The 72,089-nt window shown below is 36.5% G+C and overlaps 2 protein-coding genes across 4 annotated transcripts; one reads left to right on the forward strand and one right to left on the reverse strand.

The window, feature by feature from the left end:
• Window positions 1-14,866: 14,866 nt before the first annotated feature.
• On the forward strand, window positions 14,867-21,002 carry LOC113313347 (serine/threonine-protein kinase Nek5-like). The gene is made up of 14 exons (XM_026562111.1): window positions 14,867-15,806; window positions 15,888-15,954; window positions 16,039-16,104; window positions 16,186-16,232; window positions 16,325-16,370; window positions 16,463-16,543; window positions 16,630-16,675; window positions 16,791-16,840; window positions 17,417-17,498; window positions 17,575-17,624; window positions 17,958-18,031; window positions 18,158-18,209; window positions 18,295-18,906; window positions 18,999-21,002. Exons 1-14 carry the CDS (start codon window positions 15,709-15,711, stop codon window positions 20,598-20,600), a joined length of 2,973 nt encoding a protein of 990 aa, XP_026417896.1. The 5' UTR covers window positions 14,867-15,708; the 3' UTR covers window positions 20,601-21,002.
• Window positions 21,003-21,206: 204 nt separating this feature from the next.
• On the reverse strand, window positions 21,207-26,033 carry LOC113309868 (two-component response regulator-like APRR9). Of its 3 annotated transcripts, XR_003340781.1 has the most exons (9): window positions 25,574-26,033; window positions 24,741-24,902; window positions 24,519-24,649; window positions 24,267-24,425; window positions 23,802-23,976; window positions 23,272-23,719; window positions 22,217-23,057; window positions 21,762-22,064; window positions 21,207-21,639 (listed from the first exon to the last, which is right to left on the reverse strand). XR_003340781.1 is itself a non-coding variant. In XM_026558390.1 (8 exons), exons 1-8 carry the CDS (start codon window positions 25,830-25,832, stop codon window positions 21,972-21,974), a joined length of 2,265 nt encoding a protein of 754 aa, XP_026414175.1. In that variant the 5' UTR covers window positions 25,833-26,033; the 3' UTR covers window positions 21,207-21,971. The 3 variants fall into 3 exon arrangements, 2 of the variants coding, with proteins under 2 accessions (XP_026414175.1, XP_026414174.1); XM_026558390.1 differs by having other exon boundaries at window positions 21,207-22,064; window positions 24,267-24,422; XM_026558389.1 differs by having other exon boundaries at window positions 21,207-22,064.
• Between the last annotated feature and the right edge of the window lie 46,056 nt (window positions 26,034-72,089).

The following is a 72,089-nucleotide window of genomic DNA, read 5'->3' on the forward strand; positions in this document are numbered from 1 at the left end:
AGTATTACTAAATGGGTTTTTTAATCCTATACTACTCCCTCCGTCCCTAATTAGATGACCTACTTGGTTTTAAGTTTTGTCCCATAAATAGATGACCTATTTTTGTTATTATAAGAAATATGTATAATTTGATAGTTATGTTTATATTTGTTACGTAGGTGTTTTAAAATGCTTTTCAACGGTATAAAGTTTACGAAAAATCGTGATATAGTTTAAGAGATAAATCATTTCTAAGTTTTACTAACATCCTTGTCTTAAAAATTGTGCAAACTACAACTAGGTCATCTAATTAGGGACGGAGGGAGTAGAATATAAGGGGAATTGACGACTTCGACAAGCATGTCTCAGTCAACAATACGGTGGTTGCTCAGAGATGTGCGGTTTGTCTGATACAAGAAACCAAAATTCAGTGGATGTCTGAATGGTTTGTTCGACAACTATGGTATGACGACAACTTTGGTTGGTCATATATTCCATCAGTTGGTAGCAGTGGTGGTTTACTGACCATATGGGATAGTTCCAGGTTTGAAAAATTAAATGAAAGAATTGGATACAATAATATTACTTCAGTTTTTTCCACTAGAATCAATGAGTTCCAGTGGGTCGTAGTTAACGCATACAGTCCATGTGAATACAATTCTAGAACTGATTTTTTTGGTAGATATGGATGAAACAAGAAGATGGTGGATTAGCCCTATTTGCATTGCGGGGATATGAATGTGGTTCGTTCCAGTGATGAGAGGAACCGTGGAGAAGGGGACAGACGAAATACGGTTTTGTTGAATAATTACACTCAGGAGCACGAATTGATTGATCAACCTTTAATAGGAGGCGCTTTTACGTGGTCGAATAATCATGATAATCCACTTCTATGCAGGTTAGATCGTTTCATTTTCAGTCACGATTTTGAGGTGGTCTTTCCTAATGCCTTAAAGGTTGTGCTAATGAGAACGATTTCGGATCATAATCCTCTTTTGATGATTTCAGAACCGAAAATGTCTTCTAAGCCTTATTTTAAGTTTGATAGAGTGTGGGTGGAGCATAAGGATTTTGTGAAGAATGTCCAACAGTGGTGGGGAGTTATGAGTTATAATGTGAGTGCGAGTTCCAGTTTTTTTCTAAAGCTCCAGAATTTGAAGCATCTTATAAAGCCGTGGAGAATGAAGGAGTTTGGTAATATTTCTAGGGATAAAGCTGAACTCAGTGGAAGAATACATGAGTCAAATATTTTAGAGGATAGTTGTGCATTGAAACACCATCAGTTGGAGGAAAGAACTCAATGTAAGTTAAAGTTCAAGAACATGGAAGCAATGGAGGCAAGAAAATGACAGTTGAGAGCAAATCAAAATGATTTCCGGTGGGGGGATTCGAATACGCGTTACTTTCATAGTATTGTAAGTGCGAGAAAGAAGCGTAACACAATTTTAAAGCTCCAAGTTAGAGGGATAGATTGTTTTGACCCGATCACTATCAGGGAAAGTTAAGAAGATTCTATATTAATTTGTTCTCTCAATGGGACGAGGTGCATTCGAGTATGGAGAATTTATATTTTCCAAAAATTGGAGAGACGGATAAGATATGGCTTGAACGTGAATTCACAGAGGAGGAGGTTTATTAAGAAGATGTGAAGTAATAAGGCCCCGGGTCCGGATGGTTTTACGGCTGAATTTTTCAAGAGTTGTTGGAGTGTTATAAAATACGATTTCATGAAACTTGTTAGATACTTCCACAGGTACGGTTCCATTGATTGGCGTTTCAATTGTTTTTTTATTACTCTAATTCCGAAGAAGGAAGACTCTTGTACTCCCAAAGACTTCAGTCCTTTAAGTCTTATTGGCAGTGTATTCAAGATTTTGTCTAAAACTGCTAGCGGTAATGTTGAAGAAAGTGATGTCGGACCTTATTTCTGACTTTCAAGTAGCGTTTATTCATGACAAGCAAATTTTAGATGAAGTTCTTATTGCTAATGAATGCGTGGATAGTATATTAAAGGATAAGAAGCCCGGTATTCTTTGTAAGATTGATATGGAGAAAGCTTTTGACAATGTCAATTGGCAGTCTCTATTTACAATTTTGCAAAAACATGATTTTGGCTATAAACGGATACAATGGATCAGTTGGTGTGTTTCCTCATCTCACTTGTCTGTTTTGGTTAATGGTAGTTCGACGGAGAAGTCTAAACCCAGCAAGGGCTTACAACAAGGTGACTATTTATCTCCATCTTTATTTCTCCTAATGGTAGAGATTCTTTCTAAGATGATAAATGATGCAGTGGAGACGAGTCAGCTTTCTGGGTTTCAGGTCGCTGAAAATGGTTCGATTATATCTCATCTTCAATTCGCTGATGATACGCTTATTTTTATTGATGCTAGCGTGGAAGAAGTGAGAAGACTTTTGATCATTCTGGCTGTGTTTGAAACCATTACTGGGTTGAAACTGAATTTAGATAAAAGTACAATGATTAGTGTTGGAGCTGACGAGGTGATTGATACATTATCTAGGGAGCTTGGGTGCAAGACGGAGAAATTGCCTTCCACTTATCTAGGTATGCCCATCGGTGAACATTGGCGTAGTACTACGACGTGGGAGTATGTTTTGATCAAAATGGAGCAAAATTTGGCGACTTGTAAGAAGAGCAGATTGAATAAAGCAGGTAGACTTATTCTCATTAAGAGTTGTCTTGCGAGTTTACCAATTTATTACTTGTCTTTATTTCATCTTCCGGTTAGTTTTGAGAAAAAGATGGTGCGGATTATGCGTAACTTTTTGTGGGGTGCTGCAGAAGGTAGAAGAAAATTAGTTTGGGTTGGTTGGACAAAAATATGAATGCCTAAAGAGAATGGAGGATTAGGGCTTAAAGTTTTGAGAACTACTAACTAATATTTATCGGTAAAGTGGATTTGGAGATACACAAAGAACAAAAATAGCCTTTGGAGGAAGATAGTTAATCAGAAATTCAAGAGGAACACAGATTTGTTAATACCGAATGTTGACACCAAACCACAGTGCAGAAGTCTATAGAAGAATATAGTGAATATGGTTCCCACCGTCCAAGATATGTCACAGTTTACGGTGAGAAACGGTAAAGGGATCAGGTTCTGGAAGGATAGATGGTTGGATAGAGGGACATTGCAAGAACTATTCCCGGTTGTTTATAAAGATGCTAAAAGGAAGGATGCGACCATCGCTGATATAATTGTGAACAACAATTGGAGTTATGAATTCAGGAGGGCATTGAATGCGAACGAGCAACTAGAATGAGATTTTATTCGACGTGAGTCTCTCATATCTCGGTGTTGGTGGCAGAGGAGGATGAATTGGTTATTATGGAGGACTTTAGTGCACAAAAGTGCCATGAAGCTTTGTCAGGTAACTATGATACATGTAACTTCGACAAACACCTTTGGAAAGGATATATCCGTAACAATGTAAGCTTCATTCTTTGGGATTGATTTCATGACTCGCTCCCAACTAGGGACATGTTAGCTCATCGTGGCATAGACATTGAAAGTGATTTATGTGTTCTTTGCAATGTCGAGAAGGAGACGTCAGATCATATGTTTATGCACTACTCCTATTTTTTTTAAATCTGGGATTATTTTAGTAAGGATTTCAAGATATCGTGACCTACGCCGAGGACTTTACTCAATTTGTTTGAAGCGTGGTCGGTGAATGTGATGCACGGAAGAGGTAAGGAGGTGTTGGAGATTATCTATTATGCTATTTGTTGGATCTGTAGAAGGAGAGAAATGGGAGAGTGTTTGGTGGTCGTGAAAAAAGTACAACAGAGACTATTGATCTTGTTAAACAGCTTGTGGTCTTGTGGTCTTGCAACACCAATACGTTCAAATTTGTTACCCCTAATCTCATTTAGAGCAATTGGGTGGATCTTATAAGTGAGTGATTTCCTTTGTACTTTGTAAAAGAGTTTTCTTTTTAATATAACATTTTCTCCGGAAGAAAAAAACTGTACGAAATGACTATAATCATCACCACTTCTGTTTTTGTAAGATATACTACCTCCGTTTCTGGAAAAGTGTTACTTTCACTTTTTCAATTTGGCCTATTTTTGGGCTAAAATGAAAAAGTGAAAGTAACATTTTTCCAGAAATGGAGGGAGTAATTGTATCTCTCAAGACAATACTGGCATATCAGATCTATGATGAAGAATATTGTCTTCGATGTGTAAGAATGTTCTGGCAGAACACTGATTGGAAATAAGTTTCAATATTTTGAATGCAGGAATGTTGGCTATAATTATGTAACACATAAGTACGAATGATCAACTTAACATTGCTTTTGAAAAAAACAACATAATACCCGACTTTCAATTCAGTCGACGAAGAATCTTCGCGCTGGTATATAAAAGATGAGGAATATAACATAGTTTGGAAAGAGATTTTTATTTTTGATTATAGAAATTGCGAGATCATCCAAGCCATAGTGGTGTAACACCTATGTATGAATAATCGTCTCAGTAATGATCTTGAAGAAAACATCGTACTCGACCTCCGATTCAGTCGCTCTGTAAAATTCGTGTGTATCTCTCCAAATGTAAAATCACATCCAAAAGCTTATGGATCTGTAGAGGTTCGTGGCAATTGCTCTTTCGTGAATTAACTGCATAAAATATTTTTTCCCAGATACTAAGCACCACGTTTCAATACTAAATTAACCGTAAAGCGCAATCCGGCATGATGAAAAGTCATACATAAAGCTTGTATTTCAGCATCACAATAAATCGTGAAATCCAAATACGACAACCGATATACTCACTCAAGGGTTCTTTGGATTCGTTGCATCCTCTATTAAAACTAAAGTTACGTCCGACGCTTAATTTTTTTTCGGGCCAATTATCTCGATTACACTTGTATATGATTGGAAATACAAGTTTTGTTGGCTTCGCCAGAGTAAACAATGATATACAGAAGTAAATATACCATCAATACTGAATTAAACTCATAATACTCCTTCCGTCCAAGTTATAATGAAGACATTTTTAAATATCTTAGATTAAGGAAAAAAATCTATGTTTCATAAATTTTTACTCCTTTTCCTAAATTTCTCTTGATATATTCCCAATAACTAGACTCGTTAGACAAATTTTGATGATACACATGCATCACAAATAAGGGTATATATATGTATATATATGTGTGTGTGAAAAGTCACCTTTGAATTGGAATTTCTTCTATCGAGTTGGACAAGTCAAATCCAAAATTACGCATACATAACCTTGACGGAAGGACTACTAGTATATTATACATAGGACATGAATTTTTGAATATTTACCTCAATAATTCTCCATAGACCAACCATGTTTAGGTCATGAAGTGACACTTTATCCAGAGCTAGGTATAAATGTCTAAAATCATGTATCCCAGTCACAACTGCGTACCTTATCCAGATTTTATATTTTTGCCAGCTGACCTACCTGTGTCAAAGTATATGAGTTCTGAATACTTCGTCAACTAACTATAACATGAACACTTTTAGGGTTTTCACCATGTACATCTCTATTATAGTTGGAAAACGAACTTTATAGGAATATTTTCAGGATTCTCTCTCCTCTCTCTCACTTCTTCTTCTTCTCCAACAAAACCATCAAAAATAACTCTTCTCTACTCAGATCTAGTCAATTTTTGGACTAGATCTGAGCAGGTTTCTTCATTATTCCTTGCTTTCTAGATTAGTTTAGTTTTTATCATGTTTTCTGCTTATCTACACCGTTCTGGTGGTTTTATCAACCTTTTTGAGGTTTATCTTCGCTTTAATGGCGATTCTAGGTTATTGGGTTGGGTTTTAAGATCAATAGTGATGCTCTCCAACGACGAAATCTCCATCTTTGTTGGCTCCGACGACGAAATATTCATCGGGATCTTCATCATCAACTTATTCGGCGACGGAATCTTCATCGGTGATTTTTTTGACGACGGAAGCTTCATCACTAGTTACAAGAGATTTGAGAAAATCACTCCTACTTTGGGAGCATTTCTTTCTAAAGAAGAAAAACAAACTAAATAGTTGGAATTTAATTCCTAGAAAAACCATCCTTCTTCCAATTTAATCGGATCTTATTCATACTTGTATTTGTCTTACTCTGGTAATCCTTCTCTTTCTTGTCAGATTTCTCGGTATTGTACTCTTAAGGTATGTTCTTGTTACTTTGTATTCTCTTATTTTCGATCTTAAACTCATTGTAACCTTGAAATCCCATTAATGAAAAGGTTCTTTGTTTATAAATATATATATATATATATATATATATATATATATATATATATATATATATATATATATATATATATATATATATATTCAACCTGACTAACTGAGTTTAATTAACCACCTTTTAAATTTATATGCGATAGGAATTCACCGTAGGATCGATGAATAATGTGAAAGAGCAACCAAATATTTGGTCATATGGAAGCACATCTCCTTCACCCATGGTAATCCTGTAACGACAATAACATCGTTAATATCCTGGACATTTTTTAGGTTAAATGCATATGAGGATTTTGGTTACCCGTTTGGTCTACCACATATGTTTTCATTTGCATTGGGGCTGTGGTCCGTTTGAGCGGGCTGCGGGTATAGGTATGATACGCATTGGTCCTCTCTGAGTGATGTAGTCCATCTTTCTCTGTATCAACAATGATTGTTGATCCTTTTCTTCTGTATCAACTGTAGCAGTTGACCTCATGCTTTTGGATCAACTATGACTGTTGATCCATTACGTCAGTTTAAGTTAGTTTGCTTTGCAAGTATTTCCTTTTCTAGTTTTCGTCAAACTCTTTCCTTTAATCAGTTCATGTAAGTCTATATAAAGGCTGGAACTCTTGTTTACAAGACACATCTTATTATCAATATTATTATCAAGTATGTTTATCAATCTTTTATCTTAGAATCTTGATCCTAGAATCAGTTTTCTATTAAGTTTCTGACGAAACTTAAACCTATCCTTGTTACCCCTGTTCTGTGCTACACTAGTTGGTATCTGATGCAGAGTTTTTATATTTTTATCTAGAAACAGATCCTTTCCACAACTTCCGCAACAACTCAAAACCCTAAATTTTCACCCACCTACCTTTCGTTACAATGGGAGACAAGTTAACACCAACTGAAATTAATGCCATTGCCACAACACTTGAAACCAAGCTCAGCGCAACACTTGAAACCAAGCTCGGCAACAAAATTGAAACGTCTTTTAGTTCCTTAGAAACCAAGTTTGCTACCAAGCTTGATTCAGCTACAAATTCTCTGAAATCTGCACTTGCTATGCATGGAGATTGTTTAGACAAATTATGGAAACATGCTGGTTTTGGTGACTTGGTGATGCCTAAATTAACCGACGATACAGAAGGGGACCAAAGCTCTGGCTAAAAAGAAGAAGATGAAACCAAAAAATATAAACCTTCTTTTACTCAGAATGATAATATTCCTGAGAATATTTCCCATACCCTTTACCACAAGGAACCCTTGGAAGGTTATGTTAACAAAAAAAAGATTACCATACCCCTCAACTATGATGAAGATGACAAAGCTGAAAAACTCAAAGAGCAACAATGGGTTAATGAAAAACGATTAAAATCTGGTATGAATCCTTATGGAACTTTACCAGAATATAAGTTGAAGGTTGATATACCTAGTTTTCATGGTGATTTACATATTGAAGACTTGCTGGATTGGTTTTATGAAGTCGATTCCTTTTTCACTTTCATGGAAGTTCCTGAATCTTTTCAAGTTAAACTGGTAGCTTATAAATTAAAAGGTGGAGCTGCAGCTTGATGGGAAAAACTCGGTGAAGATCGAAGCAATGCTCATAAACCTCCTATACGTACATGGTAAAGAATGAGACAATTATTAGGAGATAAATTCTTACCTAGAGATTATATGCAACAACTTTTTATTAAGCTTCAGAACTGTCGACAAGGGGCCAGATTAGTTGAAGAATACGTTGCTGAGTTCTATTCTTTAGTTGCTCGTAACCAATTGAATGAAACTGAAGAGCAATTAGTTGCACGTTTTATATCTGGTTTGAATAATTTAATTCAACAGGGACTGACGCAGTCCGTGTTTACAATGGTTGAAGCCATCTAACAAGCTATTAGAGTTGAAAGGCGTGTACTCAGTACCTCTAGACAAGCAACTCCACGTCAAGCTCGTTATCAACACTTTTCTAAAACTTCCAGACCATATAATTATTCTTATGGTTACCAAGCTGAAAAGGGATCAACAGTCGTTGTTGATACATCCTCACAGGGATCAACCGTCTTTGTTGATCCACATGACAGAAGTGAAAACCAACCATATCAGCAACAACAACCTACTTATGTTCCTTCAGAACCTTCTCCTACAATACATATCTCATCTGCTAAGCCACCCCAGCCTCCTCCACAACGAAATTTTGTTCGCAATACTAAAGGTAATCAGTTTCAACAAGATTTTCCACCATTATCTAAACCCTCTGACCCTTATTCAAAATTTCGAGGAGATAAATGTAACAAGTGCAACCAAACTGGCCATACTTCTAGTGATTGTCGCAAATTCCATGCTTACATTAATGAAACTTCAGACGAAACACAAGAAGAAGAAGCATTAGGAGATGATGAATTATTTTATCTTCAAGAACATGAGACTTATGACGCAGATTTCCTTGGGATGATTCGACCAGTTTTAATCACTGAACCATGTCCTACTCAGAGATATAATATTTTCAGATCTCATTGTTTCATTGAAGAGAAGCTTTGCACTATGATCATTGACGATGGAAGTACAGAAAACTATGTTTCTGCAAAGTTAGTTGAGAAACTTGGTTTACCTTTTACTCTTCATCCAAAACCGTATTCATTTGGATGGATAAACAGCTCTTCCACTCAGCAAATTAATCATCAATGTTTGGTGAAGTTTTCTTTCCCTGGGTATTCATATTATGTTTTGTGTGATGTTATTAACATGACTGCAACAAGTTTATTATTGGGAAGACCATGGAAGTATGATATTCGTGTTGTTCATAACTGCTATGAGAATACTTATACCTTTGTTCATGAAGGGTTTACTAAAGTTTTATGTCCTTTGTAATCTTCTAATTCAGTCAAGGAACCATCAGATAAGAAGACAAATGCACTAGTTGCTACCATTGTTCATTCTTTACAACCAAATCATTCTTTGAGTTCTCATGAAGCTGATAAACCAATGGTGGAAATTCCATACAAGGTACAAACTTTATTATCTTCTTGCAATGACTTATTTCCTACTGAATTACCCAATGTTTTGCCTCCATTAAGAGATCTACAACATCACATAGACTTTATACCTGAAACTTCTATTCCTAATCAACCTCATTATAGGTTAAGTCCTAAAGAACATGAGATTTTACAAGGTCAGGTTGATGATTTGTTACAAAAAGGTTTGGTAAGACTTAGCAAAAGTCCTTGTGCTAGTCCAGCCTTTTTAGTAGACAAAAAGGATGGTGGACATCGTATGTGTATAGACTGTAGAACATTAAATAGAGTTACTATACCATATAGGTTTCCCATACCAAGAATTGATGACATGATAGATATGCTTTCGGGTGCTAAAGTGTTTACAAAGCTTGATTTACGTAGTGGGTGTCATCAAATACGTATTCGAGAAGGTGATGAATGGAAAACAGCTTTCAAAACAAAAGAAGGTTTATATGAGTGGTTAGTCATGCCTTTTGGATTATCTAATGCTCCTAGTACTTTTATGCGCCTCATGAATCAAGTTCTGCAACCTTTTCTTGGAAAGTTTGTCATTGTATATTTTGATGACATACTGATTTTTAGCAACAATGAAGAAGAGCATATTTCACATTTATCTCAAGTCTTTCAGGCACTGCAGGACAATGTTTTGTATGTGAATCTAAAGAAGTGCAATTTCTTTACAAACAAGGTCACTTTCTTGGGATATGTTGTGTCGGATACTGGTATTTCTGTGGATGATTCTAAAGTTAAGGCAATTGTGGATTGGCCTACTCCAACATCTATTCGTGAAGTAAGAAGTTTTCATGGGTTAGCTTCTTTCTATAAAATATTTGTGAGAAACTTTAGTACCATTGCAGCTGGTTTGACAGATTGTTTGAAGTGTGATACTTTTGAGTGGACTGAAGAAGCAGATAAGAGCTTTAATCTTCTTACGGAAAAATTGTGCAGTGCACCTGTTCTTGCCATGCCAAATTTTGATAAACCTTTTGAGATTCATTGTGATGATTCTGTTGTTGGCATTGGTGCTGTGTTATCTCAGGAAGGACATCCAGTTGCATACTATAGTGAAAAGAATTCAGATATAAGGAAGAAGTGGTCTACTTATGAGTTGGAACTAATTGCTCTTGTTCAAGCTCTTAAGAATTGGCATCCTTATCTTATTCACAGTGAATTTGTTGTCAATACTGATAATCAAGCTCTCAAGTTTTTGAAAACTTCAGCAAAGGTCAATAGGATGCATGATAGATGGTTATCTACTATTAACTAATATACTTTTTCCATTAAACATCAAAGTGGGAAACTTAATCAAGTTGCTGATGCTTTGAGTAGGAGAGCTCATCTTCTGGTTACTCTTAAACATGAGAGTTTAGCCTTTGATTTCTTAAAAGATTTATATAGTGAAGACAAAGAATTTAAGCAACTTTGGGACAAGTGTGGTTCTTCAACAGGAAGTGTTGATGATTTTCTCATTCAAGAAGGGTTTCTATTTAAAGGAAATCATTTATGTATTCCACAATGTTCCCTACGTCTTCATCTCATCCAAGAATTACATGGCAGTGGCCTTGGTGGATATTTTGGACGTGATAAAACAATAGCTTTGGTTGAAGAACGTTATTTTTGGCCTTCTATTAAAAGAGATGTTCAAAAGTACGTACAAAAATGCATGGTTTGTCAACAGTCTAAAGGTAATATTCAAAACACTGGCTTGTATACTCCTCTACCAATTCCTGAAGCTCATTGGGTGGATTAGCATGGATTTCGTGCTTGGTTTACCACGTACTGTGAGGGGGAATGATTCTATTATGGTAGTTGTTGATCGTTACTCAAAGATGGCTCACTTCATAGCATGCAAGAAAACAACTGATGCATCCAATGTTGCTTATTTATTTTTCAAAGAAGTAGTACGTTCGCATGGAATTCCCAAAATAATTACTTCTGATCGAGACACTAAATTTTTGAGCTACTTTTGGAAGTCTTTATGGATGCGTTTGGGTACTAAACTTCAATATAGTACAACTGCTCACCCTCAAACAGATGGACAAACTGAAGTGGTCAATCGATCTTTAGGAAATCTGATTAGAGCCAAGGTTATTGGAGGAAAAGAGAAGCAATGGGATAATCTCCTTCCACATATGGAATTTGCTTATAACACTTCAGTTAATCGATCTACAGGTAAGACACCTTTTCAGATTGTTTATTCTAAGGTTCCTAATCATATTTTAGATTTGGTGGTACTTCCCAAGCTGCGTAAATCAAATGCTAAGACAAATAACTTTATTGAGAAAGCTTCACTCATACATCAATAGGTACAGTCAAGGCTTGCAGATTCTAACAACAAGTACAAGGACGATGCCAATCAGCATAGAAGACTTAAAACTTTTGGTGAAGGAGAATTGGTTATGATTCATCTCAGAAAAGAAATATTTCTACTGGTACTTATAACAAGACCAAGATGAAGAAATATGGACCATTCAAGATTTTGAAGAAAATCAGTGACAATGCTTATGTTATTGATCTTCCATCGACTTGGAACATCTCTAATATCTTCAATGTGCAAGAAATATTCAAATTCCATGGAGAGAATGAAGTTCTTTCTATACTTTAACTCGAGGGCGAGTTTCTTTCAAGAAGGGGGGACTGATGTAGTACATCTTTCTCTGTATCAATAATGATTGTTAATCCTTTTCTTCTGTATCAACTGTAACAGTTGACCTCATGCTTTTGGATCAATTATGACTGTTGATCCATCACGTCAGTTTAAGTTAGTTTGCTTCGCAAGTATTTCCTTTTCTAGTTTTCGTCAAACTCTTTCCTTTAATCAGTTCATGTAAGTCTATATAAAGGCTAGAACTCTTGTTTACAAGACACATCTTATTATCAAGTTTGTTTATCAATCTTTTATCTTAAAATCTTGATCCTAGAATCAGTTTTCTATTAAGTTTCTGACGAAACTTAAACCTATCCATGTTATCCCTGTTCTGTTCTGTGCTACACTACTGAGACAGATAGGATACGATGGTATTGTCGACACTCACAAACTATACGATGAGACAAGTACCACAAGCCTTGATTATAATTACGCTTATCCAACATATTATTATTTAATCCAGAGTTGAGATCAGATGCATTGCCTTGTGGAAGAAAAAATTGGGTATCTCTCCCAATCATTTGATTTCTCTAACAGTTTAACCACCAAGCTATAATTGGTGGACCACAAAAAACGAAACCATATTCGTAGCCCAGGCCCCAGTATTGTTCGTAGCCATTGGATTTGGAGCTAGGTTGGTAGTTACAGACTTGTAAAATAACACACTCGGCTGACTGCCAACTGGGACTAATAATATATAGAAAGATCTACTTCCTCGGTTACTATTTAATAGGCCAGTTTCTTTTTTTGAGAAAATTAAGAAAATTAAGAGAACTAATTATTGAAAGTGGTCCTCAAGACACTTGTCAATAAAAGAAGTGAACTGAAATGATCCCCATGATACTTGTCAGCCAAAGAAAATGGTCCACATAATACTTGTCATCAAAAGAAGTTAAAAGAAAAGTGGTTCCAGAAAATTAAAGTAACATTTGACTTTCCCAATTAGGAAACTGGTCTATTTTTTTGAAATATTTATTTATAAAAACTGACCTATTAAAAAGTAACGGAGGGAGTAATATATTGAGATGGATCCAATGTACACCTGACATGGTGCTGCGCTGCAGAAGGATGTGGTTATTAACTGTCATCCGTTGAGATAAAATCACAACCAGTAACAACAGTAACATATTATCCCCTGTCTCTAACTTTGATATCTTGCTTTACTCAAAATATTCGCCTAATCCCCTTTTTAACTTTGTGTTTAACTTTAATTACGTATTAATGTTGTCTTTTTCAAAGGGCATAGTGTTCAAGATTGTTCATTGGCACTTAGGCAATTCGGGCCACCAAATATCTTCTTGGTCACGTTAACAAGCGTGGGTTTGCTGCGAATGCAGGAGAGTGGAGGGTCGTTAGTAGATGTGGTCCTTCTGATCATTTCCTTAACTATACCATGAGGAAAAAATGATTTGACCAGCTCAGACTTAAGGAACAATGGCCATCCAATTATTCTCTTTATGGAGGCTCATACGTCATAAATAATACGGCCCTTTTATCAAAAGCCACAAGATGGAAATAAGCATGAATGCAAAGTCAGCAAAATGAAGTGATGACTAATTGCAATCGAATATAGTAAAACTAAGTCCTATGGGCTAGATTGAGCTGTTAGATTAGCCGAAAAGTGTTGTAATTTTAAAAAAAAAAAATGTAGTATACTTGTTAACATTAGTTCTTTCTCCTAGCATGTGCTCGCAGTTGAACTAACAGCGAGATTGAAGTGCTGAACTAAAAAGACTAACTTTTCGCTGAATGGTTCAACGATGGGCGATTTATTTTTTGATCTGACGGTTGAGATTTAAAGCGTTGAACCAAATAACGTTGGACTGACGTGGACTTCTAATCTAGCTACTAAATTAGTACTCTCATAAGACTTAGGAAGTAGCCCTAACCGACGTGGACTGCTAATCTAGCTGCCAGATTATCATCCATAGGACTAAACCTAAAGTATGTCCAATTAGCTAGGTCTAGCTCACAAGGCCTCTCCTGATTCAAAACTCCTATTTTATGGGGGAGTGAAAGGTTAGTTTTCACTCAAAGGTGCAAATACTAGAAGTGCTATAAAATATAGTAAGGTCTTATCAATTGACATTTTTTTTTCTTCTAAAAGTACGAATCGGGTAACAGAAATACTACAAAACATGGAACAAATCTGAGCTGTCCGGTACGCATGTTGGCATGAATATGTGATTCCAGTTAAAACAAATGCGAGCACGTGGTGAACTGTGATACCAAAGAAAACAAAAATGAAAAGGATAAACATATATATGCTGTGCAATGTGCAAATCTGCACTTACTTCTATAGATATCTTTACCACAAATATTATATATGTCACTAAGCTACACTTTGCAAGTAGCTAACAGTGGCAGTATCTTTTGTCCCACGATTCTCATATCCATTTCCCTGTATCTATATAATCAGATGATCATGATGATGAGATTACCGACACTCTAATAATTAGTCAACTAATAATCTCTTATTAGCTGTGTTATATTCCCGGGCTTTGACCAGTCTAACGGCCAATATTATTCTTATTCGGTGACACATTATGCCGTCCTGAGTCCTACATTATAAATTCATGGGCTTTGACGAGTGAGTTGTCTAAGTCTGATTCACGACTTGTCTATTCTGATAGAAATCTTCGAGTCTGACTTGACTTCCCTCGTGTTTTCAGTTGTATTTCAATTCTGTCGAGGTGGATAGCTGTGTATAACAGGGACACATACGTAAGACTTGAATGCTTGGAATTAGAAAGTCCCCGATTGGAAAGTTACCTCATATTACTGTGCCGGTGCCCTTGCATATCCAAATATCTATATCCAAGTGGGGAAGTCAAGCGATATAGTACTGTAATTGAGACTCGAGTCAGACTTGGAAGTCGGCAAAAATCTAAACTTACTCTCCCTCCCCCTGTCAAGCAGCGAAACATGGAATCAAGATTTATACTATGTAGGTAGGGGAGTGGGAGATCAAGAGGAGAGAGAGAGAGGGAGAAATAACTTGTAAGAACAACATGGAAAATTATGTTTTGTCTACAGCTGGTAGTGTCGGCGTAAGATGGAGCATGGCCATGAGCCAGCAGCTCCATTAATGCTCCGCATTTCTCATTTCTACATACAAACAAATAAGTAGAGATGAAAAAATAATCTCATTCATTCTCTCTCTATATATATTTTCTCCAGTAGACTTGTGGAGTGAAGACAGCACAAGAAGAAGAAGTAGAAACGATCAAGAAGAAGATTGATTGCATTAAACGCATTCAATTCTCAACACTTTCTCTCTATCTCTTTTATGAAGTTAATTTCATTTATTAACTTTACGTTCTATAGATAAATATACTTTCACGCACCCAACAACAACAACAACAACGAAAAGTAAAAGAAAGGAAATCAGAAAAGGAGAAAGGCAGGCAGACAAAAACTTGGAAAATTCAGCTCTTTATCTTTCCGCAAAATCTAAATTATCTTCTTCGGCAATCATTTTTCTTTCTATTAATCGATTGACTTGAAACAGTTGACAAGAAATTCTGTTTCGGGATCGAAATTTTGAAGTATTTATCAAGTAAGAGATCTTGGATTGAAATTAATTTATTCAATGATCTAAGGGAATACAGTGGAGTAAGTGAAGATCCGAAGGAAACGAATAACTATAGTTTTGTTGTTTTTAATAAGTTAGGCATCTAAATGGATTTCTCGGAAATGGATTCAAGTTAGAAACTATTGGTATTTCTCACCGGAGATGGTGTAAAAGGAGGAGCTGTGGAAATCATTAAGGAATTAAGTTTTTATCAGGAAATTTAAATTTCTTGGTTTTTTTTTTGAAAGAGTGGATTCATGGAATCACATATGGATCATTACGAGCTTATGGAGCAGATCGGTCGTGGAGCTTTTGGAGCTGCGATTCTTGTAAATCACAAAGTGGAGAGGAAAAAGTAAGTGTGTTTTTTTTTCCTTCTTTCTTTTAAAAAATTGTCAGTTCTTTCATTGACTCTTATTTTTGTTGTAATTTTCAGATATGTGTTGAAGAAAATCAGGCTTGCACGACAAACCGACCGATGCAGAAGATCAGCTCATCAAGAGGTAAATTAAAAAGTTGGATCTTGGTTTTAGTTTTGTCCACTAGTTATCAGTTTTGTCTTACATTTTGGAAATTTTGAAATGTAGATGGCTCTCATTGCTCGAATTCAACACCCGTACATTGTCGAATTTAAGGAAGCCTGGGTGGAGAAGGTGACATGATCATTTAACTTTTCTCAATTCGATTTCTTTAATTTATTGATTTTAGTTTCTGAATTGAAAATTTCATCATAGGGTTGTTATGTATGCATAGTCACTGGATACTGCGAAGGCGGAGACATGTGAGTTCCCAACAAGTGTGTTAGTCTATTGGTTATGAAGGAATGCAATCTTTTGTAAATACTAAATTTTTTCTTGGATTTCCTGGTCTTAGGGCTGAATTGATGAAAAAATTGAACGGCGCATTTTTCCCTGAGGAGGTGTGGTGACTGATAACTTCGTTCATTGCGCTGGAAATTTTATACAGTATAATTTTGTACCGTCTCTTGATGAAGTAAATTATGTTGTGCAGAAACTCTTGAAGTGGTTCACGCAATTGCTATTAGCAGTTGAATATTTGCATTCAAATTATGTTCTACACAGAGATTTAAAGGTTTGTAAGAATTGTTAAAACACTACTGGATTTCTTGTGCACTTCCTGAGATACTAGCCTGACTCTATTTCACAATGTTTTGGCAGTGTTCCAATATCTTTCTTACCGGAAAAGACCAGGATGTACGTCTTGGTAGGTTTGATTTTGATGTTTTAGCTCACTAAAATGGACTATCTGCTAACCTGATGGAGTAGTTATTATGTTATTATCGTTGTTTAGTAACCATGTTTACTTTGGTTGTTCTCAGGGGATTTTGGACTTGCTAAAACTCTGAAGGCTGATGATTTGACTTCTTCCGTAAGTTAGTTGTGTGAAGTTGCTATATGATGTTTTCCATTTTACCATTAGTTTAAAAGGATGATTTTTGGTGTTAGAAGGTTTGATGTAGTATTTAGAAGGAGATATCAACCTATATTTACTATTATCTTGTGTTCGTTTGCTCCCTGGAGTAGTTTGGAAATCCCTGTGAAAGTTGTCAAGTTATTTGTGTATTATAAAAATCATAGTCAGCCTATTTATAAGGTCATAAACAAAATTTGTTGTTTTGTTTCTGAGATATAAACAATGTTTTTGTCATCATTTAGCAATGTTTTTTGTTTCTGAGCACTTGAGAGTCGTGAGGTTTTAACATTTCGAGCATCTGCTAAGTCTCTTAAAACCACCTCTAGAAAATACAGTATTCCAGTGAAAGATTTAATCGCTTATAAGTGCTATAGGGTTTTGGGAGATGCCCTGGGTGTTATTAGTATGCATGTACTAATTTGGCCTAAAGTTGCTGGTGGTTGGTAAATCAATTGTTTAGATTGATGAAATGTCTATATCTATATTTAACGATTTGTTGGGTTAAAGTTCCATTGTTTCTTTTCTGGTTAGGTGGTCGGGACGCCCAATTATATGTGCCCGGAACTGCTAGCCGATATTCCTTACGGCTTTAAATCAGATATCTGGTCTCTAGGTATAATCTTATTGATCCTTCTGCAAGGCTCATGGTTTCATTTTCTGTATAGAAGTTAAATATTTTCGATGAACAGGGTGCTGTATTTACGAGATGGCAGCTCACCGCCCTGCATTTAAAGCTTTTGTAAGTCTTCTTCCACAATTTACCTTTTGTAAGCTTTGGTTGTTAGTTGCCACTTGAAACCGTAGCAGTAGAATTGGGACGTGAAACATGTTTTCTGCATCATGAATCATGTCATTCTTCATATCATATGACATTTGCAGAAATGTTCAAGAAAAAACATTTGCAGAGAAGTTTCATGTTACAGATCCTTAATTCTGCTTGAGGTTTATTATGCATTATCTGAATCCTACCTGTCCAGAATATTTTATACGTAGTCCTCGGCTATTGCACTTACTTTGAATTTCATGAAGTGTTCGTTCACTCATGTGGTTGGTTTTATATATCTGGTTGCAGGACATGGCAGGATTAATAAGCAAGATAAATCGCTCCTCCATGGGTCCTCTACCTCCTTGTTATTCCTCTTCCTTGTAAGCCATAGTGTGCCTTCACTAGAAGTACATAAGTTTTTAGTTCCATTACCAAAATGTATTTTTGTTGCGCATGCTGCTGTTGGGCTAATAAATTGATACCTTGCAAAATGCCATACTGTGCAGGAAAACACTCATCAAAAGCATGCTAAGGAAGAACCCAGAGCATCGACCAAACGTAAGTTTCTAAAGAAGCATGTGGATGTTCTTTTTTTTAACCAGTAATACCTTACTCTAACAGTTCAGGTTTATCACATGGTCAGGCATCCCAGATACTGAGGCATCCATATTTGCAGCCTTATGTTGACCAGTACCGGCAGTCCACAATGCATAAGGCTAAGCTATCTCCTGAAAAGCCAGTTTCTAATGTGAGACGTGCTCAGAAACAAATGGTTGAAAGCCAGAGCAGTAACAGTTCTGGCAGTGACAAAGAGAGTTTAGTCTCTGGTGATAGAAGCAACTCAGATATGGCTTTTAATTGCGAAAATGAAGTTGATTCTGATCAGCCAATGGCTAATGAGCATATCACCAACCCGTCCACTGGCAAAATAGATGAACAGTATGGGATGGAGCTTCACGAGGATCCTAGACCAAGAGCTGAATCTAAGCAACCGAAGACCATCAAAAATATAATGATGGCTCTAAAAGAAGAGGGAAGAATTAGAGAGAGTAGTTCTCCCTTAAGGAGCAACAAATTAAAGGTTGGAGCCAGTCAGAAACCTAGCATAGAATCATCTCCTAAGATTATTCCAAAATCCAACACCGCAGCCTCTGCTTTGAAATCCAACACGGAAACGGCTATTATGGTTATACCAGCTAAAACCAACAGTGATTCTGCAAGACGTGTCCAAGGACCAAGTCCTATAAAGCACCAGGTAATAATGTGAAGCTGTTCTGCTTTTAGTTTATTAGTATAAACAAGAAAAAGAGAAGAAGCTTACCATTTTTATTCACTATTTGTTTTCAGTCACCTGTATTCGAGCATTCTCCAAAAAATAAAGCTAGATATGATGGAACATCACCTTCTGGTTCAGCAAAACAAATTCTAGAAGATGGAGTTCCTAGTAAGCCAAAGCAACGACCTTCGCCTCCCAGTCTAGTTAGGCGACCATCATTTCCAGGGCAGAGACCTGCTGTGTCTGACTCTGCAAGCCCAGTGAACAATTGCACAAGGCCAACCTCAAGTGATACGCAAGAATCTGAAAGGACATCGAACTTGGTGACCAATGGTCATAAGCATACTTCAAGAGAGATCATGCGGGAGTCGGAAAAGAATTCATCTGGGGCATGTATTGCTATAAGAACGGAAAGCAGTAACTCAGCATCATCATCGAGGTCAATTCAAGGTTATGAGCCCTGCAACGAGACAGCAGAACCGTTAATTAAGTTGAAGGAACAGAACAACTCCAGTTTGTCAGACTTGATAGGTCCGAAAGAAAGACTCCCCCGCCCTGAAAGTTCTGATTCTCGTCCACCGTCCGGTTCCTCATTTCCTTCGTATCTACACTCAACCAGGTCATCTGATCAGTCAACTGAAAACCAAGAATGTAATTATGCATCTCTAGCGTACTCTGTTGAAACATCTGAGGCAGTTCTGGATCTGCAGAAGAGTACAACCAGTAACGATGAAGTGACTTCAAGTTCAGGCCCAGAACCTTACTTCACGAGTTCCGAGCAAGAGTATATCTTTAAAGACGATATCCCTGAAAGCAGACCCAGTAGCAGGACTGATATGAATCCTCAGCCAATCCTCACTTCTGCACCGTATGACGAGGATCAGTTCAACACTTGTAATAGTAACTCTGATATTCCACCACAAAGAAACATCCCTTCGACGCCAAGTGGTGATGATAAGTTTACTGTAAAAGAGCTTCTGTCATCCATAACAGAAATAACACCACCGGTTACACCTAACCCAAGGAATTTGCAGATGGAGAAGGCACTCGTCATGACGAGCCCAATCACCGATAAAACGACACCTACGCACCTACCACCAGCCTTTGATGATGTCATACATGTCATACGCCATAGTAGTTTCCGCGTCGGTAGTGAGCCACCAATGATGGAAACAGTGGAAATGGGGGGTCAGAATATGGATATGGGAAAGTTGCTAAATGTGGTTAGGGATGATGTGGAGATGAGAAACACGGCAACATCTGTAGCCATGAGAACTTCCAGTGGCTCAGAATCTATGACACCAAAATCAAACTATTCAGATGGATCCGGATTAAGGGAAATGGATGTGAGGAACAACAACCTTCCCATTCAAAAACTTGATTTCTCTGAACCAGAAATATCCAGTTCTTCCGAGGCTAACATAGTTAGTTCCAAGGAAGAGGAAACTCCAGTAAAAGAAATACTTGATGTGAAGTCTTTTAGGCAGAGGGCAGATGCACTGGAAGGGTTGTTGGAATTATCCGCAGATCTTTTGCAGCAGAACAGGTTAGAGGAACTATCTATTGTGTTAAAGCCATTTGGAAAGGAAAAGATCTCTCCGCGGGAGACAGCAATTTGGTTGGCAAAGAGTCTCAAAGGAATGATGACAGATGATGTCGGACGCAATGCTTAAGATAAGAAACATCCTAGCTGTGAGTTTCTCTTTGACTCTTCTCTTGTATCCTTGTCCACAGTTTCTCAAAAGTTTCAACCTCTCTGTCATCACCTTATTCAAACTCCAATTGAATTCTGAACATATAAACCTCCCACTGATTTGCCTTCCTCTCTTATTCTTTTCCTTTTCCTCTTATATTGATTGTATATAGTGAAGATACAGTTTGAAATAAATCCAATTTGCCGCCAAAAGCATGAAAGTTTTGTAAAACCATTTGGCATCATCTCATTTTTGTTTAATGTTATGCTGATTTTCAAGAAAGCAGTGATCTTAAAGATCCCCCATATTTCAGTTCATGTAATTATTTTTAAGATAATCATTATTAGCTCCCACAGGTTTCCAGTCAGGTTCTGGCAAACATCAATTACTGTTTTACTCCCTAACAGTTTATCTCAGGGTATTACAATCCAAGAATTGTTCATTTCGTTTGATTGCATTATCTTTCTGTTCATAAGTTTATCTGTAGAGGTAGAAAGATGACAGAGGTAAGTGCACTTTTTCTCTTTTTAATTGTACAAGGGTGTCACAACCTCTTGTGTTTATTCTTACCCAACCATACAACAATTCAACCCGGAAAAGGAGTGTGTAGCACTATAAAGTAAGAAAAAGAATCTACAATCATCCATCTCCAATTAGATAATCAGGAAACCAGAATGAAGTTGAGACTCCATGACATGTGAGACACAAGTTCTGTTATCAGAGTATATGTCTGATACAACAAACAAATAATAGGAATTTAATTGCTCACCTAAAAGCTATAAATGAATGTTGGACCTAAGAACATTCTTTGGAGCAACAGTAGGTAGCACATGATCCCTAACAGGCAAAAAAGGAAACTAACCATATGCGTGGTCTCCAGCATACCTTCACTTTCAAAATAAAGGGGTAAACCTCAACTATCACAGTAATGGATCTTCCTCGTGCAGTGCTTTGTAAAGTTTTCTTGTCATTATTCGGGGTAGTTAAGCTCCACGACAACCACCAATAATCAATATACCTGCCTCGTATACATGAACCAACGTTCACAAGGAAAAATCAAGATTATCATAGGGATGTTAATCATGCCTAAGAAAATCTTCCTTTTCTGAACTAGGAAAATAGGAGGAATTGTTGCATTACCAGGCATTTTAGGAATTAGAAATAGTACATTAATCAGTGGGACTGGGAACTATGCCCCCTTCTATGAAGGTGCCCTCCGAAAGCTACTTGTTTCTGCAGCCAAAGAAGCTGGGGACTGGGCAGGCCTCGTTTGATACCTTTGAAATTTGTATCATGGCTAAAAATGTATGAATCTGTTAAATATCATAACTCGAACTTCTTCCCTTGCTGCTATAGTGGTTGGTCACCAACTGGTTGACGCACGAATTGCCCTTTAATTCGTGGTCGTTGCTCTGCAAGCTTTTTCCTATTCTGATATCTTACCTGCAAATAAAATTTAGACCATATTCAGTTTAAATGGCGTGAAGTTCTTCAGATTGGCGAAAGTAACATGGTCCAGCCACAAAAACAACACATCGAATTTTCCATAAAAAATTGTGTCTAGTGGCCAAGATAGCAGATAGCCTCTTCATTACCTTTTTCTCAAAACATCGGTCTTTTCTTTTTAACCGGAATTTGGTCAGTGCAGCCTCGCGTCTAGAACGATTAGGGTCTAAACCTTTCCCATTAGAGCTGATATATTTATCTTCATTTCCAGTCTCTGGAGCAGTTCCATTGTTGCCAGGCACACTTATTTCCTCAGACGCGCCATTGCTTCCACTGCCTACGGTGATAGAAAAATTACAGTTACCACCTAGGTCGACCTGTTCACCAGGAAGATGTGCTACTACTCTTGGTCTTGGATATGCTGGTTCAGTATGAGTCCTTTGTGCTTCCGTGCCTTGCGTCAAACGATCTGAATGTTGATTTCCGAGATACTGACGAGAACTCCAATTTAAGATGCTATTTACAGATTGAGTGTTTTTGTGGGAGAATGGGTCAGGAGTTGCACATACGTCCTTCTGACCAAAATGAGGTATAGAACGGTCGGGACAGAAAATTGGTTGCATCATAGTACCAAAGCCAGCAACCGTACTGTGGAAAGGGATCGCTCCAACAGGAATAGGAAATTGTATTACCTCAAGTTGAGGGTGAGCAGAAACTTCCTTACTAGAAGAACTACCTAAACATGCGGTTTCCTTTGAGCGAACGGATCCTGAATTTTCTTCAAGTTCTTTGTCACAACCAGATGAGAACTGGCAGTTCATAGGAGTTTCTCTTCCAAGTGATGCAGTTTCAATATGCGACAAAGGAACTCCCCTTCCGTTACCAGCTTTTTCAAGAATGTCATGATGAAGATCATCACCTTCATCAATTTTAGTAGCTGGTGAAGATCCAGTTCTTGGACAAGAGAAGTGATTCCTTTGATTTCTGTACCTACAAATTATACAGAAGGTAGTGTTTCCTGAGAAAATTTATCTTAGTTATACGTCTTCGTATGACAATCTCATATGAGTGAATTATAGAAGTATAGAAGTTCGAGGGAGCAAATACACGTAAACCACGTTCACCAACTTGCAAACTAAACAATGCTCTTGTTATGCTGATTAAATTTAGGATACAAATGAAGAAAAGAGGGGAGTATATAAACCTTGAAAATGCGGATGCAATGGAGTGATTTAAGACATGCTTTGTCTGGAGGACTTCCTCTTCCTTGTTTAGCTGTGGTCTTCTCAAAGAGAGCTCCAACAAGTCCGAGGAAACAGAGTTGTATGCTGTCCTCTTTCTATCAGAAGCTTTTGCAGATGAACACAAGATATCCTCTCGTTGATTACTAGTTTCCAATGCTTCATCACTACAATGTGTAGTAAGTGCTGTGCCAAGAAATCGTATCATCTCTTTCGGAAGTTTGCTGGTTCCATCATTTTGATCTAGATGTTTGGAGTCAGTAACCTCATTCTTTTCGCTTCTCAGAGAATCTGGGCCTTCTCCCCAGTGTAATGATCCATTACAAACAGCAGTCTTCACCCAAACCTTCTCAGTAGAAACGACATCATGGATGGATAAAGTTATCTTAATCTCCTTTTCAACCACGGTATCTGCGAGAACAAGTTATAGCATATAATTCATGATCCTCCGACCATGTACAAACCAGAAATAAGACTGGCAGAAAGCAAATACCTTTCCCCTTTTCCTTCTCAGGAGTTGATGATGCTGACACTGTGGCCATAATGAAGTCATGTTTTCCTAATTCAGGGTTAGTTTCCTCGCAGCAGATTATGTTTTCATCTTCTGGAATAGACTTTCCTAGCTTTTGTGCACTTTCAATTTCCATCTCTGATTTCCTACAAGAACTCTGCCCATACACACACAACAAAAACAGTTGAATCTTAAAGTCCATCATTTAATTTTGTAAACAAACAAATTAGTGACATAGTATGCCTGAATAACGCTAAAACAGCATTAGACCGTGAACTATGAAAAAAGTGTTCCGTAACGTTAAGTTGGTCAGTGATGGAAAGGAAGATTCAGTCAGTAATAGGACTATGAATGCTGATCACTTGTAGAAAGGAGAGTGCTTCGGGGAAATGATGTGACAAAATATCCACACTCGAACAAATATAATAACCATAATCTGATGCTCACTTGAGTACGGCTTCCTCTATCTGAACTATCGTCATCCTTGGATCTAATGCCAGCATTTTCACTTCCGTGGTTACTTGCCACTTCATTGTCTGAATCAGTCTCCATTTTTGTTTTATGGGGTTTTCCATTTTCAGATCCATCTCCACTGCTGCCAGACTGCTGAATGTTTTGGACAGTTCAGAATATTAAATATTAGAATGACTTCAGTTAATCAAACTTTGTTGATAAATAAAGTTTAGGGAAGCAACATACACAATACTTTCTCCAAACATGTTGCCACAAATTTCTCAACTCATTTTTCCTAACTGGCTTCACAAGAAAGTCAGCGGCACCCTTCAGCATGCACTTAAACACGATTCCAATAGAATCGTGTGAAGACATCACTAATAGACATCAAAAGGAACTCTATAAGAGAGGTACTAAGTTATCAATACAATAAAAGTGTGCCTTAACAATTCCACATCTTTAACTTACTGATAACGGGGATGCTTTTGCATATGTCACTGTTCATTATCTTAGAAAGTAGACCAATTCCAGAAATTGAAGGCATCACTACTTCTGTTAGAACAAGATCAAAATTGTAGGGTTTCTTCTTTAACAAAGCCCAAGCCTTTAGTCCATCTGCAACTGCAGCAACTATTGAACACGAAACAGGAGATAAGTAAGGGTAAAACAGCACTATAGTTAGGAATAATTTTCACATTTGACTAAACAATCAACAAAGCACCTGAACATATCCTAACTGCCAATTAGCCTCACACACTTCTTGTTTAAGATCTCAATCTTTCAATTACTTGTGGTACCTCTTGCAGTTATGTAGAGTCCAAATTGTAAGGTTGGGCATTAAACTAAAGGCTAAAGCACATACAAGGCCACGAAATAGTTCTATTGAAATCCTGGGCATCATTCCTCACCACCAGATCTTTAATCTACACCTTGTAAATGGTTTTATGGTCCTCCACCAAATTAAAAACTCAAACTATGAAGTGTAGGTCCTATGGCTCACACATCTGGTTGTTTTTAGGATCTCAGTCCCTCATTTGCCTTATGTTACCTCTAGACACTAACTAACCTAAGACCTATACTACCACTGGAACCAAAATTTTGGCCTATACTTTCCTAATGAATGCTCTTATTTGTACATGTATTTGAAGCATTCAGTTTACAGATCAACACTAAGAAATTCAATTTTTTTTCTATTTGACACAATCTTTTTACTAAAATCATACATGAACTCACGATCCACAATATTTAGCAAAGCATAAATTTCCAGAATCAAAATCAAGGAACGAAGAGGATTATCATACCTTGGTAGTTACATTTCCTGAGAAGAGCAGTAACAATATGGCGTGTTGAATCATCATTCTCGACAAGTAAAACCCTAAGAAATCTCCGAGGCAGAAACTTTTCCCAACGAATCACTTGTTCTTCAACTACAACTACTAATTCTCTGCGGTTGCTTAATTCTTCCTCATTTAAGTTGAGATTAACTACAGCTAAACCTTGATCAACTTGCTTCGATGATGTTGATGATCCTTTTACTGCTGCGATAATCCTTGGCTCCATTATTGTACGGACAATGGAGAAAAGCAGAGAAGGGAAATTACAGAGAGAAAGAATGGAGGGAAGAAGTGCCACGACTGATAATTCTGTGGCCAATGGAAGTTGGAAAATATCTTTGATATGGACGCGTCAGATAGAAAGTAAGTGAAGATCAGATCAGAAAAATATCAAGGAGATACTACTAGTTTGATATTTATTTCGATTTCTCTTGGCCTTTCCTTTTTATATTTTCGGTTTTTTATTGGTGTCTGCTGGTTTGTTTGGTTTCCATGGCTTTTCCACTGCCCACTTGTCTGTTTCGCTAGATATTTTTCAGTTCCCTTTTCCACCTTTCTTTTTCATTTTCTTCTACAGGGTTTTTTGCTTTTGACATTTTGCCCTATGTCACTTTCCATTTCCCATTTAAATATTATCACAAGTGAGGCAATGGTTCTTTCTTTATAACTTAGTGTGAAGCTAGGCAATGATTATAGTTAAGCAAATCATCAAATTTGCTTATTATCACCCTCTAAGCAAACTCGATAAGTAAAGAATAGTCTTAAGTTTGTGTTGATGGTAGCCTTAGCATGGTGGCTCCCCTTACATGACCACTACCCGATTTGGCCTAATTTTGATTGATGATGCAAGAGGAGCATAGTGCATCCCAGGAATAGCTGAAAGCGAAGAATATACAGAGGTTATTACAGCTTGGGTGCAACAAAATGGGCGAAAAGAAACAACATTCAAAAGTTGTATTTGGAGGGAGATTGTCTAAATGTGATTTTGGCCATAAATGGCAATCTAAGATCTCTTAGATGGATTAATAACCCAATTATTATGGATTGGAAGGAACTGTTAGGAAGTTATAGTAGTTGGGTTTGTGTTCATGTTTCAAGAGACACAAATGAAGTAGCCCATTGTGTGGCTAAAGAAGCTAGGACTAGAAGTATTTCTTTGTTTTGGAAAAGTGATTCTCTTGTACAGTTGAAAACTCTCTTAGAGAGAAACCGGTAAAGATCATAGATTTTTTATCAAAATGTGCTTTTGGGGTGTAGTTTTTCTTTACGCATAAGATGCATTAACAATCCCAGACACTTTTTGATTAAACTCATCAAACGAATCTTCATCAGACATGCAAATATTTCCCCAGTCAGAATTTAAGATTTGAAGCCTAACTTCTTTCTCTGTGGTATCTCATTCGAATGCAATTTCTAAGATATCCCAAGCATCTTTAGACCTAGTGCACGAAGTCACATGGTGTTGAAGATCTTGGCTTATGGACTGAATAATAGCATTTAACCCATCAGAATTATGCTTTGCAGTACCTATCTCGGTTTTGCTATATTGTGTTAATTCTTTCTCAACAGTGTTTCCGTCTCTAACAACTGTCGGGGGATTGTATCCTATAACCACAAGTTTCCATGTCTCAAAGTCACTGATTTGAAGAAAGGAACACATTAAAAAAATTCCACCATAAGTAATTTTTGCCATCAAAGGTTGGTGGTACTTTTATCGAGATTACATTCATGTCAATTTAGTCAGATTGCTTCGAACACAGACTTATTAGGTATTAAATGTGTTTACCTGCTCCGATACCAATTGAAAACGCGGGGGTACCAAAATACACCACCAACTTTTACTTAGGCAACCTATATGGACTAAACTCGAATACAATGCCGAGAGTTCAACTTAATGAATCTCAATCAAGGAATTATATGAAGAGCTTATATCTCTTTCTCTTACAATTAAAATGTTTATAGAACCAAGTCCGTGAACCTAATTATGTGTGAGAGTACTTGGACGATTAAAAAGATCAATATCTAAGAATCAATCAAGTCGTATCCAAAAAACAATGATGGATATATCTACTTAGATTGATTTATGCATAACATGTGATATTATAATTATAAAGATAAATAATATAATGCGGAAAAGAAATAACACAGACACCAGAAATTTTGTTAACGAGGAGACCGCAAATGCAGAAAAACATGGGGACCTAGTCCAGACTTGAACACCACACTGTATTAAGCCGCTACAGACTCTAGCCTACTACAAGTTAACTTCATACTGGAATATAGATGATCCCTAATCAAGTCTCACACCGATTAAGGTACAGCCACATTCCTTACGCCTCTTGAATCTAGCAAGACTCTGTGCACTTGATTCCACTAGCTGACGTCCTTTACAGCCTAGAAGTTGCTACGACCCAAAGTCGAAGAGTTATAAATATATCTGTCTCCCACATATAAGTCTATTTTATTTGTTGTTTTTGTCTTAAGATAAAGATCAAGGTGAACAGGAAACTCAATTAATAATCCGGTCTTATACTCACGAAGAACAGCCTAGAATATTAGTCACATCATAATAACCTAATTGATTAACAGAAGAAGTTATTTCGGAATCACAAGAGTCTAAGACGAAGAAACTGTTGTGATTACTTCTTATATCTTACCTATCGGAGATAAAACTCGAGAAAATCTTAGAGAAGATTAAACTCAATATGATAGAAAAAGTAATATCAGGATACACAACTATAAAGAAAATAGTTGGACCTGGCTTCACGAATCCTAAGCGAAGTTTTTAAGTCGTTAAGCCTAGTAATGGTTTTCAGAAGAACCGGAAACCTAGGTTAATGGAGAACCGACTCTTGTTTGCAACTAGGACACACGAAAGTGTCGGGATTAGGTTTCCCAGATGCTAGAGCTTCTCCTTATATAGTCTTTCAAATCAGGGTCGCTTACAATCAAAGCTAAGATAGTTTATTAACAAAGAAATTAATATTCACCATTAGATGAACTCCTGATTTAAGATTTAAGCTAAGATTGCTTAGAAAACAAGAATCAATCTCCATCTTTAGATGGTTTAGCTTGATATACATCATATGAAATATACATATATTTAGATATGGATGAACCATACCTAAACGTGTATACCAACTTGACTCAATAACAGTTAACCAAAGTTAGCCATATGAACACTTTTAGCTTAGCTATATTCATCTAACACTTCTAGACCAAATTTAATAATCAGTCAATCACGATAGATAATCAAATGTATCTAAATGTGTTTTAAGAGAGTTGTTCAGATGTTTACTATCTCATAGAAATATTCATGAAGTATTTGAAACATATTCGGCTTGGTTTGTAAGTGTACATAGTACTTATACAAGAACAAATTCATGAACATAATGCGGTTTGGAACCCTAGTTTGCATACCTTAAATCATTAAGAATCCAAGGACTTTAATTTAGAAACGAACCTGAGTTCATGAGTATAGACAATAGTTAACATACATAGTGTATGGACAAGTTGTCGTACTTGCTGATTTTAGAACCTACCCACTGATTTCGCAAACTAAGTTCGCGAACTACCGTTCCGAACCTTGCCTAGTTTTGTCGTCCGCAAACCACAGTTCTGGACCCATCACAGATAAACTCGTCCGCAAACATTCGCAAACAAGAGTTCTGAACCCGAACTAGTACTTCACAGTTCGCATACAAAGCGCCCATATTGTGTTGTATCCATACATTGGTAGTAGTTCTAAAACTCTCGTTAATCAATTTGAAACATCCTTATAAGACGACAATAGTAATCTTACACATACCACTAGCTTCAAGTAATTTTCAAATGATTATTTGTTCAATACTAAACATCCCGAGTTAACATCAAATGATTGTCTCACACGGATCATGTAAGATGTTCAAGGTAATTTTCACATGATCAATTTTGACTTAATATTTAGTTTCCAACAAATGAATTGTTTACAATTAAAGTTGTCAAGTAGATGATGAAGCATTCTAAGCTTTAAACTCATATTTCGAGAATGATATAAACGAGATAAACTATACTCGAAATTTCAAATGTGTGCAACACAAAGTCTATATAGCTATACGACTTAGTCTCATTAGAAGATAGAATTGAATAGACTTCTGAGTGATAAATAAGTTTTAGACTCCACATACCTTTTGTCGTCGAAGTTCCTCCAAGGTCTTCAGTGGATCTTCTTCTTCAATTAGTGAAGTTCGTGAAGTTTAATGCTCAACTACGCACTTCTATCCTAATCCGAGACATAGTTATAAGTAGACTAGAAAACAAGATATAGTTTTGATCAACTAAACTTGACAAACAAGCTTGAGATAGCAACGCCTTGCGAGTTCGACCGAGCCGTGCTCTAATAGTTAATATATAAATCAACCTCTGGGACCCATGTATATACTGGCTGAGTTGATCTAGAATTAGGATTATTAACCGTTGGGACCTTTGTATATACCAACTGAATTTATATTAGAGTTCGGGCCAGTATCTCAATCGATTAAGATTCACATGATTTATCTTGACGTTGAAGATTAAACAAATATTATGGAAAACACCGTTAACCTTAGTCAACATCAAAGAAGTCGAATTCGTTCCTCGGACCTACTCGGTTGGGGAGATTGGAGCGAGGAGCAACAAGTTCGGACTTAGAAATTGCTAAAACTCGATCTGATACTCGGGACGTATTTATTAAATACTTATATTTTTCTGCTCATAAATCATGATTTGCACCTAATTAAAACTAAAATCTTAACACTATCGTGTAATTAAGTGTGCAATATTTTTATATTGAGCGTATTTTTCTTGTATTTAGAGTTTTTTCTATTTGATAACTCTTATTCGAGGGGTTATAAAAAAAATCAGATTTTAGTGTATGTAATGCCAACTCGGAAAAACTGTTAACTCGTTTTGATCAAAAATCGGTCCAAATTGGCAAAATCGTCCGTCTTAATCGCTAAATATCGGAAATGGTTTGGAATCGGAAATATCCTCGGTCATATATCCTGTAGCGATTACTCGACGAGTAATCGTCTTTGGAAAGCAATTTTGACTATACTGGTCAACATAGCAAACCATATATTTCTATATACATCTTCTTAATCTATTCACGTGATTTTTTTGATTCCGGATATTGATGTCCATAGTGCGACTATATGAGCAGAGATTTGTCACTTTATATGAATTTTATTATGGTTGAGTGCAAACTCGTGTACACCAATTGGATTCAAGATCAGGATACTTCCTCCTGTATTCAATGATAGTACGCCAACTAAGGACATTGTTTAGTTTCGTCCCTCTTTTTTTTTGGACAATAAACAAATTTCAATTTGTTTAAATCAAAATAGTGATTACATGTTTGCATACAAGAAATACAAAAACATCAAGATCCAAGATAATCAAAACCCTAATACAAATAAGGACATCAATTACAAGTAGATCGCGAAGAGAAAGAACGCTAAACTGCAAAGATATCCAAAATAAAAATGTATATGGGAGATGATGGTATATCCAGAAATAAATTTCGACCATTTAATATGATCGTATTCTTTTTCGACGAGATATGATCCTAAAACAAAGGAGTACTTTGCCCTTAAACTTATCGATTTGCACAAACACAGATGCTGATTCAAAACGATGTCGCCATGAATCGTCGATGTTTTTGAATCGATAATACCAAGCCATGAACCAGCCATTAAAATTTGAAGAACTCTCCCCACAACGACGAAGAAAAATCTCCCCAAAACGGCGAAGAAATATGTCAAAAGACACAATAAAACGATGTAACAACATCTTATTCAATTACCTACTACCAAAAACTTTAAAAGAGAAAGAATTGTTATTCAGATCTGGTCCAAAAGGATCAAATCTGTGCAAGACGGCTCTAAGGTTTTTTTTTTTTTTTGAAAGGGAAGAGAGAAAGAGAGAAGAGAGTAAAGAGGTTTAGTTTCGTTCCTAGACTATGCACATGTAGCTAGGGTTTGGAGTAAAGGTTTTGTGGGTATACCTCTTATAAACCCTCCGGGAACAATAACTCAACCACTAGGACCACCTAGGGGTTTAAAGGCTTGTTGCACAGGCTAAGTGCAATCGCGATGCCTGCGACAATGAGTTAGGTTTTATTTTTCTAGATTAGATTTACTCGTGGACTAGCAAATAATAAGTTTGGGGGTATTTGATAGACACATTTTTGTGTCTGATTTATCTCAATTTTATATCAAGCTTATTATAGGGGCGACATGGTTTATTAGAGGGGAGGCATTCTAATAAGACAAAAAGGGTCATTACATGATCATTCAAGGTGTCCCTTATCAAAAAAATTGGAAATGACAAATTAACCCTCATAATTGATAACCTAGTTTAGTGATGATAATCAAGTTTAGTGTTAATGATTAATTTCACTTATATTAACTTAAAATCAAAACCAAAATCAGTTTTTTAGAGTTAAAAAACAAAAAAAAAAGTCTAGAGGAGAAGAAAAAGAAAAACTTATGTGATATTTGTGAAACCCTAGATTTTGATTCACTCAACCAAAATGAGTGATTCTAGTTGCAAATTTGAGGTGGATGAAACTCTATATGATAGAGAAAACAAGTACTACATACCTCTTGATGGAGATCCCGATATGGAGTATTTGTTAGATGGTGTAGATGTTTTAACCCAAAGTGAAGGTCAATCTCAACCAATTGAAGAAACTTACCAACAAAGTGAAGAACCCAGCACTGAAAATGACCAGGTATACTTCTAAACTAGTTCCCATTAGCTTTTTGTTGCTCAAAATTCTCTAAAGTACGTAAAAAAAATCAAAATTTTTAAAATTTCAGGAGAACATACGGTTGGAATTGAGATTGTGACCAACTGTAACTCTATGTTACTGTACGTAAAGTTTCAAATACCAACCGTAACTGGTTGATTTTTGGGGAAACCCAGAAATAATACTAGTTACGGTTGGTATAATTTGTTTCATTACGAACCGTAGGAAACTTACGGTTGCAAATGTCATGCAGTAGTTACCAACCGTAACTCATCATGTGCGTGGGAGTATTTACTGCACTATTTACGGTTAATAAGGTGTAAATCGATACCAACCGTAATTTGGCTACGGTGTGTTATTGACTTTTCGTGTCTAACCGTAAGTTACACTGTGTGTTTTAGTTTTCTTTTGATGAACTTACGGTTTGTTAGAATATGAAAATTACCAACCGTAGGTGTCCTACGGTTTGTGTAGGATTGAAGTTACAAATCGTAACACTCTTTCAGTTTGTTTATACTCTTTCGTTACCAACCGTACCTTTGTATATGTTTTCGTTTTGTTGCCTCGTTTAGAATAATGTTGGTATATTTTTGTCCAGGTCGTGGATGTACCCCCCAAATGGATGAACAACCTTTATCAAATGAAATTCTCACCGAAGATTCTAGCTTTCACTATTTAACCGAGGAGACATGGGGTGAGAAAGAAGATGCAAAGAAGTGGGCTAGAGAACGAGGCAAGTTGATTAAGTGCATCATAGTTTGTAATGGTACCACTAGTGATATTTCCTTTCAAATGGTTTGCGAGTGTAGTGGAAAACATAGAAGTCACGCAAAAAAGGTACCGTGCACGAAGCAAAGACAAAGAGGAAGATGACTACTTTCTCTAAGAAGACCCGATGCCCCTTCAAGCTTCAACTTAAAAGGAACGCGGCAAAATAAGTGTTTTTTGGGGAAAGTTGTATGCGGTTGTCATAACCACCCTATACCGGATAGTTTGCTAACACACTCTTATGCTGGACGCCTTACTGAAGAAGAAGAGAAGATCGTAGAGTTATTGACAGAAATTCGTATGAAGCCCATTGATATCCTCGCTCACTTAAAGGAAAGAAACCCACAAAATTCTTCTATTTTGCCTAACATCTACAACGCAAGAACAAAATTGAAGAATAAGAAATGGGAACAAAGGAACGAAATGCAACAATTAAGGCATTTGGGGGAGGCGCACAATTACTCGATTTTCCACGATGAAGATGAGAAAGGACGAATAAAACATCTTTTATTGGCTCATCCCGAGTTTGTAAAGTTGGCACGGTGCTCTCATCAAGTGCTTCTAATGGATTGCACATACAAAACCTACAAGTTTGAGATGTCGTTGTTTAACATTGTCGGGTAAACTTCTAAGGTCCATGATAATGTTCTTCCCATTCGGTAGAAGGTCTCAGGCTCGGAAAGTGGTCATACACCCATGCCTAGAAAAATATAAAACAATTTAATCAATTGGGACATGACTACAAAATATTAATATAACAAACAATCATAAAATAAAAAATGATAAATGTAACCAAAGTTACCATTAGAAGCGCAACATTCCCAGCAATTTCAGTAGCTCCAACCCTCGAGGCCTTTCTTAGACTTTCAAGTAGATATGCAAGCGTGGCGGTGCCCCACGAATACTCTCTGGTCTTCTTCAAATCCTTCAACAATTGTAGGTAATGAACATTCACCCTATTTCCCGAGTTATCGGGCATGAATACGGTCCCAATAGAATACAACAAATACGTTGTGGCTGTACGCCTAGCTCTTGTTTCATCTATCACCTCACTTTCCAATTGTTTTTTGAGGGTGTCTCCAAACTGTTCTTCAAATTATTTAACAACAACTTCTTTACCTTGGAAACCTTGTTTGGTTTCGAGGGGTCATAACCACCGCCAACATAAACTCCATCTCGGTCTCGTCTTTATCCCACCCAAGTGTTTCTTCAACAAGGCTGTAAAAATCATTCCAAGACATGTTGTTATTGAAACCTTCATACACAGATTTTCCTTCAACTTCCAAGTCAAGAATTCGCTTCACATCGTATGGTATTATTGTCATCTCTCCAAATGGAGATGAAACGTATCGTTTTCTGGCCAATATCGTTCCCTGAAGGCAGATACCACAACACTATCATAATACGATTGGGTATTCAGAACTCCAGGACTAATCCTGAACTTTCCACTAGAGTACGAACATCAGCACATTCTTCACCTAATGGCCAATAACTAGCTCTTTGACGCTTGAGCAATTTGTTCGCCCTTGCATGATCCTTAAAAAAAAATACAAACATATTTTGTTAAATTAATGAAATATACATAAATACAAAAAAAAAATCGAAATAAATTATAACAATGTGTTAAGAGAAATATACCCTAGTCTCACAGACTTTTGCGGCTCAGGAATTGGTATAACCAAATAAGATTGAGGACTTATCTAGTGCCTCGCCCCAAGGTCTTTTATTCTTCTTCCGTGGCAACAACAGTTCTTTTATTTTAGTAATATGCAACCCTTTTGGCGCGGGTTCCTTTATCGGCTTCTTTTCTTTAACTGATTCGGCTGGAGCTGGAGTTGTAGCTACAACAATTTCTTTCCCCTTGTTTTGTACTCCCTCTTCATCATTTGCTTCATCTTCCTAATCTTCATCACTTACTTCCTCTCCCTCCTCTTTATCATTTCCTTCTTCTTCCTCCTCTTCTTCGTCATTGGATTCATCAGGAATTTCTTCCTCTTCTTCATCATTAGCTTCTTCACGGTTCTTTTCAACTCCCACATCTTCAATTTCTTGATCATTAGGTTCATCTCCTTCTAATTCAACCCCAGAGTTACCTACAGATGGTTCTCTAAGCCTAATCTCAAACTGATTCTTCTTCTTCTCATTCTTGTGGATACCTCTATGATCCACCCCTAAATGCTTGTCACCACGAGGGTTGGGCGTATGATCAATCGGAGTTAAGTTATTCCCTCTCTTATTCTTCACCTTATCAGGATTCCTACACAAACAATACATTTGTATGATTTCTTAAAGGTTGAACAAACAAGATATAAACAAATAAACCCAAAAAATTGTGACCAAATTAAATTACGGTTTGTAATTTGAAGTTCAACACAAACCGTAGAAGAGTTACGGTATGTAACTTAAACCTAGTTAGAAACCGTAGAAAGTTACGGTCCGTAACTTGGCGCTATTTGTACACCGTAGAAAAATACGGTTGGTAACTTTGGTTTCGTCTTAAACCGTATAATAACTTGAAAATCAGTTTTGAGACACATGATGATTTACAGTTGAAGACGCGATAAACCATACCTACCGTAACTATCCTACGGTTCATACTCTTTTCTACCGTACAATGGAATTCTATATGTCACACAACTCTTACTTACGGTTGCTAATCAACAAACAATTACATACCGCATATAACATACGGTTGGTAATGCACTCACAAATACGAACCGACGAGAAAAAAATGACACGTCGGACGAAGTACGGTTCATAATAGGGTTTCAAATACAAAACGTAACTGAGCAAAATTCATAGACCCAAGAACATACGGTTGGTATTTGAGATGAATTCAATAGTTACGAACCGTAGAAGCATCAAATTCATCAGTTACGGTTCGTAATTGAACCAATTCCAACCGCAGAAACAACAATTCCAGAAATTGAATATCTATTTTTAACCTAAAACCCTAATTTTTGATGGAGCATACACTTAAATTGAACACAATAAACAAATACTAACTGGGTTTTTCAAATCATACCTCATATAAGTCATTAAACTTGATTTCTCCACTTGAGGTGTTTGGAATTGATGTTCTTCACCGATTGAGGGATGTTCTTGATTGGAGGCGGTTGAATCTCCGTCAACTTTCTTCTTCTTCCCCATCTTTACTATAAACTTCAATCAATGATTATTAAGGTTGAGAATTGCCGATTAATCGAAGAAGACGATGAAGTTTTCGATTGTAATGGAGGTGGTTACTGATGTAATGGAGGAGAAGAGAAGATGAAAAGAAGAAAAAAAAACTGATTTTGATTTCTCTTCCTATTCATTAGGTTTAAATATGATGAGGACAATTCAGTCTTTTCAACCAAAAAATGAGGGGCAAATTAGTCCATTTAAGGTGAAAAGGGTAATCTAGTCAATTTACATCCCCTATTGGACATCCCCTAACCAACTAGAGGGACATTACTATCACACTGCCGCCCCTTTAATAAACCATGCCGCCCCTATAATAAGCTTGTTTTATATATTGATAGTGCTCATTTTTGTACTTACTATGGTGTTTTATGTGTATGTAAGTGTTTATGGAGAAATAAACTCTCATGGGAGAAGTTGCTCGAAAAGTGGTATTTGAACCTCTAGAGAAAAATATTAAAGGCATCCCGAAAAAAGTGTTAAAGGCACCCGGAAGAATTGATAAATGCACCCAAGAAATTGTTTTTTATGCCCTACAAATTGATATTTGCACCCTAAGAATTACTATTTGTGCCCCAGTTTGGTAAAGGGACCCCTCATACGGATAGGAGACACCATCTTCTCAAATTCAAAAGAGATTTAAGCGAGAAAAACTGGTTTTGTGGACAAATTTAGGGTTTCTTTTTTGGGTGTGTTTTATGGAGATTCAATAACGAACTTTTAGTGGGATGGACTTGATTCAACTAAACATGGTTGGTATAGGTGATGGATTTGAAAAACTTGGGCTAGATAATCGGGGTTTGGATTAAACAGGGGAGGAGAAAAACTCGGGTTTACGGTTGATATTTGGCAGTTGCATGGGAGAGAAGAAGAAGATATATCCCTGTATATTTGATTTCATATTAGAGAAAGTTTTGGGAAGTTTGGACACAGACAGAAGAGAAAAAATAAAGGAAAGAAATCAATCCCAAAGGATTATTTCCAACGAAGAGAAGAAAACAATATTTGAAATTTCTTGGGAGATAATTTAGTCTGTGGTGTATAAATAGTTTGCCTGAGTTCCAGGAAGGATTATAGAGAGATTGGAGGAAGTTTGGAGGGAATTAGAGAAGAAATCAGAGCTCGCGAAAATGTTTTATGCTGCTGCAAAAACTCAAGAACATCAAGAACATTAATCTGCTCAAGTTAGTCGCAACTTGTGAGAAATGTCGTAGAAACTGTTGTTCTCCGCAGTAGTTGCAAAAGGATTTCAGCGACTAAGATTTTCTGCTCAATTGTCCCTATGTAACAGCGATTCTATAACACCATTAATTGCAGATTCATTGTTTTCATTTATTTTATTTTTCTTTTCACCTTTTCAAGCGCTTTTCGAGCCATGTATCAATCTTTTGACAGTGGTTTGAGCATGATGAGCTAAACCCCAACACTGGGATGGTGGAGGAAGCCTTATTTCATAATTGTTTGTTAACTATAATTGATTTTTTTATGAATTTTTGCACTTATTTTAATTAATTTATGATTTTTATTAATATATATAATTTATTATTGGATAGAGTATTATTACAAGAAACTAGTTGGAAGCTTAACAAGTCGAGCTCCAACAACGTACTACTATATTAGTTGAACAAGTTGTCGTGTTAGTATACCAGCGAGCCTCATGAGAAACTATCAAAGGGAGCTGAAGCGGATAGGGGGGCTGATAATCTACAATTAGTTGTGATCTTATTTGATGATGTATGCTTAGTCTTAGTGGTTTTTATGGATGCTCATAATTTCCAATTAATATTTTCGGAATTATCTTTTGGCAAAGGAATAGAGTCTACAAAAGAGTTATAGTTGTTAAGAATCAATTTATGCATCACTTGATTTTGATTAATGGAGAAATCCTAAGTCCCAATTTATCTCCATGTTGTTGGTACGTTGTATATATATTGCTTCATTCAATTAAGAATTAGGTCTCAAATCAAATCTTTACAAGCTCGAGAATCGAATTCTTATTTACCACTTCTACAACTACATCACTTGGTATATATGTAACTTTATATATGTATGTCAGAGTACAACTCGGTCGAATTCACAAGCGTTGTTATGTCAAGTTTAGTTGATCAAAACTATATACTTAATTACTAGTCTACTTATAGCTATGTCTCGGATTAGGATAGAATGTGTAGTTGAGCTTTAGACTTCACGACGTTCACCAATTGAAGACGAAGATCTACGGAGGAGCTTGGAGGAACTTCATCAACAAAAGGTATGTGGAGACTAAAACTTATCTATCACTCAGAATTCTATTCTATTTTATCTTCTAATGATACTAAGTCGTATAGCTATATAAACTTTTACATTATGCGCATTTGATATTTCGAGATGAGTTTATCTCACTTATCTATTTCTCGAAATATATGTTAAAAGCTTTTGCTTTAGATATGTTCATCATATTCTTGACGAGTTTAGTTGGAAATAATCTATTTGTTGGAAACTAAATATTAAGTCAAAATATGATCATGTGAAAATTACCTTGAACATCTTACATGGTGTGAGACAGTCATTTGATTTTAGCTTGGGAAGTTTCGTATTGATCATTCGATCACTTGAAAAGTACTTGAAGCTAATGGTACGTGTGAGACTAACGTTGTCGTCTTCCAAGAATGTTTCAATGATTGAAATGAGAGTTTAGAACAATTACCCATGTATGGATACAACACGGTATGCATTCCCAGTATGCGAACTGTATTGTGATGATTCGAGTCCAAAACTCTTGTTCGCGTACCTAGTATGCGAATGGATTTTCCTGAGAAGGTCCGGAACTCTTATTTGCGTACCTAGTATGCGAACGGGTTTACCTGAGTTGGGTCTGGAACGGTTGTTCGTGAACCGGATTTGCGAACGACTGGTAAAGGCCAAGATCGGAAGCTGTTGTTCGCGTACCAAGTTTGCGAACACAATGGTGAAGTTCTAGATCGGTTATGTATGATTTTCATACTCATGAACTAATATAATTATGATTGAATGAGTGCAGTCTTTGCAAAGCGTGGCTTAATGTTCATGAATTAATTCTTGTATAAGTACTTTGTACGATTACGAATCAAACCGATTTCGATTCAATTTGTTCATATATATTTCTATGAGATAGTGAACAAATGAACAACTCTATTTGAAACACAACTAGATTCATTCGATTGTGTTTCATGATTGATTTATCATCATATTTGATCTAGAAGTGTTCATATGGCTAACTTCGATTAACTGTTACTGAGCAACTCAATATACACGTTTAGGTACGGTAACCCATATTTAAATATAAGTATATTTCATTGTGTGTAGCAAGCTAAGACCATCTAACGGTGGAGATTGATTGCTTTATTTCTAAGATGACTTAGCTTGAATCTTAAATCAGAAGTTCATCTAACGGTGAATATTGAATGCTTTGTTACCAAGCTATCTTAGCTTTGATTGTAAGCAACCCTGATTTGAAAGACTATATAAGGGAGAACTCTAGCAACTGGAAAACCTAATCCCCACACTTAAAAGATGAGGGTACCCAAATATACCACAATCTTAAACTTTTCCACCTATAAGTCCTCTTACCGAAAGTGATTGCATATGGACTGAGTCGAGACAATACAACGAATCGGTATTCACACTTTGTGTGATCGTCTATGGATACGAGATCGAGACAATACAACAATCAAAGTGTGATTACTTGATAATAGGTTCGAACTTAACCAAACTCTATATGATCACTATCAAGTAATACGGAGTTAACGTATGTGTAATTTACTTTAAATTATAATAATAACAATTACAATTGCGGAAAACAAAAGTAAATGACACATCAAGATTTTGTTAACGAGGAAACCGCAAATGCAGAAACCCATGGGACCTAGTCCAGAATTGAATACTCTCAGAATTAAGCCGCTATACAAAATCAATCTAACTTCGTATAGTTGAGACCAAGCAACTAAACCTATAGTTCACCTAGTTTCTTCAGTATCCCTGCGCTTCCGACATTCAATAAGTGCACGCACTGGAACAATTCCTTTGGTTCGTATTCCAAACAGTAAAGGAACAACAAATCTGTTCGGTAACAACTCTATTCAATCTCAGTGATATGAGTTAGACAAAGGCTCTTCTGTTTAATCCAATAAACTCCTTTGTCGGGTTTAGATAAATCTATCCTACAAATATAAAAGTAGTAGAGTTTAGATTATGCAATCAATAATAGGATCTTATCAAGACGCTAAGTATTGATGCTGATCTACGCAACTAATCAATAAAATCTATCAAAGATAAACCGGTTATAGTTGGATCCTAGCCGATCAAGTTTTATGCACACCAAATATTATGAACCCAAATCAGAAATCTTCTTCGTCTTCAAATCTTCTTAAATCTTCAATAAACACCTGCACACCACAACTTGAATCTCTTGTGATCAATGACGCACAAAATGGATTATGTTAACAATGGATTATCACAAGACTTCTTTAGATCTACAAACAGTTCTAAAGATCTCGTCGACACTTCGATCTAGTTTGAGTGAATCTTATATCAGAAGAGAAGATTCCCAAGAATAAAAAAACTAGGTGCAATTAAAGTTCAACAGCCGTTAGTCAATCAAATCAAATCGAAAACTAATAATACTGCAATTATCTAGTTTCCCACCAACGGTACTCGTAGAGCTTCTTGATCCCACAGAAGTCTTTAAACGAGCGGTCATAGGAGATTTCGCCTAATTATGGTACTTTCTCTCCGAATAGACGACTCCACCGGTAACAACACAACAAGGTAGTTTTGTTGGCTCTTAGGATAGTTTGTTCAAAATGCAAACTTGGGTATTTATAGACCAAGGAAGTTTGGACACTAAGGAATTTCCAAAACCGAAAATATTCTCAAGATATGCAATATATTTCCAAATTCGGTTTTCATAATTCCTGGAAATGCTCTGTCCAATATTAACCGAAATCCTACTAGAAAAGCTCCAATTAGTAAATGCACATTACCAATTTTTATTTTCCAGAGATATGCGTTTTAATTGCTGGTAATTAAAAGCATATAAAATTAACAACCTTAATTAAAAAATTCTCAACTTATTTCGGTCTGGGATCTCCTTTAGTTATTAAGGAATATCTTTGAACAATAAAAGATAAGAGTTACTGACCATGTTCAAAGTATGTCGACATCTTATTTCTTTGTAAATCCTCTTTCATATTTACAATCTTGGAACCGATTATACCACACTTCCAAACAAGTTTAGAACCGGTTCATCTGATTTCCAAGAACTATGTGATTGATCAAATTAACATACTAATCATGGGTTTACGGTTCTACCAAACACAAGGATCAGTTCTACCTTAATATGGTTACTGGGACCGGTTACATTAGTTACCAAATTGTTCACGTCAATTACCAGTACCAGTTACCATATTCTCATGGTATTACTTGTGATCGGTCACACCAGTTACCAGGATCCGTTACACCAATTACCAGGACCGGTTACACCAATTACAAGGATCGATTACAACTCTTTTGTGATCGGTCACACCAATTACTAGGATTGGTTACACCAATTACTAGGATCGGTCACACCAATTACAAATATCGATCATACCATCTTAGTGATTACTTAGGATCGGTTACACTAATAAAAGTCATACCAATACATAAATCAGGCACTGTGAATAGTTTTACCAAGATACGTAATAAATTATGATCGGTTGTACTAATCACACATATTGGTAATCCAAAGATATGCAATGAATACCAATACCAATAAGCCAAGCGATTTCCCTTTCGATTCACAAAACAAGTTCATGAATATACTTCCTTTAAACGAATGTAAATATTGTTTCCTAGGACGAAATCTTCACCCATACCCATACACATAATCACAATAACATTCATACGATTATGTCGATGTCTTATATACGAAGTTCAAAAGATAAGTGTTATACTTCGTATTGCAATTCCTTAACACTATGTCTACTAGAGTATAATCATTCACAGCTTCGCAGTTATGTTTTCAATGTAGCACGACTTGATAGATACATTGGGAATGAAACAGTTCAAGTCAAAATATTACTAACCTCAAGAGGAAGGATGATGTCGTCGATGTAGATTGTTACTTCTTCGTATTCTTCAAGTCTTCGAGTAATGCTTATATTCTCATTATCCTAATCTTCTAGCCTAACCTATACGAAGTTGTCTCTAGTACATAATCAAGCGACTCTTTAATTGAGTTTTGATTCACTAAAATATGACAACCAAACTTGACATACCAACGCTCTAACATGTGTGTTCCTAGTTGTATACTAGAGTCGATTATCCTTTAACCTAGGTTTTTGCTAAAACCCTTATAGGTTAACGACTTGAAGACTTCATTGGGATTCGTGAAGCCAAATCCAACTATTTTCTCTGTAGTTGCGTATTATGATCTTACTTTTTCTATCATATTGAGTTTTATATTCTCTATGATTCACTCGAGATTTATCTCTGATACGTAAGATATAAAAAGTAATCACAAAGTTCTTCGTCTCAGTCTTTGTGATCCCGCAGTAACTTATTCTACCATCATATATATAAGTTATTGTGAGGTGATTGATATTTTAGGTTGCTCTTCTGGGTATAAGACCGGATTATCAATTGGTTCCTATTCACCTTGATATTTGTATCATAAGATAGAACAAAAAGAATAAAAGAATAAACATTTCTATGGGAGACAAATTTGTTTATAAGTCTCCGACTTTGGGTCATAGTAACTCTTAGTTGTGGGTGAGATCAGCTAAGGGGTTCAAGTGCGCAGAATCCAGCATTGTTATAGGGCGTAAGGAACGTGACTGTACCTTAATCGGTGTGAGACTGTACATTAAACCATCTAACAATTTAAACACCAATCTAGTTATAAAACCCAAATACTAATAAATATATAAGATTAAAACTAACTTTTAGTAATATGTTCATCTTACAATCATCTACATTACTATTAAAAAAATTACTGCATCTCCAAATGGCAAACCTCACAATATATAAATTTTCCAAGTGGTAGATGGTGGTGTTATTACGTAGTTCCTTACCAATTTCCTTTGGTAGTATTATATAACACACTATAAGAAGAACATATTACCAACTAATTAGTTTCAAATTCATTACCGTTTAGATTATGAGCTATAACATAGAGTCAGAATAACCATATTAACATATCTTCTCTCTTAAATTCCTATCTGTAAACAATACTCTGCAAGAAAAAACTTTCTGAGAATGAATAAGATAAACATATTATCGTTCGGTACCTGATGAGTTACATTCCGACGATTCAACAGATACATAAGCTGTCTCTAAAGATTCTTTGGAATTGACATCATCTTGGAGGTCGGTATCCGCTGAACCTCCCGGTGTAGTAGCAAACATCTTTTCCTAACACTATGGACAAACAATCAATTTACCGTCATAACAATGCACTCTCTATACGATATATAATAAATCAGGTCCATAATATCAGTGGGTTTTGAGAAATAAGAACTACACATACTTAAGTTTGCAAAGAATTCTACATCCACAGATTCTTAATCCCAAAGGTGCCAAAAGGATTAAAAATTTGTATTTAAGATATATGGTTTTATAGGGTCGGTATCTGAAAGGAGAAACAGTTTTCTTTTTCAAGATGTTGGACAAAACCATGGTCTTGAAAAATTAAATTCAGCGATAAAACCTTAATTACTTGTCCTAATTGTGTCTCCAATCGTAAAATAAACAAAGAGTTAAGTATAAGCACGATGCATATGATTAAATTATTTTCAGAATTGAAATAACTATGAAAAACTCATGTAACCACTTCATTGAGTATAAATAAGTTTAATGAAGAAGAATTTACCAGTAAGAAGCTTTTACCAGTGCCGAAATCCCAAAACCCTGGCAAAAGTTAGGAAAACACCGAAATTTATAGAAACCATTCGAGTTACGGTGAAGGTAGGGATCGAATTTATCTCACGTTTAATGAATTTGATTGCGAAAGCACTAGTGTGGGTATACTTTGCCCCAAAAGAACTAGGGTTTGCAAGTGAAAAAGGGAGATACTTGCTCTCTATCTCAAGAGAGAGGAATGGTATGGTATCCGGAGTATACTTTTCTTATTTATATGGGCCATCTAACTGCGCCATCCGGGATACATCAGGAATTTGCTAGTTTGATAGTATCCGACTCGGGTATTAAATTATGTTCGTGGTATTTTATGTAACTATTTGTAAGACGTGTTATTCATCATAAATATACGTTTGGATGTGCCTTGAAAACATAATTTAACCCAATTTAAAACTAAATATTGAGCCAAGATGATCATGTGAAAATTACCTTGAATATCTTACATGATTTGTGTGAGACAGTCATTTGATCTTAACTCGGGAAGTTTTGTATTGATTATTTGATCACTTGAAAATGACTTGAAGCTAGTGGTGTGTGTAATATTCTTCTATGGATATTTCAATGATTAAAATGAGAGTTTAGAACGATTAACCATGTCTGGATACAACATGGTATGCATACCCAGTATGCGAACTGTATTGTGATGATTTAGGTCGGGAACTCTTGTTTTCCTACCCAGTATGCGAACGGATTCACCTGGAAAGGTCCGGAACTCTTATTTGCGTACTTAGTATGCGAACGAGGTTATCTGAGTTGGGTCCGGAAGGTTGTTCGCGAACCAGGTTTGCGAACGGCTGGACAAGGCCACGATCCTGAGCTGTTGTTCGCGCATCCAGTTTGCGAACACAGTGATTAAGTTCTGAAATCGGTAATATATGATTGTCATACTCATGAACTAAAACACTAATAATATAAGGGATGTGAATTAACTTTGCAAACCGTGGCTTAACGTTCATGAATTGATTCTTGTATAAGTACTTTGTATGATTACGAATCAAACCGATTTTGTTTCAATTGTTCATTATTATTTCTATGAGATATTGAACAATTGAAAAACTCTATTGAAACACAATTAGATTTATTTGATTATTTATCATGATTGATTTATCATCATATTTGATCTAGATGTGTTATATGAATATGGCTAAGTTGAAGGTGTTCATATGGCTAACTTCGGTTGACTATTATTGAGCCAATTTGGTATACACGTTTAGGAACGGTTACCTATATCTAAATGAAGGTATATTTTATTTGTGTTTAACAATCTAAGAATACCATGTAATGGTGGATATTGATTGCTTAATTCCTAAGCAGACTTAGCTTGAATCTTAAATCAGAAGTTCATCTAACGGTGAATATTAATTGCTTTGTTACTAAGCTATCTTAGATTCGATTGTAAGCAACCCTGATTTGAAAGACTTTATGACGGAGAACTCTAGCAACTGGGAAACCTAATCCCCTCACTTTTGTGTGTACTAGTTGTACACTAGAGTCGATTCTCCATCAACCCGGGTTTTCAGTTTCTCTGATAAACCACTGTAGGGTTAACGACTTGAAGACTTCACTTGAGATTCGTGAAGCCAGGTCCAATTATTTTACTATGTAGTTGTGTATCCTGATCTTACTTTTCTATTATATTGAGTTTAATCTTTTCTAAGGTTTTCTCGAGATTTATCTCTGATAGGTAAGATACAAGAAATCACAAAGTTTTTCGTCTCAGACTTTATGGTTCCACAATAACTTGTTCTACCACCATATAGTTAACTTATTGTGAGGTGAATATTATTTTAGGCTGCTCTTCGAGAGTATAAGACTGGATTACTAGTTGGTTTCCTTTCACCTTGATCTAGAATCAAAAGACGGAACAAAAACCCAATAAACATTTCTGTGGGAGAAAGATTTGATTATCAGAATAGACTTATCTGTGGGAGACGGATTTGTTATAATTCTTCGACTTTGGGTTGTAGCAAATCTTGGTTGTGGCTGAGATCAGCTAAGGGAATCAAGTGCACATTGTCTTGCGAGGTTCAAGAGGCGTAAGGAACGCGACTGTACCTTAATCGGTGTGAGACCAGGTTAGGGCTCAGCTACATTCCAGTTAGGGATGGCCATGGGGAGGGTATGAGAATCCCAGTCACCATGTTCGTAAAACAAATACCCATACCCACCCCGTTGAAAAAGCGGGGGTCTAACAACACCACCCAATATTTTGATTAGCAATCTGTATGGACTAACTCCGAAACACTTTGCTAGAGAATCAACTAGACAGTCAAACTCAATCTAGATAGAAAGTATCTCAAGGAGTTATTATCTCAATCTCTCGATTTGATATTTACTCAATAAAATAGAAATCTGCGAGTCTTTATCAAAGAGAGATAACTTGTACGGTACCAAAGACCAATGTCAAAGGATCAATCAACTACAATCAACAACCAAAGGTTGGATTAGAGAAGTTGATGATCACGAACGCACAACCTGTATTATTTCAATTATATAAAATATAATGCGGAAAAGAAATAACACAGACACCAGAAGTTTTGTTAACGAGGAAACCGCAAATGCAGAAAAACCCCGGGACCTAGTCCAGATTGAATACACACTGTATTAAGCCGCTACAGACACTATCCTACTACAAACTAACTTCGGACTGGACTATAGTTGAACCCATATCAATCTCCCACTGATACAAGGTACAGTTGTACTCCTACGCCTCTGATCCCAGCAGGATATTGCGCATTTGATTCCCTTAGCTGATCTCACCCACAATCAAGAGTTGTTGTAACCCAAAATCACAGACTTGATAATAAACAGATCTGTCTCACACAGAAAAGTCTATAAAAGGATAAATATGTCTCCCACAGATAAACCCTAGGTTTTTTTTCTGTCTTTAGATATAAAATCAAGGTAACAGGAACCAATTGATAATCCGGTCTTATATTCCCGAAGAACAACCTAGATTAATCAATCACCTCTCTACAATCCTTCCTGACTACACAAGAGGATTGTCGAGGAATCACAAACAGTGAGACGAAGATGTTTGTGACTTCTTTATCTTGCCTATCGGAGAAATCTCACGATCTCAAGCCAATCAATCGATTGTACTCGTACGATAGAAGATGAAAGATCAGATCACACAACTACGATAAAGTAGTATCGGTCTGGCTTCACAATCCCAATGAAGTCTTTAAGTCGTTAACCTGATTTTAGAGAAGAAAATCAAAGGTTAATGGAGATCGACTCTAGCAGGCGCACTAGTAGCACACAGACGTGTGGGGATTAGTTTTGCACAATGCTAGATATCTCCTTTATATATCCTTCAAATCAGGGTTTTGCCTTAGTTACAAAGTAATCCATATTCACCGTTAGATGAAAACCTGATTTAGAATCAAGCTAATATTTCTCAACCGTTAGATCGAAAACTTAGCTTGTCACACACACTTGGGTAGACGTTTACTGGGTTCGTGAAAACCATGCCCGAATGTGTACGTGTATGTTAGTTCAACATAGTAACCCAAAAGGTTAACCATATGAGCATTTCATATTAACCTTGTTCTTCTTCACCATAACTAGTTCAATTGACTTAAATGAACTAGTTACAGAGTTGTTCAATTGCTATGAGATCTTATGTACTACACAAGACACAATTGAAGCAAAGATGATTCGATTCGATTGAATCGCCTCATGAACATTATAGCCACGGTTTGCATAAAGCATTCCTTAGTAATTTAATGTTGCATGTTCAGAGCACATCTTTAGATCATAACCTCTTAAGTTCACAAACAAGTTCACGGACTTAAGTTAATCAGTTGAGTTTTCCAAACTCCGCAGAAATTCTCGGAAAGAGAACTTCTGCCAGTTCGCGGACTGGGTTCGCGGACTAAGCACACAAACGAGTATTTGGAAAATCCCAGCAGAAATTCTCGGTCGAAAACTTCCAACAGTTCGCGAACTGAGTCTGCGAACTAGGTTTGCGGACTTGGCAAGCCAATTCCACAATCCTCCCGATTTCTCTTGATAAACAAAGTTCGAAAACTTCGGTTCAAGGAATACATGGTTATGTAATCTAAACTCTCATTTCAATCATTGAGACATTCTCAGAGGACGCTATGTGGCCGTTATTCACAGACCGATTCACGTCAGAGCAATTCTCAAAGTGATTGAAACTTTTTCATGACTTTCATCACTAGGTGAAAGATAAACTTGATCAAAGCGAAACGCTTTACCAACACACGATTTCGAGATAAAAGATAAGCAATGAATGCTCAGCTCGAAATGTCAAATGTGTATGATCTAGTCCATATAGCATATGACTTTTGTCTCATAAGAAGTAGGAGATAGAAGAGATAGACTTTTGAGTGATAGATAAGTTCAAGTCTCCACATACCTTTTTGTTGATGAAGTTCCACGGTTCCTTGTATAGATCTTCGTCGTTGTATGTTGAATCTCCATGAAGTCCTTGAGCTCAACTACACTTTTCTATCCAAGTCCGAGACTTGGCTATGTAGGCTAGAAATCAAGACTTATAGTTTTGATCACTAACATTGACAAACATGCTTGAGATAGCAACGCATGCGAGGTTGACTGAGCTATGCTCTAACAATCTCCCCCTTTGTCAATTTTAGTGACAAAACTATTAATACATATGTATTACAAAAAAGATAAAATTTAGTGGCTCCTATTCCATAGTCTAATCTTCAACGTTCCTTGAAATATTCGTCCTTCCAAGTACTTCAATATTCCCAAAGGTTGTAAGTTTAGCACCATCGTTGTTGAAGATCCGTAGCTATAACAATGAGAGAAATCGAGATTCTCGATCATTATTATACAAAGCCATAGTATTATTATATAACATCAAAGTCCAATTGTATCACGACTTTAACAATAATACTACGGTTATATATATCACTCCTCCTTAGTCAATACTCCATCTCGATCATGGAAAACACTCCCCCTTACACAAGGATCCTAAAACCATATGTATTTATAGTGTTAACTACAATATTTCTCCCCCTTTTTTTCAATAAAATTGGCAAAGGTACAAGAATGGAATCATAATGAAATTTCCACAAGAGACATTTCATGACCAAAAGAAAAATACATACCAACTTAATTTAGATGCAATCTAATAGCCGAAGCTAACAACATTCATCATGGAGTTTTAAGATACAAGAAAACCCCTATAAAATTCCACAGCTTTACTCCTCGCAAGATATTACCATTAATCACAAGTTCAAAAGAACTCTACCCCATTTGATGTCATTCCCGAGAGAACAACTAGAGCGACCTTAATTTCGAAAGAAAAGAAGGATTTTTTATTGGACACCAAAAAACATAGGAATGATTTTCTATATCCAAAGCTCAACCAAATTAACCACAAGTAAACCCATGATTAATTCAATTGGAATACGCAACTAAATCAAACCACAAAAGTGATCAATTTAATTGAAAGTGCTCAACATAAGTAAACTCACTGAGCTACGACTAAGTCAATCACACGAAGATGACTAACTTAACCGTTCAAATACTCAACATAAGGAAAACCTTACGGATTATATGACTACATTAACCAAAGAACATGATAGTGTAGCCTTTCATATACCCAACACAAGAACTTGTGGAATATATGAAAACTCAACTAAATTAATTACAAGAGAACCTATAATTAATCTAATTGGAATACAAACAACCAAACTAATCATCGAAGTAATCAATTTAATTATTTTGGGATCAACATAAGAGAACTTATGGAACCCCGACTAAGTTCATCATAGAATATGACAACCTTAACCGTACATGTACTCGAGATAATAAAGAAGACTTATGGAGTACTAACTAAATAACCAAACTAGTTGATTAATTTAGTTCCTAATGCTCGACATATAGCATCTTATGGAACAACCAACAAAGCCAAGGTAAATTGACTTAATTGTAAGGTGCTCAACATAAGACACACAATGGAGACTTCACGGTAAAACATAATAAAATGGATCAATGAAGATCAATACCGTGGATAACATACAAGGATATATTCTATTTCTCATCATAACAACATAATAGACTTTATCCTTGTTGAACAAAAGATTTTATCCTATTTTCCATCAAATACATGATTACATAGGCTTAACTTTTGTATATGTCAAAAGTCCATTCGTCCTTTCATCAATAAGAATACCGATTCATGAACAAATTTACTTTTGACAAAATATGGGACCTTCAAGTTCACGGACGCAAACAATACATATCCCATAAAAATATTACAATATCACAAACCATTAAAATACTGCAATAAACATCATCCTCCAAATATTTTTAGAATTTAAAACCACAACCTAAAAAATAACATAAGAAGATGAAAACAAAAATAGCTATGTGTAGTCACAATTATCACTATTCAAAGCACTAGTTATTCTTCCAGCTAATCCAAAAAGAAGACATACTAGGCATATAAACTCAACAAAAACAGATGACAAGCTTAAAGGGAAATGGATCCCGGTGTATCCTTAACAGCGAACAGGTACACATGAGGTACAAAATCCATATGAGACATGAAGTCTATGAGCTTGTGATCGACAACCTTCTTAGAATCAACGGAGAGATGATTCTCTTTTCGAAGATCCTTTATTTGAGATTTTATGAGACCAAGGTCAGACACAACCTTTCCAACTCAGTTTTCACCATATCAAGACCTTTAAGAGTATCAAAAAGCTGTTGTTTTGCTTCCCCAAAGGACTTAAGAAAGTCATGAACAACTTCAACATAGATCATATCATCCTTTTCAGCATCTTCATGAGTATAAGCAAAGAAGCATGAGGCATTGGGATGATCTTCATCTACAAGTGTTCTCTTCCTCTTAGATTCAACCTCAACACATTTGGAAACAAATCCTTTTGCAAAACCACCATAGCAAGAAGAGGAGGAATACATTCTTGAAAATCAAAAAAACCACCAGGAGTACACGTGCGTGACTTGTAACCCTAAGAGGTTGGATATTTTATCTTTGGGGACAACAATTTAGGGTTTTAAAAAAAACTGTTGACTCGGGCCAGAACTGAATCCGTTCGAGTACAACAAATACCCAAGAAATAAAGTCCTTCAAACATTTTGAAAACATGACCTAAAAACAAATTTTAAGACAGTATGCAACAACTTCTTTTGACTTAACCAATACTTGATCTTAGCGAATCTGTCAACAAAAGTTTAGCTATGGACGATAAGAAAATAGCTTAACTTAACAGATGCAAACAACAAGTATACCTTTTTTTAACACTACTTACTCAACATGATTTTATATGAGTAAGTTCTCGAACCTTGTGATTAATTAGCACAAGTACGAGCCACAGACTCATTACGAGGTTTATGTCTTTGGTTAAGTTTGTTTTTCCTCTTAGACTTAGAGAGGGATCCTGTTTGACATAATAAATTATCATAAAAATTATTGTCATCAAAATAAGAGACATAGTTAGAGTTCTTACCAGAAGTGTCTTGACATGAGGAAGAGGATAATCTGTCGACAAGCTCTTTATATCTTCCAACTCTCTTTTTAATATCTTTTCTCATCTCATTGATTTTCCTTTCTTCTGGGATGACTCTCTCAAGAGGATCAACGTTTCTTTCAGAAGCACAGCGGTTAACTTCCTTAGGATGATGTTTATTAAGACGTGTATTATGCCTTTGAACATTGAAGGAACTCACTGTACTGACATTCCTGGTAGCATTCACAAGATAGGTACGAAAACCAATTGGCTCAATCATACGTATGTCAGTCACACCTTTGAGAATCAAATCTAGGGTGTGTTGAAGTTGAACTAAGGAGTCTTTATTCAACTTAGGGTTTCTCTTTTGTCTAACAGAACTCCTGGTCTCACAGACGAGACATACCTTTTGATCATAAGAATGATTGGAGGAAGTCGTCTTAATATCATCATCAGAAGATTTGTGCTTTTTACAGAATGTCCTAAGTTTGGTGGAAATATTAGGAACACCTTTTTTTACCTCTGAATGTAAAGCATCATAAGTTCTTGGTATATTAGATTGCTTTGAACAACCTTGAACGGAGAGTTTATTCAAAAGTCGTTCAATATCCAAGGCATCCTTTTCGAGGCTGGCCTCAAGAGTTAAGCACCAAGAATGATCTTCAGCATTACCATGGACTTTGCAATCTCTTACAACACCAAGAAGAACATTGACATGGTGTTTTAGCTGATCCAATCTGACAGCTTGAATTCTAACAAGATTTAGAATCAAATTACTCTCTTCAGCTGTATCCCACTCATTAGAAGAGATGGTCTCTTTCGAAGGGAGGTCAACAACACACCTGCCATTGTTTGTCTGTCTCGTCGAACCACAAGGTTTTTCTGTATTCGAGATAGAATAGCTTTTCTCTTTAATAGAATTAGACGAGAGAGAATCTTTATTACTGGTGACGCGTTTATCAGAGATAGTACTCTTGCCCATAGAGTCAGATCGCTACAAACACGGACTTGTTAGGTCTTAAACGTGTTTGCCATCTCTCATACCAATTGAAAAACCAGGGGTCTAACACCACCACCCAATATTTCGATTAGAAATCTGTATGGACTAACTCCGAAACACTTTGCTAGAGAATCAACTAGATAGTCAAACTCAATCTAGATAGAAAGTATCTCAAGGAGTTATTATCTCAATCTCTGGATTTGATCTTTACTCAAGCAAATAGAAATCTGCGAGTCTTTATCAAAGAGAGATAACTTGGACGGTACCAAAGACCAATGTCCAAGGATCAATCAACTACAATCAACAACCAAAGGTTGGATTAGAGAAGTTGATGATCACGAACGCACAACCTGTATTATTTCAATTATATAAAATATAATGCGGAAAAGAAATAACACAGACACCAGAAGTTTTGTTAACGAGGAAACCGCAAATGCAAAAAAAACCCGGGACCTAGTCCAGATCGAATACACATTGTATTAAGCCGCTACAGACACTAGCCTACTGCAAACTAACTTCGGACTGGACTATAGTTGAACCCCTATCAATCTCCCACTGATACAAGGTACAATTGTACTCCTACGCCTCTGATCCCAGCAGGATACTGCGCACTTGATTCCCTAAGATGATCTCACCCACAACTAAGAGTTGCTGTAACCCAAAATCACAGACTTAATAATAAACCGATCTGTCTCACACAGAAAAATCTATAAAAGGATAAATCTGTCTCCCACAGATAAACCCTAGGTTTTGTTCTGTCTTTAGATATAAAATCAAGGTAACAGGAACCAATTGATAATCCGGTCTTATATTCCCGAAGAACAGCCTAGATTAATCAATCACCTCTCTACAATCCTTCCTGACTACACAAGAGGATTGTCGAGGAATCACAAACAGTGAGACGAAGATGTTTGTGACTTCTTTATCTTGCCTATCGGAGAACTCTCACGATCTCAAGCCAAACAATCGATTGTACTCTTGCGAAGAAGATGCAAGATCAGATCACACAACTACGATAAAGTAGTATCGGTCTGGCTTCACAATCCCAATGTAGTCTTTAAATCGTTAACCTGATTTTAGAGAAGAAAATCAAAGGTTAATGAAGATAGACTCTAGCTGGCGCATTAGTAGCACACAGACGTGTGGGGATTAGTTTTGCACAATGCTAGATGTCTCATTTATATAGCCTTCAAATCAGGGTTTTGCCTTAGTTACAAAGCAATCCATATTCACCGTTAGATGAAACCTGATTTAGATTCAAGCTAATATTTCTCAACCGTTAGATCGAAAACTTAGCTTGTCACACACACTTGGGTAGACGTTTACTGGGTTCGGGAAAACCATGCCCAAACGTGTACGTGTATGTTAGTTCAACATAGTAACCCAAAAGGTTAACCATATCAGCATTTCATATTAACCTTGTTCTTCTTCACCATAACTAGTTCAATTGACTCAAATGAACTAGTTACAGAGTTGTTCAATTGATATGAGATCTTGTGTAACTACACAAGACAAAATTGAAGCAAAGATGATTCGATTCGATTGAATCGGCTCATGAACATTATAGCCACGGTTTGCATAAATCATTCCTTAGTAATTTAATGTTTCATGTTCAGAGCACATCTTTAGATCATAACCTCTTAAGTTCACAAACAAGTTCGCGGACTTAAGTTAATTTGTTGAGTTTTCCAAACTCAGCAGAAATTCTCGGAAAGAGAACTTCCGCCAGTTCGCGGACTAAGCACACAAACGAGTATTTGGAAAATCCCAGCATAAATTCTCGGTCGAGAACTTCCAACAGTTATCGGACTGAGTCTGCGAACTAGGTTTGCGGACTTGGCAAGCCAATTCCACAATCCTCCCGATTTCTCTTGATCAACAAAGTTCGAAAACTTCGGTTCATGGAATACATGGTTATGTAATCTAAAATCTCATTTCAATCATTGAGACATTCTCAAAAGACGCTATGTAGCCATTATTCACAGACCGATTCACGTCAGAGCAATTCTCAAAGTGATTGAAACTTTTCATGACTTTCGTCACTAGGTGAAGATAAACTTGATCAAAGTGAAACGCTTTACCAAAACACGATTTCGAGATAAAAGATAAGCAATGAATGCTCATCTCGAAATGTCAAATGTGTATCATCTAGTCTATATAGCATACGACTTTTGCCTCATAAGAAGTAGGAGATAGAAGAGATAGACTTTTGAGTGATAGATAAGTTCAAGTCTCCACATACCTTTTTGTTGATGAAGTTCCACGGTTCCTTGTATAGATCTTCGTCGTTGTATGTTGAATCGCCATGAAGTCCTTGACCTCAACTACACTTTTCTATCCAAGTCCGAGACTTAGATATGTAGGCTAGAAATCAAGACTTATAGTTTTGATCACTAACATTGACAAACATGCTTGAGATAGCAACGCATGCGCGGTTGACCGAGCGATGCTCTAACACCCGTTACCCATATGAATTGGGGCGGGGCAGGTATGGGAATACCCAAATGGGGCGGGTTTCCCATGGGTTACCCAGAATATTTAACACATAATTTTTTTCTACAATCAAAAGTTGAATTTGATTCAAAAAATAATGACATAAACCAACGCATTCTAAAATTTTAAATTCAAAAATTCATCTTTTTCCTTCCTCACTGTATCGTTGTCTACGTTAACCATGCCATCATCTGCTTCGATTTCTTCATTCTAACTTTTAGAAAATGTGACTGATCAACAAAATGGATTAAAAGTGATGAATAAACAACAACATAATAAATGAAAAGCAAGCTTGACTAAATGATGGATGTATAAAACTAAATAAATACAATACAAATACAAATTCTTGTAGAGAAGTCTAAAACCTATAATATGAAAAGTATGAGGCGGGGACCTTGAATCATGTCTCCACCCCATCCCCGTAGCTTAAATTTCGGGTATTACCCATACCCGACTCCATCCCCGTTTGTACGGGTAAAATCTTACCCAAACGGGGCGGGTACTCACGGGAATGGGTTTGGGTGGGGTGAATGGCTATCCCTAATTCCAGTCCGAAGTTAACTTGTATTAGGCTAGAGTCTGTAGCGGCTTAATACAGTGTGGTGTTCAAGTCTGGACTAGGTCCCGGGGTTTTTCTCCATTTGCGGTTTCCTCGTTAACACAATTTCTTGTGTCTGTAAGTTATTTCTTTTCTGCATTATATTTTATTTATATAATTGAAATATCACAGGTTGTGCGTAGTTCAATCACAGTTGTCAAGTCCGACCTTGTTTGTTGGATAATAACTTGATTGACACTTGGATAGTGGTCTTTGATACCATCCAAGTTATTCTCATAACAATTAGTTCATAGATTTCTATCTGTTATATTTACTGATTGCATTGAGAAAGAGATAAAACTCTTTGATATCTTTCCTAATCTAGCTCAGTAACTTGATGCTATCAAAAATTATATTAGAGTTTGTTTCATACAGATTGTCGAACGAAGTAGTTGGGTGCGGTTGTTGTACCCCACGGTTTCACTATATGGTCGAATCATGCTTCTACAATTTATTCATGCATTGTCTTGTATATATGCTTAGTTAGAAATTAACTTAATTGGCAACGTACATGAAATGATGGTTAGAGGCGTTATGGTCGACCAGTTACTAGCATGACGACTCCTGCAAACTTTTGAAAAAAAATGGAGCTACGAAATTGACCATCAGTCGTCATGGTCCAAAATTTCCACTGTGACGCCTAGATACGCTGAAAATTCTGGTTTTTAAGGTCCAAATTTTCCATCGTGACGACTCATAAAAAAAATGTCTGGGCTAGTCTTGTTTTTCGACCACGGCGACTTCTAGTTTTAAATTGTACTGTAACTATGGAGTAAAAAATCGTGATGGTGGAATATGACGACCGTGGACCCAAAAAGAAAGAGTATGAGAAGTCATCATGGTTGGAACATACGACCATGACGACTGTCGGAACGAGAAAAAAAAAGGTGAAACTTTGATTAAGAGAAAAATCTATCTTAAATTGAAACATAAATTAAATGTTAAAGATATAAAATGGTTAATTCATTTTGATTCTTGCCCAAGCACAGGTGCAGTATTCTTTTTTAAGATGTTATCTTCAAAACTCATATTTTATTTTTCGATTCGGAACTAAGGTTTGTGAGATGTGGTGTATTAGGTGATTGGGAAATTACCGAGTCCCTGGTTAAAGTATAAACGAAGATTATGACATGAAATTGGAAAGGGAAGTGGATACCAGGAGCCTATGGATGAACACAAGTCTTCCAAAGCTGACAAAGGAAAGAACATCAAACAACTCTAAGCGTAGTCTTCAGAAGAAAGGTATGTTTCGTAAAATTGAATCCGGCATTACATTAATTAAGGGTGATTGTTATGTTTGTAAAATTCCTGGCCACGCGGCAGTAAATTGTAGACAACATAAAAACCTTAATGAGTAGAAAGTTAATGCCAATTTAGTTGAAACAAACTAGAACGAGTTTAGTGGCATGATGCCGGAAGTTATTTTAACAACCAATGTGAGAGACCAGTAGGTGGAATCTGGAGCCACCAAGAATGTTTGTTGAAACAGAGACATGTTCACCTCCTATCAGAGGATAGGGGATGTCGAGAAATTCTTTTTGAGTAACTCATCTGCAACAGAGGTTGCATAAAAGGAAAAGGTCGAGCAGAAGCTCATATCTGTAATATTCTCACATTGAATGAAGTTTTCATGTTCCGAGCATATGCGAGAATCTTGTATCTTGTTCTGTTTTAGATGTAAAAAGATTTAAGATCTTAATTGAATCTGGAAAACTTGTTTTAACTAGGCAGTGATTTTTAAAGCAAGAGTTATAGGACTTTGAGTCTATATAAGCTTAACGGAAAAACTAATGATGTGAACATAGTTGATTTTTGTGCTTTCTTTGTGTGATTGATTGTTTTACGTGGTAGACTTGGAACCGTAAACTTATAAGTCAATGCTTAACTGGCTAGCATAGGCTGCGTACCCAGATTTAGTTTGGATTTTGAACATAAAAGTGAAATATGTGAAGAATCAAAATATGGTATAAAACCTTTTAGCAAAAATGTTCAGAGTAATTCTATGCGCTTAGAATTAATTCAGTTAGGCCTAGTTGACATGAGTTCAACCCAAAACCACTGTGGTAAAAGATGGTTTATAACTTCTGTAGATGATTGTACGAGGTACTATCTTGTATACTTGCTTAGGGATAAGGATGATGCCTTAGAATCCTTAAGAGGTATAAACTTGAAGTTGGAAACCAATTAGAAGCCTTGAACATAACAACTGTATCCTTAAGGAGATGATAATTTCCATGTTGATTAGTTCAGATTACCTGCGGCCTTGTGGGGGGAGGCAGTCCTCTTAACTAGTATATCCTGAATAGAGTATCCCTTTTAAGGATCAGATGAAACTCCATATGATTTTTGGAAAGGAAGATGACCTTCTTATGAATGCGTCAAAGTGTGGGGGTGTTTGATTAAGATTGTAATTCCTCTTCCTAAAAGAACTAGATTGAAACCAAAAATGTTGATTGTGTCTTCATATAGGGTATGCTGAGTATACTTCTACATATAGATTTTTGGTTGTGTGTTCTAATTTTTTCTGACTTTGGTGTGAATATTATTACGGAATCTAGGGATGTTGAGTTCTTTGAACATGTTTATTCTAAACCTGTACCTCGTTAGAGATGTGTTGTTGATCCCCTAGATTTATTTTCAAATAGTCAGAATTTATTTTAAAGGAAGATGAATTTGATGTTGAGCCTAAGAGAAGTAAAACAATTATACTTGAGACTTCTTATGAAACAGACTTCATAAAATGCCTAGCTTAGTCTGAGCCCCAGACTTGTAAAGAAGCCTTGATATCTACTGAAACCCTAATCTGGTAAGAAGATTCATTTAGTGAAATGGATTCAGTCCGTCGGAACCAGACTTGGGAGCTTGCTAGTTTACCTCCAGGGAGTAAGACCATGGGATGTAAATGAATCTTTAAGAGGAAACGATAGGTAGATGGAACTGTGGAAAAATATTAAGCTAAGTTGGTATCTAAAGGCTATAAACTAAAAGAAGGTGTATATTTCCTTGATTCTTATTCACTTGTGACGAGAATTACTTCTGTTGAGATGCTAATTGATATTGCTTCCATAAAAAACTTGGAGATGCATCAGATGGATGTTAAGACAGCTTTTCTAAGACCGTGAATTAGATAAAGAAATTTACATAGACCAACCTGAGGACTTTTAGTGAAAGGTTATGAAGACAAAGTTTGTAAATGAACGAATCTTTGTATGGTTTTCAAATAAGCACGTAAATAATAATCATGTGATAATGTGTAGTGGATTTAAGTTAATGAATCTTACAAGTGTATTTACAAGTAACTTGTTAAGGATGCCTGTGTGATTGTATGCTTGTATGTTGATTATATGCTTATACTTGATACAAACATAGATGTGATTAATTCCACTAAAAACATGCACTGAATGAGAACGTTGACTAGAAATACTTAGGCCCTTTTGATGTAATCTTAGGGAAGAGGATTAGAAGATAATCAAACATTTATAGTCTTAGTCATTCTCATTATGTTGAATTTGTGCTTATGAGATACAATCAGTCTGATTGAAAGCCTGCGTGTACTACATACGATTCTTCTTGTAGACTCGAGAAAAATAAGGGTAATGGAGTATCTTAACTTGAATACTCAAGAGTTATAGGATGTCTGATGAATTTAATGAACTGTAAGAGTCCAGACATTGCCTATATTGTGAGTAAGTTAAGTATATTTACTTGTAGTCCATAACAAGAGCATTGTGATGCACTTAGTAGAGTATTATGGTACCTAAAATACTCTATTACCTTTTGTTCGATTTATGAAAGGTATCTTGTTGTCCTTGAGGGACTTTGTGATGCAAACTGGATAGTTGACTCAGAGGAGTCTAAGTCTACGAGTGGATATGTTTTCATTCTATCAAGAGGGTTTGTTTTTGGAAGATTTTTAGACAAACATATATTGCTCAATTCATTAGGGAATCTAAGAGTATTGCGTTAGATAAAGCACGAGAGGGGGCTGAGTGCCTAAGATGCTTTTTAGAAGACATTCCTCTATGGCATAGGCCTGTGCCAGCTATATCTATACATTGTGTTAGCCAAGCTATAATAGCTAAATCTAAAAATAACTAATCTCAACCGGCTTTATTTCCATTGATTGGAGAAAGTCCAAGGAGAATATCGCACAACCTTTGACGAAAGATTTTTACAAAGAGATAGTTAAAAATGCATCGAGGGGGATGAGGCTTAAGCTCATAAACTAAACTTGCCAAGAAACATACTCAACCTTGCTGACTGGAGATCCCAAGATCAAGGTTTCGAATGAGACAACTAATTTATGGTGGGTAAAGGTAAACATTATCAGAGAATTTCATCCTCTGTCCCTTCCCTATGGTGTAGACGTGATAGTGTGACTGCATGTGAAGGATGACTTTTAAAAAGTCTTAATGAGTTTTATAGTTTCAATTTAAGATTGAAGTGGGGTGTAGCAGTAACACTCTTTATGGAAACTCACCTATCTGAATGAGGAAGTGGGGGCAGCTTCCTATGAGAATATGAGCTTTGATTCTCTAAAGCATTTTGAGAAACAGGATATGTCCAGGGCCAAATTGGAAAAAACGACACGAGCTTGGCAGCAACCTTGGAGATATCATCCGTGGTCGTTATCGCGAATTACATCAAACGCTAGCAGTTCAAGACATAATTCACTGTCTCTAGCAAGTAATTCTGGTAATATCTCACTAAGAAAAGGTTCAATACCTCATGGACACCTCTGCCTAAAATGGTATTTCCTTCGCTTTTTATGTGATTTTCTTTTTGATGGTTTTGGTATTACTGGAACTTGGGACCTAAGGGTCACTAAGGGTTCACTAGTTCATGCCTTTTCACTTCGGTGAAAGGATCCTTTAGTCTCACTTGTGAGGAACTAAAGATGAAAGCTCTCTATACTATATGATTTTTGCAATCCGTAGTATGACCCTGGGGTCAACACACTGTTGTGTGAGGGAGATGACGTTGGAATGCCTAGTATGACTTCAACATGCACGATATGTTTGTTTGTTCAGTCAGTTCGGGTCGTGAGATTGGGTTGTTGATTTACCAAGATCTATCTGTGTTTTCGTGTTTTATTGAGTTTTCATTCATGTTGGGGATTGTTGGAAAACGATTAATTAAATATGATTTTTAAGGTTTTAATAAAAACTATAATTTATTGTTTTCTTTTGTGAATGAAAAACTTATCAGTCCCACACCGTGGAGTTTCCACTTTTTAGTTGTTTTAAGAGACTATATAAGCTTTTTAGTCCCGCATCGGGGAGTTCATCTTTTCTAAGTTGTATTATTCCATTATATAAAGAAATTCACTACTTTTGTAAAATCTGTGCTTAAGATGTTATCTTCTTGTGCTTGGGTCGACTAAATACTCTACTAAGTGCATCCCAATGCTCTACTAAGTGCATCCCAATGCTCTACTAAGTGCATCCTAATGCTCGACTAAGGAATCTGCGGCATAGGTCATCCCAATTACAACTAATAATATCTAAATCAGGTGTTGTTTCCGATATCTTTGATAAAAATGTCTTTTAAAAGAACGCGCGGTTGGGGGATGCAAAAAACAATTGGTGGATATGCATTACTTCGCCCAACCAACAGTGTCTGTTAAGAGGTGATTTTTGGGTATGAAAATAATAAAATACCCTTTGGTTAATTAAAAAACATTATGAAAAGACTATACTACCCTTTCCCCTAAAACTTAAAATATAAAAACCAAATTCATTTATCCCCCATTCTCCACAAATCAGTACCAGCACTCTTAGGGTTAGGTTTTGAAAAAAAATTCTTCCATCTTCTTCTTCATCCGTTCTTCAACGATGATTAATCGTCGATTCAAAAATTTCTTCGTCGATTAACCTACCTAAATCATAACAATGCCTCCACGAAAGAAACCAAATGCCCAATCGAACTCAAAATCGATTGGTGAACAGAAATTAAAACAAATACTTGCTAAGATTGCTCAAGAGCAAGAAGAAGAAGAAGCATCGAACTCGGACAATCAACCTCTCACAAACATGGCTTCTATGAGAAGCTAAGTGATTTTAAACTACTTTATGAGTATTTAAATCAATTTATAACAGTGGGTTTAGGTTAGAATCGCGAACCTTAACTCAAAAAGTTAAGTTACAGAGAGTACCGACACTGAAATATGTATGAATACAATGCCGGTATTGGGTTACGACATTCAATCTAGAATGAATACAGTGTCGGTATTAAATTACGGCTTAGATGTTAGCATGAATACAATGCCGGTATTGGGTTACGGCAATGCCGTTTCCAAACCCGGAGTTGCCTGAAACTGAATGATATGTACCGGCATAGAAATTAGGTTGAATACTATGCTGGTTTTAGGTTACGCATTCCTTAATAATAATTCGAGTATGCCGGTAGTGGACTTAAAACTTACAGGAACACCTATGAATTTGTCACCAGTACCGGCATAGGTTTTAGGTTGCATTGTATGCCGGTACCCAGTTACGGCATGGAATTTTTTTATTTCGAGAGTGCCGGTAGTGATCTTTTGGTATCCAGGAGAATTACATATGACTACCGGCATTATCGATAGTTAATGTTAACTGCCGGAACGGTGTACCGGCAAGAATTATTTGCTAAGTTTCTATGCCGGGAGCCATGTACCGGCGTGGTTTGTTTAAGAGAGTCTATGCTGGTACTTAAACTGAAAATGAGTTGTCTTATATTCATTTTGTGTGCTTATGATATAGGTCAAAATCCAAGGAAGCTAACAAAAGAAAAACTAAAGATGTTGTCACTAAGAGAAGAAGGAAGGACGGTCTTGATACTCCTCAGTTTCTGCCTCCTCGAGGGAAGGTCGCAACAAGCGTTTGTGGGATGATACAAGAGGGATAATTTGGAAGAGTGGTGGTGAACGTAGTCGACCTGTAACCCGTGAACCTACTAGAACTGTTGAGGACGATGAGCATGATGAAGAGGAAAGTGAGGAGGAAGATGATGAGGTTCATCCAAGTCAATTAACAAGCCAAAGCGAAGTTGGTGGGCCAAGTCAACAACCAACACAAGGTGAGGGCAAGAAGAGCAATGAAATAGTCAAAGTAAAAGTTAAAGGTTCTCACCTTTCTCACATTGATGACATGATACCTGACCTTGAACGTGGTAGAATTTGGGGTGAAGCTCCGGAACCGAAAAAACTATTTGGATACAAGGACTCGTGGGCTCGTACTATTTATCAAACCTATGTAAGCATTTTTTTATCTTGTGCATATGTATTGTTGTGAATTTATGTAAAATCTATTAATTGTACTATCTCCTAATTGTAGGATCATGAGAAGGCTGTGCGTGTTTTCCGAAACCAAGCCGCGGATGGTTGGAATTTGTCCGAGGAATGTGAAGAGGTCTAAACAATAGTAAAGGATTCTGGTCTATATTATTTGGTTCAAAATTATGTGAAGCCTGATTCTGTGACTGTCAATTTCGTCGTCGAAAGGTATCATGGCGAAACAGATACCATGCACTTCCCTTTTGGGGAGATTACATTCATCCCTGAAGATGCTCAGAACATTCTAGGCTTGAATGTTACCGGCAAATCAATTGCAGAAGGAGTTTGAGTGTCTGAAAAAGCGGGGGTTTAACAACACCACCCAATATTTCGCTTAGCAATCTGTATGGACTAACTCCGAAATACTTTGCTAGAGAATCAACTAGACAGTCAGACTCAATCCAGATAAAAGTATCTCAAGGAGTTAATATCTCTCTCTTGATTTGATTTTTACTCAAGCTAAAAACAATAGCGAGTCTTTATCAAATACAAGGAATAACTTGGACGGTACCAAAGACCAATGTCCAAGTGCTAATCAATGAAATCAACAACCACAAGGTCGGATCTCTAATCGATTATACTTTAACGCACAACCTGTATTATTTCAATTATAAAGATAAACAATATAATGCGAAAAATGAAATAACACAGACACCATAAATTTTGTTAACGAGGAAACCGCAAATGCAGAAAATCCCCGGGACTTAGTCCAGATTGAATACACACTGTATTAAGACGCTACAGACACTAGCCTACTCCAAGCTAACTTCAGACTGGACTATAGTTGAACCCCAATCAGTCTCCCACTAATTCAAGGTACAGTTGTACTCGTACGATAGAAGGTGCAAGATCAAATCACACAACTACGATAAAAGTAGTATCAGTATGGCTTCACAATCCCAATGAAGTCTTTAAGTCGTTAACCTGGTTTTAGAGAAGAAAACCAAAGGTTAAAGGAGAATCGACTCTAGCGAGCACACTAGTATCACACAGACGTGTGGGGATTAGTTTTGCACAATGCTAGATGTCTCCTTCATATAGCCTTCAAATCAGGGTTTTGCCTTAGTTACAAAGCAATCCATATTCACCATTAGATGAAAATCTGATTTAGATTCAAGCTAATATTTCTCAACCGTTATATCGAATACTTAGCTTGTCGCACACACTTGGGTAGACGTTTACTGGGTTTGTGAAAACTATTCCCAAACGTGTACGTGTATGTTGGTTCAACATAGTAGCCCAAAAGGTTAACCATATGAGAAATTCATATTAACCTAGTTCTTCTTCTCCATAAGTAGTTCAATTGACTCAAATGAACTAGTTAGAGAGTTGTTCAAATGCTATGAGATCTTATGTAACTACAGAAGACACAATTGAAACAAAGATGATTCGATTCGATGAATCGGCTCATGAACTTTATAGCCACGGTTTGCATAAAGCATTCCTTAGTAATTTAAGTTTCATGTTCAGAGCACATCTTTAGATCATAACCACTTAAGCTCACAAACAAGTTCGCGGACTTAAGGCAACCGGCAGAGTTTTCCAAACTCAGCAGAAAATCTCGGCAAAGAGACTTTCGCCAGTTCGCGGACTAGGTTCGCGGACTGAGTTCACGTACTAAACACGCAAACGAGTTTTTGGAAAATCCCAGCAGAAATTCTCGGCAAGAGAACTTCTGTCAGTTCGCGGACTGAGTTCGCGGACATGACAAAGCCAATTCCTACGGTTTCCCTCAATCAACAAAGTTCGAAAACTTCGGATTAAGGAATACATGGTTATGTAATCTAAACTTTCAATCCAATCATTGAGACATTCTCAGAGGACGTTATATAGCCGTTATTCACAGACCGTTTCACGTCAGAGCAATTCTCAAAGTAATTGAAACTTTTCATGACTTTCGTCACTAGGTGAAGATAAATTTGATCAACGCGAAATGCTTTACCAACACACAATTTCGAGAAAAAGATAAGTAGTGAATACTAAGCTCGAAATGTCAAATGTGTATGATCCAGTCTATATAGCATACGACTTTTTGTCTCGTAAGAAGTAGGAAATAAAATAGATAGACTTTTGAGTGATATATAAGTTCAAGTCTCCACATATCTTTTTGTTGATGAAGTTCCACGGTTCTTTGAGTAGATCTTCGTCGTTGTATGATGAATCGCCATGAAGTCCTTGAGCTCAACTACACTTTTCTATCCTAGTCCGAGACTTAGCTATAATAGACTAGAAATCAATACTCATAGTTTTGATCACTAACATTGACAAACATGCTTGATATAGCAACGCATGCGAGGTCGACCGAGCTATGCTCTAACAATCTCCCCCTTTGTCAATTTTAGTGACAAAACTACTAATACATATGGAATACAAAAAAGATAAACTTTAGTGGCTCCTATTCCATAGTCTAATCTTCAACGTTCCTTGAAATCTTCGTCCTTCCAAGTACTCCAATGATCCCAAAGGTTGTAAGTTTAGCACCACCGTTGTTGAAGATTCGTAGCTATAACAATGAGAGAAATCGAGATTCTCGATCATTATTATACAGTGACATAGTATTATTATGTAACATCAAAGTCCAATTGCATCACGACTTTAAAAATAATACTACGGTGATATGTATCACTCCCCCTTAGTCAATACTCTGTCTCAATCATGGAAACCACCCCCCCTTACACAATGATCCGAAAACCATATGTATTTGTAGTGTGAACTACATTATTTCTCCTCCTTTTTGTCAATAAAATTGGCAAAGGTAAAGGAACGGGATCATAATGAAATTTCCACAATAGACATTTCATATACTAAAAGAAAAAATACATACCAACTTAATTTAGATGCAATTATAAAGCCGAAGCTAAATGCATTCATCAAGGAGTTTTAAGATACAAAATAACCCCTATAAAATTCCATAGCCGCACACCCCGCAAGATATTACCATTAAGCACAAGTTCAAAAGAACTCTCCCCCATTTGATGTCATTCCCGAAAGAACAACAAGAGCAACCTTAATTTCGAAAGAAAAGAAGGATTTTTTAATTGGACACCAAAAACCATGGAAATGATTTTCTATATCCAAAACTCAACCAAATTAATCACAAGTAAACCGATGATTAATTTAATCGAAAAACGCAACTAAATCAAACCACAAAAGTGATCAATTTAATTGATTGTGCTCAACATAAGAAAACTCACGGAGCTACGAGTAAGATAACCACACAGAGATGACTACCTTAATCGTTCAAATACTCAACATAAGGAAAACCTTACGGAATATACGACTACATCAACCAATAGAACATGATTAGTATAGCCGTTCATATACTCAACGAAAGAACTTGTAGAATATATGAAAAATCAACTAGATTAATTACAAGAGAAACTATAATTAATCTAATTGGAATACACAATCAAACTAATCACCGAAGCAATGAATTTAATTGTCAAAAGATTTTGCTCGACAAAAGAAGACTTTCGGAGCAAATAACTAAATAACCAATCAAGATGATTAATTTAGTTCAAGAATGCTCAACATATAGCATCTCATGGAACAACCAACAAGGCCAATATTAATCGACATAGTTGTAAGGCGCTCAACATAAGATACTCAATGGAGCCTTCACGGTAAAACATAACAAAATGGATCAATGAAGATCAATACCATGGATAACATACAAGGATCTATTCTATTTTCCATCACTATTTGCATAACGACATAATAGACTTTATCCTTGTCAAACAAAAGATTTCATCCTATTTTCCATCAAATAAATGACTGCATAGGCATAACTTTTGTAATTGTCAAAAGTCCATTCGTCCTTTCATCAATACGAATATCAATATATGAATGACTTTACTTTTGATACAATATGGGACCTTCAAGTTCACAGACGCAAACAATACATATCCCATAAAAATATTGCAATACTTCAAAACAGATTAATACTGCAATAACATCATCCTCCAAATATTTTTAGAATTTAAAACCAATAAACCTAAAAAAATATAAGAAGATGGAAACAAAATAGCTATGTGTAGTCACAATCATTGCTATTCAAAACGCTAGTTATTCTTCCAACTAATCCAAAAGAAGACTTACTAGGTAACTTCCGTTTTCCTTGATGATTTCATACCTCTGAAATGGTCCATCAAAATAGGAGTCACTGATATCCTTGATCATGTTAACTGTAGAAACACCATGTTCAAAAGTTAGAATGTTGACATTTCGATCAATAGTGTGAGCATAATGACGAGCCTTTGTGCAGTCAAGGATAACTTTCTTTTGATTTCTGATCAAGATATTCTGAGTACCAAGGATTTTTGTATGTCCATCAATGATCTGGTTTATCCGCAGTTGAAGGTTAACAAGTTCGCTCTTGACTTCATTTTGAACATGAATAAGATCCTTGACGGATTCTCCAATCCAAGAGTTATACTCTTTCCTTTCAAGCATCTTCTTCATGATGAACTCTTGAGCAGAATCACATCCTTTGAGATCATCCTCCATGTTAGGGTTAACTTCTTCTTTTAGAACATTTTCCATCGAGTTCCTTTCTGAAGATTAATGAACACCTATAAGAATTATATGTGTTCAAGTATACACCCTAAATATAAACCCTAAAGTTCCTTGAGGAGATATGGTCGTTCGTGGGCCGACCGAAATGCCAAAGTAACTAGACCCAATTCAGAACACTGCATACTGTGTTCTTTTCAAGGATCCTTTGTCTCTGATGAGTCATAAGAAAAAAATATCAAACATACAAACCGAAAGAAAACCAACGAAAATACTTGAGCATCTCTCAGACATCATCCTTGTATCTCTCAAGTTAAATACAAGAATGGAGATTTTCTACTAGGTAGTAGAGGGAGACATAGTCTCACCAAAGGTTCTGAGAGAATAGTTGTGATTTCCTCCAGGATATCTGATTTCAGCATTTCTTAACTTTTCACGGCAGTCTCCAAATTTAGAGAACTGTCTCACAACCCTTCCTGGAAGCACATGAGAGGAATCTTTCTGATTACAAAGTCTAGGAACTCTAGAGATTGGTTCTAGGGGATCTTTGGAAATGGGTCTCCATACTCTAGACTTATATTTACCAGAGTTATTCTTTATAAACACGGGACATGTTTTCATGGGTAGCACAAGAAATTTTACCACTAGAATGCAACCAAGTCCTGTAATGACTTCTAGGAAGAAGATCATTTTTATAAGAAGTCTGATTCCTTGTGAAGAGGTTCACTGCAGTAGTCGTCTGACTATTTACTCCATTGACAGTGGAAAGAAGCAAATTGCGAAGTCTAAAAATTTGTTTCTTCCTGGAAAAACAATAAATAACATAGTGATTTCCTTTTCCACAGAAGGTACAGGTTCGTGGAGGAGAAGCAACATCAGACACTTGTTTAAACTTCATAGCAGTCAGAAAAGATTGTAAGTTACTAAAACCCTTTTTAACACAATCTTCATCTGGAGAAGATTTCATTCTGTACGGTAACTCGTGAGAATTAGTTTGTGCAGAAGAATTTCTTCTTAAGACAGAGTTTTCCTTTTCCAAGGATTTACACTGTCCATGGGCTAGAGCAAGTGATGCTTCAAGTTTCTCTTTCTCAACACGAAGTTTGTCAAGATCAGATGAATGCGTATTGATCAAACATTTTTCTCTAATTGAGCCTTCTTTAACCAGCTTTTCAAGATCACAAATCTTTTCATGCTGTTGATTGTTTTCTTGAATAAGCTTCTCAATTTCCTTAGAGAATGACCGTATAATGTTGTAGAGTACCTGTTCACGATCAATAGACTTCTCGAATTCATCAAAGAGATGTACATGATCCTTGAGATCAACAAACTCTGTAGAATTTTTTGAAATTCTGGTGAGCTCCATTTCAGCTTTAGCCATTATGCCCAATGTCTCATTGGAGGAAGAGTGGCTGACACAAGATGAGACAGTCTTCCTACCTCGGGATTCGGAAGAATCAGCCAAGGAGTGATCCTTTGAGGTATTTCCAAGACACTTGACAAAGTTGACAGCTTTAGGAGGCATTTTGGTATGCGTATGAGATTCCGTCCACAGACTCAGATTGCCACAAACACATACTTATAAGGTCTTTAACATGTTTGCCTGCTCAGATACCAATTGAAAAGGCGGGGGTCTAACAACACCACCCAATATTTCTCTTAGCAATATGTATGGACTAAATCCGAAATACTTTGCCAGAGAATCAACTAGACAGTCAGACTCAATCTAGATAAAAGTATCTCAAGGAGTTAATATCTCTCTCTTGATTTGATTTTTACTCAAGCTAAAAACAATGTCGAGTCTTTATCAAATACAAGGAATAACTTGGACGGTACCAAGGACCAACGTCCAAGTGTTAATCAATGAAATCAACAACCACAAGGTCGGATCTCTAATCGATTACACTTTAACGCACAACCTGTATTATTTCAATTATAAAGATAAACAATATAATGCGGAAAATGAAATAACACAGACACCAGAAATTTTGTTAACGAGGAAATCGCAAATGCAGAAAAACCCTGGGAGCTATTCCAGATTGAATACACACTGTATTAAGCCGCTACAGACACTAGCCTACTCCAAGCTAACTTCGGACTGGACTATAGTTGAACCCCAATCAGTCTCCCACTAATTCAAGGTACAGTTTTACTCCTACGCCTCTGATCCCAACAGGATACTGCGCACTTGATTCCCTTAGATGATCTCACCCACAACTAAGAGTTGCTGCAACCCAAAATCGCAGACTTGATAATAAAAAAATCTGCCTCACACAGAAAAGTCTATCAAAGGATAAATCTGTCTCCCACAGAAAAAACCTAGGTTTTGTTCCGTCTTAAGATATAAAATCAAGGTGAACAGGAACCAATTGATATTCCGGTCTTATATTCCCGAAGAACAGCCTAGATTAATCAATCACCTCTCAACAATCCTTCTTGACTACACAAGCGGTTTGTCGAGGAATCACAAACAGTGAGACGAAGATGTTTGTAACTTCTTTATCTTGCCTATCGGAGAACTCTCACGATCTCAAGCCAATCAAAGATTGTACTCGTACGATAGAAGATGCAAGATCAGATCACACAACTACGATAAAAGTAGTATCGGTCTGGCTTCACAATCCCAATGAAGTCTTTAAGTCGTTAACCTGGTTTTAGAGAAGAAAACCAAAGATTAAAGGAGAATCGACTCTAGCGAGCACACTAGTATCACACAGACGTGTGGGGATTATTTTTACACAATGCTAGATGTCTCCTTTATATAACCTTCAAATCAGGGTTTTGCCTTAGTTACAAAGCAATCCATATTCACCGTTAGATGAAAACCTGATTTAGATTCAAGCTAATATTTCTCAACCGTTAGATCGAAAACTTAGCTTGTCACACACACTTGGGTAGACGTTTACTGGGTTTGTGAAAACCATGCCCAAATGTGTACGTGTATGTTGGTTCAACATAGTAACCCAAAAGGTTAACCATATGAGCAATTCATATTAACCTAGTTCTTCTTCACCATAACTAGTTCAAATGACTCAAATGAACTAGTTAGAGAGTTGTTCAATTGCTATGAGATCTTATGTAACTACACAAGACACAATTGGAACAAAGATGATTCGATTCGATGAATCGACTCATGAAATTTATAACCACGGTTTGCATAAAGCATCCCTTAGTAATTTAAGTTTCATGTTCAGAGCACATCTTTAGATCATAACCACTTAAGCTCACAAACAAGTTCGCGGTCTTAAGGTAACCGGCAGAGTTTTCCAAACTCAGCAGAAAATCTCGGCAAAGAGACTTCGCCAGTTCGCGGACTAAACACGCAAACGAGTTTTTGGAAAATCCCGGTAGAAATTCTCGGCATGAGAACTTCCGTCAGTTCGCAGACTGAGTTCGCGGACTTGACAAAGCCAATTCCTCCGGTTTCTCTCAATCAACAAAGTTCGAAAACTTCGGATTAAGGAATACATGGTTATGTAATCTAAACTCTCATTCCAATCATTGAGACATTCTCAGAGGAAGTTATATAGCCGTTATTCACAGATCGTTTCATGTCAGAGCAAATCTCAAAGTAATTGAAACTTTTCATGACTTTCGTCACTAGGTGAAGATAAACTTTATCAAAGCGAAACGCTTTACCAACACACGATTTCGAGAAAAAGATAAGTAGTGAATACTCAGCTCGAAATGTCGAATGTGTATGATCCAGTCTATATAGCATACGACTTTTTGTCTCATAAGAAGTGGGAGATAGAATAGATAGACTTTTGAGTGATAGATAAGTTCAAGTCTCAACATACCTTTTTGTTGATGAAGTTCCACGGTTCCTTGAGTAGATCTTCGTCGTTGTATGATGAATCACCATGAAGTCCTTGATCTCAACTACACTTTTCTATCCTAGTCCGAGACTTAGCTATAATAGACTAGAAATCAAGACTCATAGTTTTGATCACTAACATTGACAAACATGCTTGATATAGCAACACATGCGAGGTCGACCGAGCTATGCTCTAACAGTGTCTGGACCTAGAATGGTCGAAGTTGCACTATCTGAATAACAAGCTGTTTGGTTGGGACTACAAAACTTCTGTGGAGAGCTTTTATGTATCCAAGTCTTGTAGGACAAAGACATTCAAGCTGACGCTGCTTCAGAAGAAGTTTGAAAAAGCAAAGGAAAGAAGTTTGGAGGATGGATGGGACCCTAAACAAATTTGTTATACAGCCTCGGCGTACCTGTTATACATCTTGGGCACTAAGGTATTCCCTGACACTAATGGCAACAGGGTTAGTGCAAACTACCTTTCGGTACTTGGATCTGTTGGAAGATGTCTTTAACTATTCTTGGGGAACCGCGGTAATGGAACATTTGATGGCGGAGATGAGAAGGGCCTCTAAGGCTAAAACAAACCAATTTGTCGAGAATTTCACTCTAATGCAGGTAATTTTATTTTTAAACTTATGT

Source organism: Papaver somniferum, chromosome 9, assembly GCF_003573695.1.
Source record: "Papaver somniferum cultivar HN1 chromosome 9, ASM357369v1, whole genome shotgun sequence".
NCBI lineage: Eukaryota > Viridiplantae > Streptophyta > Magnoliopsida > Ranunculales > Papaveraceae > Papaver > Papaver somniferum.

Excerpts from the sequence above, each read along its gene's own strand:
- LOC113313347 (XM_026562111.1), top strand. The coding sequence starts at position 15,709 with ATGGAATCACATATGGATCATTACGAGCTTATGGAGCAGATCGGTCGT. Across the intron at positions 16,105-16,185 it reads AGGAAGCCTGGGTGGAGAAG|GGTTGTTATGTATGCATAGT; the intron begins GTGACATGATCA and ends ATTTCATCATAG. Across the intron at positions 18,210-18,294 it reads ACCCAGAGCATCGACCAAAC|GCATCCCAGATACTGAGGCA; the intron begins GTAAGTTTCTAA and ends TCACATGGTCAG.
- LOC113309868 (XM_026558389.1), bottom strand. The coding sequence starts at position 25,832 with ATGGAGCCAAGGATTATCGCAGCAGTAAAAGGATCATCAACATCATCG. Across the intron at positions 24,903-25,573 it reads CAGGAAATGTAACTACCAAG|TTGCTGCAGTTGCAGATGGA; the intron begins GTATGATAATCC and ends CGTGTTCAATAG. Across the intron at positions 23,058-23,271 it reads ATTGCATCCGCATTTTCAAG|GTACAGAAATCAAAGGAATC; the intron begins GTTTATATACTC and ends TATAATTTGTAG.